The sequence below is a fragment of the Chenopodium album genome, chromosome 9 (genome assembly GCF_948465745.1).
Source record: "Chenopodium album chromosome 9, dcCheAlbu1.1, whole genome shotgun sequence".
Lineage (NCBI taxonomy): Eukaryota > Viridiplantae > Streptophyta > Magnoliopsida > Caryophyllales > Amaranthaceae > Chenopodium > Chenopodium album.
Window position 1 is genome coordinate 762,586 of NC_137842.1, and position 72,089 is coordinate 834,674.

At 37.7% G+C, this 72,089-nt stretch overlaps 4 protein-coding genes and 1 non-coding gene across 7 annotated transcripts in view; all 5 read right to left on the bottom strand.

Annotated features, from left to right (window-relative positions):
- Positions 1 to 2,078: 2,078 nt before the first annotated feature.
- On the bottom strand, positions 2,079 to 6,206 carry LOC145558177 (uncharacterized). Of its 2 annotated transcripts, none has more exons than XM_081619325.1 (2): positions 5,532 to 6,206; positions 2,079 to 4,948 (listed from the first exon to the last, which is right to left on the bottom strand). In XM_081619325.1, the coding sequence occupies exon 2, from the start codon at positions 4,912 to 4,914 to the stop codon at positions 2,839 to 2,841; it is 2,076 nt and encodes a 691-aa protein (XP_081475451.1). In that variant the 5' UTR covers positions 4,915 to 4,948; positions 5,532 to 6,206; the 3' UTR covers positions 2,079 to 2,838. The 2 variants fall into 2 exon arrangements, with proteins under 2 accessions (XP_081475451.1, XP_081475452.1); XM_081619326.1 differs by having other exon boundaries at positions 2,079 to 4,951.
- Positions 6,207 to 7,438: 1,232 nt separating this feature from the next.
- Positions 7,439 to 22,567, bottom strand: LOC145558178 (myosin-1-like). Of its 2 annotated transcripts, none has more exons than XM_081619328.1 (24): positions 21,953 to 22,567; positions 21,191 to 21,702; positions 19,575 to 19,676; positions 19,348 to 19,491; positions 19,113 to 19,263; positions 18,971 to 18,998; positions 17,967 to 18,132; positions 17,808 to 17,871; positions 17,646 to 17,659; positions 17,481 to 17,565; positions 16,506 to 16,606; positions 16,229 to 16,367; positions 15,669 to 15,787; positions 13,608 to 13,760; positions 13,353 to 13,442; positions 12,923 to 13,000; positions 12,573 to 12,731; positions 12,074 to 12,280; positions 11,494 to 11,699; positions 11,261 to 11,396; positions 9,960 to 10,089; positions 9,612 to 9,758; positions 8,985 to 9,052; positions 7,439 to 8,512 (listed from the first exon to the last, which is right to left on the bottom strand). In XM_081619328.1, exons 2-24 carry the CDS (start codon positions 21,548 to 21,550, stop codon positions 7,847 to 7,849), a joined length of 3,513 nt encoding a protein of 1,170 aa, XP_081475454.1. In that variant the 5' UTR covers positions 21,551 to 21,702; positions 21,953 to 22,567; the 3' UTR covers positions 7,439 to 7,846. The 2 variants fall into 2 exon arrangements, with proteins under 2 accessions (XP_081475454.1, XP_081475453.1); XM_081619327.1 differs by having other exon boundaries at positions 21,191 to 21,741.
- Positions 22,568 to 26,796: 4,229 nt separating this feature from the next.
- Positions 26,797 to 31,239, bottom strand: LOC145558179 (uncharacterized). Its single transcript, XM_081619329.1, has 2 exons — positions 29,867 to 31,239; positions 26,797 to 27,506 (listed from the first exon to the last, which is right to left on the bottom strand). The coding sequence occupies exons 1-2, from the start codon at positions 31,042 to 31,044 to the stop codon at positions 27,500 to 27,502; spliced, it is 1,185 nt and encodes a 394-aa protein (XP_081475455.1). The 5' UTR covers positions 31,045 to 31,239; the 3' UTR covers positions 26,797 to 27,499.
- A 4,308-nt stretch (positions 31,240 to 35,547) lies between these two features.
- On the bottom strand, positions 35,548 to 35,654 carry LOC145560877 (small nucleolar RNA R71). Its single transcript, XR_014093473.1, has one exon. It is a non-coding gene; the product is annotated as a small nucleolar RNA R71 (small nucleolar RNA).
- A 29,125-nt stretch (positions 35,655 to 64,779) lies between these two features.
- Positions 64,780 to 72,089, bottom strand: part of LOC145559248 (prefoldin subunit 5-like) — a 14,325-nt gene continuing 7,015 nt past the window's right edge. The window contains exons 5-6 of the mRNA XM_081620686.1: positions 71,611 to 71,624; positions 64,780 to 64,896 (exon numbers count right to left, since the gene is read on the bottom strand). Coding sequence (XP_081476812.1) covers positions 64,780 to 64,896; positions 71,611 to 71,624 — 131 coding nt within the window. The remainder of the gene's footprint in view (positions 64,897 to 71,610; positions 71,625 to 72,089) is intronic.

Sequence of the window (72,089 nt, forward strand, 5' to 3'; positions counted from 1 at the left end):
GACGATATTCTTCCTTCTCTCTCATCGTCATCCTCACCTTCTCCCCACCTCCCCCACCCCTCTCATCCTCCCACTCCCTCAAAAATTTTACTGACGATATTCTTCCTTCTCTCTCATCGTCATCCTCACCTTCTCCCCACCTCCCCCACCCCTCTCATCCTCCCACTCCCTCAAAAATTTTACTAAATACCCCCTGATGGGCAGTATTCAAAAAAAAAGTTGGCATTTACCTACCAGATATTCAACTCACACACACATATCGAATGCCTCGTTCTTCAACTGTTCAAATTATATTACCTCAAATGACATCAATAAACAATTTCCTCCTTAACATCCATATTTTACCACAAAAACGTTGAAGAAGACTAGGTACAATAATCACAATAAGGTGTCACATGGGCCCACATCAGTATATCACAACTTCAACACAAACAGTATGATGCATCTTAAGAAAGACTCAGGCTGAAACATTTACGCTTTGTTTATATAGCAAAGAAGGAAAGGAAGGAGAGGGAAGAGAAGAGAAAGGAAGGAAAAAGGTGAGCTCCATTTTCCCTCCAAATCTCTCCAAATTTAGAGGGATTATATGTATTAAAGAGAGAGGCAAAATGGATCGCCCCCTCTCCTTTCCCCAATCCTTTACCCAATCAAGATAAATTATCCTCCCTTTCTCTTCACTTCTCTTCTTTTCCTTCCATTTCATTCTATCCAAACAAAGTGCTATGCTTAAATTAGTAGGGGAGTACTTAAAGGCTACTAAATTTTGCTTGGCGATGAACTTATCCACTATGGGACCAAAGACAAATAGAACATTTGTTTGGAATTGAGCTGGTTGATACATCAGATTGTCGACAGAATTAACCGCATCTGTATGGTGTCACTAAGCTGAATAAACTTTTGGTGGAGGAATTGATGAATAATGTCATTAAATTAAAATATTAGATTTACAAATGGCTGATTATAGATTTATAGGACAAACATAATATTAAAAATACTAATAAAAAACAAGGTCAAATAGGAGATTAAGGATATGATTTGACCACCGCATGTTGTGATTATGGGCTAGAGCAGAAAGAACTATGCCAAAAAAATTGAGCAGCAAGTCAGTGGTAATCGCAATCCTGAGATTCCCGACTCACACCAGAAAGGCGGACAGACAAGTTTATCTTTCGACAGCCAATTATGGAGATGATGTGTGTTTCATAAAATTAGGGGCAGTAAAAATATAAAAATATATATTTTCTAGCATGTTTAGACTTTAGTCAATATTATGAAATTTTTATGTGACTGAAATTTTTTGAGCAATATTTAAATTAATTCTTACACATTAATAGCTGAAACCGAGTTTTGTAGACTGATTTCGGAGTACAAATTTTGTATTATACCAAATTAAAAAAAAGAATCAAAACAGCTACACATTCAATTTCCCCGCAAACTGTTCATTTCCCAAAGCAAGAAAACCCAATACATACACCTATCTATTAAATTGATTTCAACAAAACTCATGAATATATAAGTTATAAAAATACAAATTACCCATTTCAGTGAATAACTCTACAATGAACATCACAAATTATACAATTAAAATAATAATGAACCCCAAAAAAAGGTGCAAAATTTCAAGTAAAAGGAATGCAATAATACCCAGGGGGGAAAAATCGATTAAAGAAAGAAATTGCAAGTGAGAAAGTTACCTTGTTTACAATGGAAATCTAGGTGAGTACTTTATTTCTTGGCTTCATGCAGAGCAAATAACCAATGTACATCCAATCAACAAAAATGTTGAATTTTGTACCCACAAAGCTATAATGCAGTTTATCAATTCACTTGAGTTCAAGAAGTAGACGTAGTTCAGTTAACTTGACCCATATCCCAATATATCAGTTTTCTTATTACTGCAGCAACAACAATTTTCTTAATCTGGTTAATGCAGTCAAGTTGGTAGACTAAAATAGAACCTTTACATAGAGAAACGGTTTTTAAAATTAATTTTAGGGCTGCAACTTCTATGAGCCTACTTCAAATAAAACTAGTACTAACTCCAACCCAAAAAATCCAACAAGAAAAATGCAGATGCATAATCAGAATACCAGTAATTAAGCAAATTTATTGATGCTTCCAAAATTTTTGTTTGCGTATCACATATAAATCTTATGACTACAGTGTACATATTCTACACTACCTTTGATTCTTGTGCAGGGAAATACATATATCAGAAAAATCAAAAGCAAATCCTCTGTAGAATGTCTCAGATCCTGCAATTACTTTGCAGGTCTCAAATGTGGCTGTTTTTTTTGAAGTTGCACTTGAAGATTGTGGTATGGCATAAAGTTTTTCTGCCAGTGTGAAAACTGTTCTTTTAATAATTTGAACGCACTTGACTCCGTCTCAGAGAACTCAATCTTTTTGGCATCATCATATTTTAGTTCCATTGGGCAAAGTCCAGCAAAGAAATCATTGTCATCCTCAGCAAACTTAGTAATTACTGTATCAAATCTCTCCCCTAAATCAGAACCCGTATGTTCCTCAATTTCATCCAAAAATGCAGATGGCTTATAAATGAATACTGGTCTTGGTTCTGACTCATTCCTGTCTTCCTTGAGTGATACTGCACGGTACTTGTCCGGTTTGTCACCAACATTAAGGGTGCCCAATTCCTTGGTCAAACGCATTACATATTTGCATTGTTGGGTAAATATGTCTTCAGGCGAGAATTCATTTACTTCACCCACGAAAGAATATCCACATCTTGAGATCTCATTCAAAACAACTAATGCCAGAAGAGGAAAAACAGGACCCACAAAATCTTCACTGCGTCGTCCTCTGCCTGACCTCTGATTAGTGAAGTGGGAAGGGAGGAGACTGGTTTTGGTCAGGAATGACAGGAAAATCCAGAGAAAACTTTTTATGTTCAACTTCAAGAACTTCACTATACTCAGGAAAAGCAACCTCCAAAATATTCATTGGTAAGGAGGTCCACATTAGTCTACTCACAATTTCATAAAGGCTTGTTGGCATGTCAACATCCCTGAAAACATCAGCAACTGAAAGGTGTAACATTGGTGGATCACAGCCAACTGACTTTAATTTGTCACCCATAAATATATGGAAACGTTCATTAGAGAATTTCTTCAAGCCGGCGGAAGCTGGAATGTTCTTAAATTTTGTAAACAATAGTTTGGCCAGATTACTATTCAAATGATAATAAAGGTTCTCAAGTTTAATGTAGCGGAACCTCTTGGGATATTTATAAATCTCATCACCCATAGAACATAACAAAGAATCTTTGAGAGGATTCACTTCTCCATGTGTCGTTGCCACAATCCTTGCCATTTTCCAAGAGGCACAGAATTGCTGAGATTCAAGCTTCCCAGTTGACATCAATCGGAAAAGTGTAAAACCCCCATGCTCTCCGACCTTCGGTAATAAAGAACAGAGATGCTTGTTCAGAATGCAAAAGCCAAGAACTGACTCCCTTTTCTGTTGCCATTCAATCCACTCAAGAAGATCATCCTTTGCAAATTCCTCCCTCAAAAGACAACTGCCACAGTGGCAATTCTGACCAGCCAACAAGAGAGGTGATGGAAGCTCCCATGCATAAAAAGAATTCGAGAAATTTGAAATTTTACTAGAGAAAGATTTTGCAGTAGCTGGGTGAGGACGGCCATAACAGAAAAGACTGAAGTCTTTGTTCCAAAATGATCCTAAGATAACAGCAGAGGCTCCTGCATCTTTATCGTGTGGCATGGATCTCAGATCAGACAGAGACAAAACAGTCATGTAACGAGGCTCATGCACATTGTGAGCCCATCTAAGAACTGGCATTAGCGGTTTGCGAACATCACATAAAAATAGCCATTGCTCAGAAGCCACAGTATAGAAGAAACCATCATTTCCAGCCTTTGAAAAGACAACAAACTTATCCTTCGCATGCAGGTCACTCACTCCAAGCATGTCAATCCTCAATAAACAGCTCGTTTGACATTTCCCAAATCTTAAATCAACCACATAAATAGCCTTTGAATTTGCCACAACCAGCATTCTCGGATGCCAGCTAAATTCACAACTGAACCACCCACTACCTGCTGATTCACCAGTTTCATCCCAAGCAACATTGATTCTTTTCCCTTTAAACCTTGTATCCACATGAGAACCCATATCAAACAAAAACAATGCTCCACTTTCTAACAAGAGTACACACTCTCCAGGCAGATGTGGATTCCAACAAGCATAAGCCACCATGCTACTTGTGAATTTCTTACTTCCCAAAAGAACCAAATCAGGCTTCTTGGAGTCTAAACAGTGCCCACTAGTTCGAACACTAAACCAATTAGCAGCATACATATTACAAGCCAATAAGAAACCAACACAATCAGGACCCCCCACATCAGGAAATGTACAATCACTAAGAGAGCACGCTGTCAATTGAACAATCTGATGATCAAATTTAATTTGGGAAGTCAAAACAGAACCATCAGTACTAAAATCAACAACTAATTTGGAATCTCTTACTGATAAAACAAGATACCCAACACAATCAAGATTGGACCCAGTTGGAAAGAAAACAAAAACCTGGTCGTTGGGGCAGTATAGGGGCTCAAGACGGTTATAGGGGACATAGTTGGAGCTTCTACAGTGCTCTTCAGAGTTTAAGGAAGCAGAAATAGCTGAGGCAACAGTAGGAAGGATGTCATGGGAAGTGGAAAGTTGAAGGAATCTGGGTAAAGAGAGGTGTGGAGGAGGAGGGATGAAAGGAGGAGAGAGATCAGGCGAAGAGAAGAGAAGGGACAAAGACTCAGGGACGGGATTGAAGAACAGCGGTCCCAATAAAGACGGGTTTTTGGTAAGGAGGAGGGGAGAAGAATGAACTGAACAAATCGGAAATAACGACTTCCATTCTTCTGAGTATTGCATTTTCTCCTGCTTCCTTTATTGCATTCAAACAGCGCTGCTACATCAAAGACATTCAAACATTTGTATATTTCAGTAATTGTTCGATCCTAACATTAAAGAGTTGTAATTTCATAAAGGTTTTTTTTTTTTTTATTATTATTATTATTTTTGAAAGCTAGAGGTGTAATTTCATAGTTCAATCCTAACATTAAAGGGTTGTGCAATACATTAAGCAACCAAATTTGATTCGAAAAGAGGTGTAATTTCATAGTTCAATCCTAACATTGAACTATTGAAGGGTTGTGCAATACATTCGCAACCAAATTTGATTCTAAAGGAAGTGTAATTTCATAGTTCAATCCTAACATTGAAGGGTTGTGCAATACATTCGCAACCGAATTTGATTCGAAAAGAGGTGTGATTTCATAGTTCAATCCGAGCTGTGCCATACATTAGCAACCAAATTTGATTCGAAAAATACATAATTATAGGATTCAATAATCAAATTAGGCTCATAATTTTGGTTATCTTAGAATTTAGAAGCAATAGTTGAGATTTTGGAACCCTACACTTAATGCACTGACAATTAAATTAGATTGTGAAATTGATTTGATGATAACAAAAACCAAACAACTTACCTCAGAAGCTACTTCAATGGGGGATACAAGTACTATATTCAACGGAGAACGTGAACTGCGCTTCAATGTAGGACGCTGAGTGCGCTTCAATGGAGAACGTTGAGTGCACTTCAATGGAGAATTGAGAGAGACCAATTCAATGGGTTGGATATACGTATGACCTCAAAAGCTTCTTCAATGGAGGAGAGAAAGCTCACAAACCACTTCAATGGCGAATTCAAGGGAGGTTTTTTTTTTTTTTTTTTTTTTTTTTTTTTTTTTGGGAATAAGAAGGATGGTAAAAAAAAAACTTAATTGAACCACCTAAGAAATTTAGTCCAATGAGGAGATCATGGGGCCTCCATCTCTCCCTGTTCGATCCTCATCCCACCCCTTCTATGAAAGGAAACTAATGTAATATTTAAGTTGAGATATATAATTTTCAATCTTTGGTCCAATCTAGTCAAAAACTTGGTAAAAATAGGGCTTATATCGAATTAGTAAAAATCTTTAGAATGATTAATTTTCTCTTTTACAAAGTAATATGTTGAAAATATTCATTACATGAGCTTTTTATAGTATAATGTTTGAAAATAAACTTTAAAATTAGTTTTCTTTTAATTCATATTTTCGTTTCTATACTACGGAGTATCAATCATCAATCAACAATATACTAAAAGACACACCAGCAATGATACGTGTCGACACGTGTCTTTTGGCGTGTCCTTAGTATTTTTTTTTTAAATTAAATTTAAAAAATAAAAAATAAAACTTTTAAAAATTGATAGGTTATATACGCAAAATATTTACTTCCAAAATTTAGGGAAAATAATCGTAGAATAATATATTTATAAACATAAATATCTAACCAAATCTTTGTATAAATAAATTCCTATATTAATAATTACTTTTTAATGTATAATGATTATTTATAGTAAAAAAAATCATGAATATATATTTTTCAACTTGGTGAAAGAAAAATTATCATATTTGAAATATAAATAAATTGCCATCAAGGTTCAAAATAGAAGAAAGCAATATAATATGTATTCAAAAAAAAAAAACATTTAAAAAAAAATATTAAGTAGCTTGATTTGAGATTTTAAAAAAAATAAAAATAAATTGATACTCCGTGACAAAAATTGAAAAATCGTGCATGGCACGGGATCTAACCTAGTTATTAAAAATTTACACTACTCCGTAATTATTAAAATGTATACATGGAATCAAGTTTTAAAATCGATCAAGTGAAGTTTGGAAAAGATTTGGACCAATTTATTGATGTGGTCCTAAGACTCCTATTATAATCAACATGATCTTGGGTCTTGTTTTCAAAAATTTTGGTCTTTGATTTTGGTATGGAACCTACCCTTTCTATTTTTGTAAAGATCATTCAATTGCCATTTTCGACTATTACAATAACAAAAATATGTTTTAAGCCATTAAAATCTTCATTTGAACCAAGGGTGTTTATTGAAATAAGGTGGACAATAACCTACTTAATTATATTGTTTCTAAACGATTAATGTGAATCCATGGTAAAGTTTTAATTTTAACTTAGACCACAAAAATATAATGGGGCAGTTCATAAAGGATTTAAGGATGCTGGGAGTAACACCAACGCCTCTCTTCCTCGCTCCCTCTCTCGCTCGCTGAACTAAGAGGGAGAGCTGGTGAAGGGAATGTTGCCAATATAGGCATATAGCTGAGAAAACTAGTGACTACGAAGTAGCTTGCTTTGCTGTTCATACAACAAGGTTTCAGCAAATTTATTCTTTGTTTTTGTATCTCTTTCAGTCACACTTACACTTGGTAATGCTTTTCAATTCTGCGCCTTTCAAACTAAAAAAAAAATAGTTTGACAGAATGAACACAGTTACAGTGTTTATGATGTAATAGTTCCAAATGACAGGCAGCAGCTAGCAATGTTATAAACTTCACTACACCAAACAAATATATACACCAAAAAAAAAACTAGTTACATTTTTGCCATAGAAAATAGTCAGCTGAAACATTCAACTCACTGCTACTAATCCGTCTGGCTGAAGACGACAACACAAAAACCGGTGTCAAAGCCTTTTGACTGTAGTTCAGGTTCCATACAAAGAACAATTTTGAAAGAGGAAAAAAAAGCAGAAAATGATACACATATACCTTAAATTCTATGCTGCACTTTTTTTTTTTTTTTTTTTTTTTTTTTTTTTTTTTTTTTTGGGAGGGGGCAGGATCTATGCTGCACAGTGAACCAACTCAATTTCATAATTACATAGGCTTATATAACTTTTGGCATGAAAGCCCTCACAGTTCAGTAATCAGTCCTGTCACAAACTAAAACTCTAGCCTAACCGTGTGCTGTTCCTTCTAGTCCACCATTTCTTTTTTAATTTGTCACTCACCCTTTCCTCACTATCAAGCTTATGCAAAATAACTTTGGTTTCCCGCAATCTTGCTCCATAATCCTTCTTCCAGGATTCAAACATCTGTTTTAGCCTTCTCAGTTCTCTGTCAGGATTCAGAGAAGCATCTACCTGACCTGACTTCACCTCCACCAAAAACTTGGCATCATCTCCAAATACTTGCTTTCTCTGTTCAAACTCCTCTGCCAACCGACTAATCACACTCAAACTAGCACTCATCGGCCTAACCCCGTTGCTTTCTTGACTTCTGAAAGTAACATCACCGCCAGTATCACCACTATATTCCCTGTCATCACTTGCATTTACTGATGCATCAGAATGCCTAGCTGAATCATCTACTGCAAGGCTTTTCTTCGCAATAGAAAGGCTAGATTGTAGTGATCTCATCTGTTTCTGCCAAACTTCTTCCATAGACTTCATTTTCAATTCGTACTCAGACCAACGATTTTCATACTGACGCAACCTCTGATGAAGGATCTCATTCTCTTCTTCTTTTTCTCTAAGGGCCGCCTCAGCCTTTAGGACGCGTCGCTGCAACTCTGCAAGGTAAGAGGCCTTCACCAGAACTTCATCTGATTCATTGCCCTATTTGAGATAATAGACAAATGCATTAATTGGTTTCTTTAAAATGAAGAGTAATAGTTATTCAAATTTATAAGAAGAATCAAAATATTGGGGATTGAGTTCATGCGAAACATACTAGCAAAATTGAAACCCAACAAAACCCTAAATAGACAAAATTTTGCTACAGTTGCTACCCAATATCTTACATTAATAACTAGATTGAAGCAGCTCAAATTCCTTTTCAAGTTAGGATTATAATGAAACTAGAAGGCTTCAATTTGCATGCCCAAAACTACATAACTTCATGCAAAGAAATTTTACTACCGCCTGGGCTATTGGCCCATGAAGAAAACAATTCTGTCAAAATGTAACAAAACTAGAAGGCAAAAAAAATACAAAGGAAAATTGCTTAACAAGGAGATTAAATCAAAACAATCTAATAATCAATCATTTTAATAAACTACAGAAAGTTTCAGAAAGAGTGAGTGATTACCGCTTTGTCACCAAAATTTAACAAGCCAATATTTCCAGAGCATTTTCTGACTAGCCAGCCACGAATAACTGTAAGAAATTTATGCCAAAGGAGCATAGAGGAAATGTATTATTAGTTAAGAGTTTTGAAGAGCATAAATCAAAAGTAGCAATTGGCCAAAAAGATACATCTCAATTTTTATACATTTAGAAACAAAAGGATAACCAAGACATTAAAGGTTGAATATAGAAGTATCACAGAACACCCATCATAGCTTTGCATCACTCCCTACATTTCGTAATAATCGCAACACTTCTTTTAAGGTCCGTTTCATAATAACTGAAAGCCTGCTATATTTGGTAAGGAACCACTACTATACTATTATTTCTCTCCTACCAACCTCTTTTTTTTTTTTATTACTTGGAAGTATATAGTAAATTCTCCCTATGCCCGATAATTTTTCTAAAACTTTGTGCAATGCCTAGAGTTGCAATTATTATGGGATGGAGAGTGTAACTTTTTCTTACCATCTGAATTTTTACCAGCCACCACTTAGTAGAAGGGTAAAAGAAGAGGCAAATTACCTACACTACATGGTCCACTTAAACTATATTTTAAAAAAGTTAAACCAATCAGAACTGAATTTACCTGATTGTATCACTATCGATGCATCAGTCGCTTCCAAGAATTGTTTTCTGGTAATCTGACCCTTTATCTGTTTCTGTATAGTTATGGCAGCTCTCTGTCTCCTAAGTAAGACTGCAAATTCCATCCTGGTTTTCTCACCGCGAATGACTGCCAAAACAATCAAAATAATGCATTCATCAATTCCGGATGTGTTCAACAATTCAAAGTATAGTCTTATACTCATATTGTCTCATTTTCCTCGGCTTCCAAATAGACTCATAAACATAAAATGTGAACAGTTATAACAGAACATCTCCAATTTCATGCTAATAAAGATAGTTGACAAATAAGTCCAAGGAGAAACATTACATGACTGAAGTGTGCAAATTCCTCTTTCAGTTTCTTTCACAAGGCACCGAGCCTTGTACCCTCTGAAACAGCTTTGAACACGTAAAATGCCATGAAGCGTCCGATTTCTTGTGTCCTCAAGCACTCCAATCTGAGCATTAGATATACTTCTGTTAATATGGTTAACAATTACAAAACAGGTTAAAAACTTATGAAGATAAACAATCCTGACATTTCTCGATTCTAGCTCAGGAGGTTTAAAATATGTTAGGGGGGAGGGGGGACGTCTATCCATAGGCCTCCCTTTCAAAACTGCGAGAGAATTACTGTAAGCAGAATTTCCTACAACCTTGGACTTACTCATTATACCACTACCGAAAACAAGCCTTACTTTTTGTAAATGGTAATTTGTGACATCTTCTTTCTTATTAAGACGATTAGTATAGCATTAATGATTACTGTATTTACCATAACTTAACTACATGAGGGTAAAGAAAACCGTGAGGGCTGAGGTAGGGTCCTCCTTACCATTTAAATAAATAAATAAATAAATAAATAAAACCCTACTACATGAGTAGTCTTTCTATTAAATGACTGAAAAAGAAACTACTTTTCTTTTCTTGTTTTTTTTCTTTCTTTTTTTTTTTTTTTTTTTTTTGTCAAGTAAGATAATCTTATTAAAAATGAAAGTACCATGTAAGATGAACTTCTTAAGGATGAAACTATCATGTTATATGTCAGCTCTGAAACAGACAATTTACTTTAGCCAATTAGCCATTTTCCTTTCTTTATTTATGTAATACACGGTACTATAAATCTATAATTACTATTTGAAGGCAAACCGCGTATTTTAACTAATTCTTTATATTCTTCACCTTGTATATAAAATTTTGTGGCCTAACAAGTGAGATTCAAATGAAGACTAGAAAGTTCAGATAACATATCTAATTCATAAACTAAAGCTTAGTTAAAATAAGAGCAAATTAGAAAACTAGCAAAGTTCTCAGCCTTAGGGAGAAACAGAACATAGCCTTAACTAATACACCCACCATCCACTAATATTTGCTCACATTTAAGGGGGAAATATGTATACATCATTCATTACAATGCCTCCCAATTCACCACCACCCAATCACCATTTTAATTTTTAAGATCAAAATGTTCATCTATATAACTATGATTACTACTAGAAACTTGACAAACATCAAAAAGCATCTAGGCAAGAAAATTGTAACTAATAATACTGGATGGAAGCAGTAACATTATAGAGATTAATTTAATTGACAAAAACGAACAAAGGGAAAGAAAAAAGGTAGTCTTGCCTGTCCTGTTCGGAAGAATAGTTTTGTGTAACCAACTTGATACAAATCAGGTAGGATATTGAACTGATGAAGAATTGCAACTGAAACACTCAGCGGATCTTGAGATGCAACACTCTCCAGAAGAAGAAAGCCATACCTAAATCAACAACAAAATGAAAGTTAACAAAAATTTGAGAGCTGTAAATGGACAAAATATTGGGAGCTATAAAATAATTGAAACATAAGATCTACACCTTCTGGCAAACTTCTGGTGTGTCATTCGGGTAGGAAAGCCCGACCTTGAAATTCTAACTACTTCAAGGACACCACAACATCTTAGTTGTTGTAGTACAAGTCCTTGTTCGTATATTCCAGGAGACTGCAAGTTGTTTGGTTTAATGCATCGGATAAAATGGGGTGTTGTGCTTTCCAGACGTTGCATTAGCTGGAATAGTTGACCCTAAGTACACCATACATGCAGTTAGAATAATTGAGCAGCGAAATAGAAGCTTATACTAGCAGTGTTTTTGTTCCCTCTACCCCCAAAATAAAAAGAACAGGTCATTACTACGAAACAGGCATCTCACTCTTTTTGTCATCATTGCAAGTTCTTAGATGTAAGAAATGAGCATAGTTTGAAATGAAACTACAAAAAAAAACTTCAACTAAACTTATACACAACCTGCAAAGTTAAAACAGCCTTCTTCCCTTCATGGTTAATTAAAGACCAAGGGTCAAGTTGAGTTATATAAGTTTAGTTTGATACTGCAATCAAAGTAACCAACCTCCCCACCAATGCTACATTGATTTATAGCAAAGAGACAGAATATGTACCTTAAATTTTGCTGCGACACTCAATTTTTGCGAATCAGCTCCCCCTGATTTGAATAAAGGACCAACAACAGGCTTTTCTGACTGTACAAGCATGCTTGATGCAAACTTTTGTGGGAGGGAAGTCTTACAAGAAGACAGAAGTTGAACAGAGTCCAAGTGCATCAAATCTCTGTTCTTCTCCAAAAATCCTGTTGTATCATATGAAACCTGCAAAGCGAAGTAACATCACACCAATGATCTGTATCAGCAGATAGATTATAAGTAACAACCTAAGATACATCCCATCTATTCTTCTGGAAATTAGATATATAGTCCTCCCTTCCATAACATTGAAGAGAGAAATGAGTGATTTTATCACAAATTTGCTTAAGTAAATCATGAATAACTAGAGTATGATTATGACAAAAGGAACAACTTGCTAACATTCAGCATTTTCAAAATACTATCACAATTGATTGAATAAAGCAAATGAAACTAAAAGAATTAAACTGCTCATTACCTCTCCTGCATAATGAGACACAGTAAAAGCTTTCTCACGCTCTCCTTTGAAACATGAGTTGGACTTCAAATGCTGCTTAAGCTTATTAGCAAAACTAAGGTCTGTGCCATTCGGAAAGGTGGACTCCTCATCAAGCAGAGACAGGAGCCCAAGAGGTTTCTGCAAAAAAGACAGGTCATGCTCCAGTAGAATTTACATGAAATACAAAGTACATGTTTGGTTTTTTGCATAACAAACAGGATATTCATAACAAACAGGATATTCAACAGAATGAGTCGTCGCAATCAAAATTTAATATTAACAGTCCTTTAAGTGTTTCAGCTTCAAATGAACAGAAATATAGATATTACCTTTTCAAACAGATTAAGACAAGCTTGGTTGTCTTCAAATTCAACTTTTGTCCAATCAATTCCATCTTGAATATATTCCTGGATTAAAATCAATAAATAGTCAGGTATAGTAATATTATTGGTATGTATGGATATGTGACATATGCCAAATTTCATTCTCAGAAATCAGATAATTACACTAGTATCATTATCATTACTAACAAGTACACGTTGATTAATGTACAACGATATCAAAGCAAGCCATAACCAACCACCCCATCACACTTTATTCAGAAATCATCATCCCCTTCAGGACTTCAATCACATATGAACATGGTTTAGTGGCATGCAAACTTCGGCAGAAAGGAAGTAATGCCTGACCTTAAATTTTACAGAGATACATTTACCTAACAAGCAGTTTGGTATATCCAAACTTTCCTCACAAACTAACCTCCTGCTCTAATTTGAATAGATGACGATTGAAGTGCTGCTGCAGTCTCTCATTTGCATAATTGATGCAGAACTGCTCAAAGCTATTTCTCTGAATCAAAATATAATAAGTATTGAAATTAGTTACAGAAATGAAATAGAAAGTTAAGTGAGAACAACAGAAGCCCAGGGGGAAAGAAAACATAGATAGAAAGGTTAAGCAAAAACAATAAAAATCGGTAATAATATTTTTATTTTTTTGTAAAAAAAAACGTACTTCAAATGATTCAAAACCATATATGTCGAGAATGCTGATGGATTTTCCAGTACGCCTTTTTCCAACACCAAGAGATTTATTGATTTGTTCTACAAGCCAATCAAACAGGCAAGAATAGATAGATTTCGCCAATGCATCACGAGTATCAATTGCCTGAAAAAGAAAGTATATATCAATCCAAAAATCCAAACTCATTTTACATGCTCTAACTATGTCATTTAGAAATTATTACAAATTTAAAATGCAAAAAGACACAACTCATTGAATGCCCAGCAGGAACTTAAGATCAGATAAGGGTCAGGCAAAACATGTCAAGAAGCGCAATCCTCATCTAATCTGTTAGACTGAAAACTATTCACCTAATGTTCAAATCTGTTTGAAATCATGCTTAATTCATCACATATAGTCCTTTATGCTTGGCTCTTTTGGTATCTATACTTTAACCAAACAGCTAGTCTCATGTATTCAGGTCCAAAACTCCAAATCCAATGGAGACAACTAGTTGGTACCAAACTTCCTATCTTTAGGCAGATAAAAGCAGAGATGCAACAGATGTAAACCAGTAAAGTTACATAAGCTGTTCAACATTAAATTGCAAAGATTTGGATATAGTTCTGAAAGATATTAATATGTTATAAACATCAAAACTGATCAGCCAAAAATCACTAATAAAATTCATAAAAATGTTATCCTATAAGGGTTATAACCAATCAGATAAATATAAATCCCTCCAATCCATGTCGTTTTATACACTTACAATGATGTCTCAATTCCTAAAATTTGAGAACCGATTTTACTTCATCTAATCGTTAGTATGGATATCAATTACGAGTTTACGACAATAAGTGAAGCCACTGTACAATCAAGCTTTCAAACTAAAGTGGCATGATCTTACACTATCAAAGTGAAGTAATTGGTGGTAAAAAAATGTCAAGTTTCTCTTGTTAAAATGTTGAATGAAATTTCATTTCTGAATACGCATGTTTTGTCAACCCACACATTATATTATGGTGTGAAAGAACTACTTCTTGAATAGACTCATTATAATGAGCCTTGCATCTCAAGCATCAAAACCAACTGTGTTTTTAAAATAATAACAATATACATTTTCCATTATGTCATGTCAGTAGTCAGTAACTCAGTACTGATAATGCAGGACCAAGGCTTTTTACACCTGATATCCTCAACACAAGTTCACAACATAGGCAAGAACTTCATAAAATGAGACATGATGATGCTATGGTAAGCATGTAATTGGCAGTTAGCTTTGTGTAATGAGTTGGACACTTGGGATCGACCTTATGATGACAAAGATGTTCTTATGACATGAAAAGGAAGGAATAAGCAAAGCGGAGGACGGTGCTGTGGCTTGGGCCGGTAACAGAAAAGAAAGAGATCCTAGTTTCTCAGAGAGTCAGAGAGCAAAGCCTACAAGTCAGGTTTTAACTTTCAAACTGTTGTATAGCTGAATTCATTTGTTATATTACAAGCAGCAGTTGAGTTGAGGGCATTAACTCTAGCTCTCCTTTTTATCTTGGATAATACCCTCTATCATTTATCATTTAAAAAAAAAAAGTTGATATGGTACAATATGCGCCCAATTAGCTTCTTTGTAAATATAGCTTACTGCTCCCACTAATGCACTTTTTTAAGGCCAATGCTTTGACAATCCAATTTAGTATAACAACAGCATGCAAGACAGACCATAAATGGAGCCAAATGTGAGATAAAAGATGGAGTAAGATAAAGTGTCTGGAATCTCTGGATTCAGAAAGTTTACTTAAATTGATTTTGACCTTAATTACAAGAAAGGAATACATTAATAATTTAGAGACATGTGTACAAAAATAATTTATGTTCTTTAGTTTCGGATTATGACTAACTAGATGTATCGTAACTCAGTGGAAAATATGCACAACGCACTTCTAATTTCTTGTGAAGTAATAGAGATCCCTTGCATTTTGGAATTTGGATCATATTGTGCGGCCTTGCCTTAGCAGGAGCCTAAGATACCATGGGGTTGTGTTGATGTCAATGTTCTAAAGAAAGAAAATCATTTACCTGAGATAGCTTCAGCTTCTGAACAATAATGTCATTTCTAACTTTCATTTTTCTTGTAGACAAAGCAAGCTGTAACTCCTTAACTTCACAACCAATCAATTTTGCCACAGTAAGCAGAGCTGGAAAAGGAAGGATAACATAAGTGGAGTTAAAATCACATTCAAAACAAAAAAATCTTACAAGCACATTACATAAACAATAAGTTTAGGTGGTGGATAAGAAAATAGGTTTTGTTTTCCCCTGTTCGTAAGGGTGTAAAACAGGTTCTTTATGGGCCACAAAAGACCCACTCTCTGCATAGCTGTTTTAATTTGTTTTCTTAAATAATTTTCCTTCCAACATTGGTTTCTTGAACGGTGTTACTTGTCCAAAAGTGGTAAGATTATTTAATGACCATAATGCGCGGAAAAATTGTATGAATCAAATGCACAGATTATCAAATTCTGGTTCATGTATTACCATAATGCGCGGAAAAAGTGGTTCATGTTTTTTCTGGGTTTAAAGATATCTGAAAAAGAAGAGTTTCACAAGCTATGATTGACATTCCAGGACAAGCTTACCTTCATCGGCCAAAGGTTCTACATGATTTTCATTGTCAATGATCGTAAAAGAGACATTTCCTAGCCACAAGACAGCAGCAAGCATTGCGAACGCACTCTCTTGGTCATCCTTTGTGACATGAACTACATCCAAAGCTTCCTGAAAATGATGCACATAAATAACAAGAGCAAAGTCCAGGGGCCTATCAACATATTTCAAAACATCCAAAAAGGATCAAAATCACTTTTACAATCAACAATTTTGAAAATCATTTTTGAACAAAGAGAAAAAGACTACCGTAACAATACGAAATTGTTCAGCATCATCCACACCAGTGATGGTGTAACTGCTCTGCATCAGGTATTTGTAATCCTCAACACTCTTCAAATTTAATTTTTCTGTGTGTCAGGAAGAAAAGGATATTGCATTTATGAGAATAACAACAAATTGATCATAGGAACAGTACATCATGACATTGCAAAACAGCAAAATGGTCACAGGTAATGACTTTTTTTCAGAAAAACAGTGATAACTGATAACTCAGAGGATCTTCATGCAACCAGACTAAATTGAAATTGGCCATTCAGAATTTGGAAATTTTGTGTACACGCTGAGGACTTAAACTTTGGGAAGTCCAATAATACAGCTGAGGGCTCAAAGTGAAGGATGCATACTGTCAAACTTATAAATAGCTGATTGAAGCCCATCATTTTTAAATAATTCACGGAAGTACAGGTAACTGCAAAATTCTATATCGCTCAACTAATTTCAAGATTTGAAAAATTAAACAAAGAGTAAAATAGATACGAATCATATGATAGCAACTCACATACATTGACACCTATGATATGAGTCCAAGATCCTAGAACAAATTATTATTAAATGAACAAGGTGACAGACTTGATCTGATTTTTTTTTTTTTTTTTTGGTTATTGTTGTAATGAGACACTAAATACATTAGGAAAAACAGAGTAAAGTTGACATTTGGCAGACAGTGCCCTACTATTAAGGTTTTGACTATTGATCATGGTAGGCCTTACCTCACCAAATCACAAATAACATATTCAGTTCTTTTCATCTGAAACTACTAATCTGAACTGGAACTTGTCTACTCGATCAAACATGTTCATATATTGTATGCAAAACCGGAACACTTCACACAAAAATGTAGATAAAGTAAAGATCTATAAAGACTATTAACAAATAACACCTAAAAAGATCAATACAAGGGAAAACACAAAAAAGATGGAAAAAGTAGAAAGGCAAACATACCTCTAAGTGCAGCTGGAGCTCCAGCACAAAGTTGATAAAATATATGGTACGAACGTTCACCTTTAGCACATTGTACCACTCTGGACTGTTCATAAATGAGGTCACATCAGAAACAAGGATTTTTAAGCAAATTAAGGCAAAGAAATCGGCAGAAGATGAGCGAACCTTTTCAAGTAGGACTGCATCCACAAACAAATTATGTGATGAGAACAAAAAACAAAAGGTTAGTAATAGTTGAGTATGAATGTATCAATTTCAAATATCAATGAGTAAACAAACAAACAACCAGATAAAAAGGCAAATTCACAGAGCTATCATCAAACTTACAAGTTTGGATCTTTGCCCCAGAAATTTTACCAGTCTCGCTGAAGAGGATCTCAATCAATTTTCCCTGATCCAAGTTAAATGATGTAAATATTGCATGCTCTCAATAGTATACCTGCCCATTAGAAATTTGGAATCCTCAAAATTAAAGACATTACTTACAAATCGACTTGAGTTGTCATTTCGTAAAGTCTTAGCGTTGCCAAAAGCTTCTAAAATGGGATTTGTTTTTAATATTTCGTACTCTATTCCACTGCCACCTCCTAATGCAGCTAAATACTGCATAGCTATCTTTGCTGTTTCCGTTTTTCCTGCTCCGCTCTCACCACTGCATAAATATGTAATGAGTTTCAATAGCAATAAGTTGAGTGCTTTCATCACAACATTTTGTCCATCTTCATTTATATTCCAAACTTATCCTTGTTATCTTTTCACTGCAAAAGAATACAACTCTGTTGCTCCACTCAAAAGGCAGACAGATAAAAACTTTACACGGTGCTTGCCGGTGATTTTGTGAAAAGGAAGTACACAGTCAAATAACTTCAAGCATACTACTCCCGTCGTTCCACCATACATTTCATAATTGACTTCAAACAAGTTTTAAGAATTACTAAAATTGATAAGTGGATTTTAATGCAAATAGTAGGATAAATGGTGAGAATTGTAAAAAATGATAAGGTTAACAAACATAGGTGATATATTGGACAAATAATAAAACTAGCTATGATAACTGGGCCTAAACAAAGAAATTATGCTGACCACCTTGCCAAATAATTCAGGACCAATGATGTTGACAAATTAATGAAACAGAAACTAAAATTGTGGATGAAAACAAATTAATTGACCTGGTGTAGAGTAGTATGTAAGATCGTAATAATATGAGCAAAAAGATTAAGAAATACAAATGTGCAATAGAAGAAGATCAAACAGAAAAGCAGAAACAAATATGAACTGGAAAATCATATCAATGCTTTAGCCCCCATAAAACCATTTATTGACCTGCTTGCCAACATATAGAAACCTTCAGAAGCTCAAATCACAAGACCTCAATAGTACACAAACATCATTAATAAAAGAGGGAGAAGAAACAATTGATCAGGTGATGCAAAAACTAATCTTGATACATACGAATTCTAAGAACACACAAGTTTGAAGATTACACCCACCTTATGATAATAGACTGATTCACTTCATCTGTCAACCAAAAAGAACAAATTATTAGAGATACATAATATGAGAGCAATTTTTTTATTAAATGTACTCATCTTATGCACTAGATAAAGGATGTAAAAGGAAAAAGGAAATCACCTCGTTTCATTTCCCGAAGGGCTGTGTCTGCAATTGCATACACATGCGGATTCTGAATGGATTTACGCTGATATGCTTCAATATATTCATTTCCATATAGTTGAACTTTCTTGAAAGGATTGATGGCAACTAACACAGGGCCTGCTTTAGTCTAACATACAATGAAACAAAAGTTGTGAGAAAAAAGAAAACAAATACATATGCTTTGCCAACAGTTAACAAGAAAAGGACTCACATAAATCATATCTCTATCATATCTGTATTGAAGATTGTACAGAACTGTTGGTTCACTCAGATAACTTAGTTGCATTAGATCATCCACGCCATCAAGGATATCAGGGTTTGCTGGTAATAAGCAATCATTTTGCACCTTTAAAACCTAATGATGGAGGCCAGGAAGAAGATTAATCAACTTGGAAAAAGTAATTTTCAAAGAAGCTCCATTCTCAGATCATCAATTACCTTTCCCTCTGGTAGAGAAATGATACTTTCTGTTCCCGAAGCAGATATGATTTTTCCAAGCTGCCAGTTCCCATCAGAGAGTTGGTACCAAGCCTGAACATTCTGAAAGGGCAAAGTTCAACAATGAGTACAAAGAAACCTTATCATATGGATTCCACCAACTAAAACCTGTGATATCATTAGATGATGACTAAACATAAACACATAACATGACAACCACAACAACAAAAACTATTGACAACAGCTATATGTCTCATAACTTGGTTCATGACAAACAGAAAATTCTCTAAAAACTATTGTAACACAATAAAGACTTAATATTCATTCCTCAAATAATAAAAGGAAATATAAAGGAACTAAGTAACATTCTGAACTGTACGGCACAAAAGATAAGTATCTGATAGACTCCAAAGTAGACTAAGCGATACATCAGTAAGGAAACGAATAGTTGATGGAACCAGCACACTACCAAGTGTGAGGAAAGAAATGTAATTGAAAGAAAAAATTTACCTCAAAGGTATTGCCCAGACTACAAGGTGGCTTGACATTTAGGGTACATTCTTATTAAGCCAGACTAGCCCTGAAACCCTTTTTACAAGGTGAACAGAACACACCCTTATTATTATCAGAGATGTGGCTACGGTAACAATGTACCAGAAATTCAGAACAGCAATGAGTTAGGCTATGTTCAATTCATCTCATCAGATGTTATCTAAATTTATCAAATATGATCTAACTGGATGTGGTCTGATCTGATTTCCTAATATGAATAAACATTACCTTATTTGTACACTAATCCTTGAGAAAAAAAATATATTATCAAATGAAATGTCAATGAAAGATATTAAGCGACAAGGAAATAAATGACGTTCAGCTTTATCTTATACTGAACCCACATAACTGGTAAAAAGGGTATTGATAAACTAGATGCATGATATAGAAATCTAGGCTCAGATGATACAAACCAAAAAGAGAAGCAACAAGATTGATTATTTCTACAATTTTCTGTTTTTTTTTTTTTTCCTTTTTTTTTTTTTTTTTGAGAACTTTTCCTTTTCATGTTACAAATTTCTTTCTCCCTGCATTTAATTCACAATTGTCCTTCATGTGTCAATTTATACCACAAATAATAATCCTTAAGAAGAGGCAATCAGAAGTAACATTCAATACAACAAGCCAAGTGAAAAGCAAATTCTAACAAAAAGAAGTACCCTTCGTAGTTTGTACAGCATTAAAAGTTAAGCTGATGATGTAATTTGAACTATTTATGTGACAATTAAATATGGACAAAGGGAGTACAACAAAGTGGCTTCTCCATTTAAAGCCTATAAAGCAATGCTGCTATTGACATAAGTGGCACCAATAAAAGGTTTGCAACAATGAGATGACTTGTAAGCATCCTGATAGTAAGTTGGGAATGCTACCACAAATTACAAAGAACAAGCAATGCATTTATTATCTCACAGAAATGAAATTAAAGATTGGAAAACATGAATCCAAAGCTAAGCTTCACATTACCAGTAATCACTAAAGTTGATCGAGGAAACTAAAAAAAAAAAAACAATAACTATACATGACTCATTATAAGACATGCTATCAAAGAGCAGGCAATATACCTTCTTCTTTGCATAAGAAGCAGTGTCATTCCATTTTGAGTCAGCAATAGACGGAACCGAAGGCAAAGGCGAAGAACCGATTTCAGAATCTTCATCCAACACAGGCACAGCCCTCTCCCCATAAGGTGAATCATCATTAACCTGATCCCCTTGGCCAGCAACATATTCAACCCTCTCCAAGTTATTATAGTCAGAATCACCCCCATTTGACTGCCCTTCCTTCTCAGATGACTCCATCAACCTAATTCCGGCAGGCAACGATTTAATAGAGTTAAAAGAAGGCGGTACCCGGCCCTTGGGCGCCTTCTTACCCGACGAATTCCTCGATCCTGAGGATGAATGAGTCCCAGCAGGTGCCATATTATGCTAAAAGATCAATAATTCCTCAAAAAAGAGCTTGCTTTTTTTCAACAAAGGGACTTTCAATTATCAAACTTTATCAGAAAGGACCCACTTCGATCACTTATCTGGTGAGCACAATAGGGGACCTTCTTCAACCTTTCAGTAGTCTCCTTTAATCAAACCCCACAATTTGTACACAAAATTAATATCTGCAGAAAATTCAATTTCATATAGTTTAACCTCAATTTGACCCACTCTTATACTATATATTATACAACTACCTGTCCCACCAACATAAGATGCAAACACAAGCAATGAGGCATAAATTATACTCCACTATTCCCAAATACCCAGAAAAATTCTTGCAATTCCCAATAAAATTGGATAAACAATTGAATCAAAAAATGATTGCAAACTTACAAGTTTAGTCTCAAATATTGCCTTGATCAAATACCCACCAAAAATCAACCTCTGTTTGGACCAAATTAGAACTAAATCTCTTGAAACAGATCTCAAAATTCACAATCTGACAGTTAACAAATAAAACCTGGGTTTCACCAGCAAAAATTACAGCAACTTGCTTCAAAAATTACCCACAAAATCAGGATAATTCTTATACCCAGAAACAAAAATCCAGCAAACAGCAAAGAACAGTGAAAAAACTGAGTAGATCGTTGAAAATGTAACTTGGGAAATTACATAAAACTAGAAAGAATGAGTAGAAAATGGAGGGAAGAGTAGAGTTGAGGAAATCCAAGGCGTGTAGGATTAAGCAGCCTATTTTGCAATGGTTTCTCTTTCTCTCTCCTCTTTCTACTAGTGTTGAATTCAGAGGAATTGTAAATTGGGGAAGTTGGATTTGAAAATATTAAAAAGAAAGACACAAAATTTTTTATTCCTGGTTTACGTTTCAAATCTGGAGATTCTAAGGTGCGTGTAATTATGCCGGCACCTAAATCAAAAATTCAAATTTCTTCTGTAGGAAAGTGGAGGTTATATTTTTCATAAATTACCCTTTTGTTTCTTTCCTGAAATAAATAAAGCATTAATACACCATTAAATTGATTTGGGTGACCGCAAATAAAGTGACTCATAAGTAATTAAGTCTCGACTAAAAATTTTGAATTTTTTACTCAAGGTGTAACACTAATGTACTTCGTAATAATATTATTGATACTTGTTAGTACGGAGTATTTAAAAAGTTTGTTGGACAGGTAATTCATTTCGGCGTGAATTGTACTCCGTATTTTCAACAAAGCTCAAACTCCAAATTTAGCTTTTGAGTTGAGTTTGAAGGGAATGATGTAGCTTGAGTCGAAGTTAAGTAAAAGCTTGAGCTTAGTGAAGTAAAATTAAACTAAGTTTGAGCATGTTGGTGTTTGACTTAACTTAAGTCCAAACCCTACAAATGAGTACCTTTTTTCTTTAAAAATTTGTTACACAATATCTTAATTTATATGCCCTTGTAAATTGCAGTAATTAGTTAATTAAGAAATTCTATATACAAGTATTTTTTTTTTCTTAAAAAATATACAAGTACTTCTTAAATGAAATAAAGCTTATCCACAAAATATATTACACGCACGTACTATAGTGTATCTAAAGCAAAACGTATGTTTTAAAAGGTTGATAATATGATTTTCCATTACTAATCCATCTTTTTTCCTCATTTGAAAAACTATTTCTTGTTTCATAACAACAATATACAATTTTTTTTTTCAAAAAAAAAAAATAAAATAAAAAAAAATAAAAAAAATAAATAACACTACTATATACGATATTACAATATTAAGTAAAAATAATTTCAGTTCAGTAAAAATAAGTTCATTTCAGTAAAATTAATTTAAAATAATTTCAGTTCAGTTCAGTAAAATTCAATTTTCTTAAAGAAGAATTATAATAAGTAAAAATAATTTCAGTTCAGCAAAAATAATTTCAGTTTAGTAAAATTAATTTAAGTTCAGTAAAAATAATTTAAGTTCAGCAAAAATAATTTCGAGAACAGGGCCTTAGTAATACTTAAAATATAATAGTATAATACTGTATTAATTGTGAAATTCACTGTAGATAATTTTGAAGAAAAATATTAATAATTTTTTTTCTTAATTATTTATATTTTGAGGAACTTTTGTTTTATTTTTATATACTTATATTTTTGTGGTTTGTAAAATTTTGGACAAAGCTAGTTTTTTTTTTTTTTTTTTTTTTTTTTGGCAATATTGTTACTGCCTTTTAAACCCTAATATTGAGCAATGAGCATCACTCAAACGAAGCTCTTAGCATGCACAACATCACACTCCACGGGGTATTCCTAGCTAGTTTACAAATCTTTATTTTTTTTTTTTATGCATGTTGACAAAATTGGATCTCAAAAATAATTAATAAGAAGAAGAAAAAAAATTTAAAATGCCATGAAATTAAATGAAATAAATAAAAATGTGGGTGGCTTAAATTGGTAAATCATGGTCAAAACTAGAAGACATTTAAGGGTTGAATGGTGTCTGAAAAGTCCACCACTCCACCTATTATGACTGGTTCATGAATATTGAAATTGAACTACGTTGTTTTTTTGACAAATTCCATTTAATATAATAGACAACCCAACCCATTTAATGCCTAACATACATTTTCCATGATTGTGATAGCTTATCATCTCACGTTTTTGCTCCTATTTTTCTCATTGACAAATGACTTTCAATAGGAGTATTATTATTTATTTGTTAGGAGCATCTAACTATTTATAATTGTTAACAAAATCAATAATACTCCTAGTAGTTAAAGACTTTAAGTCAGTTTGGCATTTGTCCGTGTTATTAATAATCTGTTACAAAATAAGGGCTTGTTCCGATTGACTGAACTGAGCTGAACTGAACTGAACTGAACTGAACTGAACTGAGCTGAACTGAACTGAACTGAACTGAACTTATTAATTAGTGATTTTTAACTACGGATTAGTGATCTTTGATTATTTATTATTATACATATGTGTATATACAAATGTACATATTAATAATAATAATAATAATAATAATAATAATAATAATAATAATATTAATTATTGATGATTATTATTATTATTATTTATTGATTATTATTATTATTATTATTATTATTATTATTATTATTATTATTATTGTTATTATTATTTATTGATGATTATTATTATTATTATTATTTATTGATTATTATTAGTATTATTATTATTATTATTATTATTATTGTTATTATTATTATTATTATTATTTATTGATGATTATTATTATTATTTATTGATTATTATTATTAGTATTATTATTTCAATTATTATTGTTATTATTATTATTATTATTTATTGATGATTATTATTATTATTATTATTATTTATTACTTATTGATTATTATTATTATTATTATTATTATTATTATTATTATTATTATTATTGTTAATATTATTATTATTATTATTATTATTGTTGTTGTTGTTGTTGTTGTTGTTGTTGTTGGTGTTGTTTTTGTTGTCGTTGTAATAAGAGCTTAAAAGAATGAAATTTGGTTTTATATCATTAGCAATATCATTAGACGTAAATTAGGAGCTGAACTGAACTGAACTGAATTTCAATGAAAGAGAACAGGCCCTAAGTATACCACGATAGACTGGTGAATGAATATATTTATTACAGAGTACAAAATAACGTTGGCTATTAGTATTTGGTAAAGAAAATTCAAGTCAAATATAGTAAGCAAAAGTGAAAAAATTCTATTATGAATTATGTAAGGGTGAGATTAATTATGTATATAAAAAAATATCATATGATATCATCACAATTCTAACATATACTCCATACAATTTTACATGTGTTCTTTTATTACATGTAAAAATACCATGTTACGTTGTTAACTAGCTTAGTTGATAAGATAGATCACCATATAAAATAGTATTGCCTATGTTTTTTCTTTTTTTTTCCCCTTTGATGTTCCTCCACCCTTTGAACTAATCTGGATTCATGGATCAGTTATGGGTGGTTAGGTTTCAGTCCCCTTCCAATTGTTGTTGCGGGGATCAAACACATGTCCTCCATATCAAGTGTAGTCTCAAGCACCACTACAACAACATCAAATTCGTAAATAGTACTCCATTTTGCCTATGTCATTGTTGTTTAGAACTCACTATACCAAAATAAATTAAGCTTGGTTAAGGAAGTTAGTCAAAGACCGACCATAAAAATATGAAATAATTACACCCGGCAAATATGCAGGACAAACATGCTTTGTTGTCAGTTTACTCAATATTTAAACAAACGTTACGATCTAAACAAAATTGATTAATATTTGGCAAAAAAAATATCTATAAAAATTTCTTGTGATTATAATATTATGAGTTGTATCTTTAAAAAGTAGGGATTATGGCAAAATCCACTAAGGTGACCCGATCAAAAATGTTGATTGTAGAACCCTTTTAGAGTTTAAGGACATGTGATGTGGGGTCTAATTATTTTGCCCTAACCATATCTTCATGCTTACTGAAACTGCAAACTTTCTATCTAACCTTTCTTTTTTCATCGATCTTATATTATCATACTTTCCGACATCTTTAGTGGTATATATTTAGCAAGCTTTTACAACTTTTATAATTCAATCATTGTTGAATTGTTGGAAAAGAAAATATACCAAGTATTATTTATACTATCGTCAAAATAAGTTAGGAAAATAAGACATAGATGTAATGGTTTAATATACTAGTAGTTGTTTAACCATGTACACTAAATTGTGCGTAATCTGACTAGATATCAGTAGACAAAAACTTATTGCTCAATCCATATGCAAATGCAATAGTATTGTTGGGTTTAGTTCATGCTTAATGCTTTAGATTTGTTCTCTCTATGTTAAGCAATGTATATTATAATGAATGACTGTGCTTTGTACCACGATAATGCTTTCTTTGGGTATTTCATGTTAAGGTTAGTTCATGAGTTGAATGCATGGTTCATCAATAGATCTTTGGTTTGATCATAGCCTAAATGATAACATTGACACTTATTAGAGATGTCGTGAGGCGTTTGTGTTCAGCCTTTGGCATAGCCATCAATTCTAGCAAACATGCTTTGAGGCCGCAACATATATGCCTTAAGGCTGTGACGTGCCTTGTGTTGTGTATGTACTTAAATACATTAACAAAATGAAAATTTAAACATGCACAGTATTTATTAGTTATTGTCTCCAAACAATGTCTATATTTCTACTCTATTTGTAACAATCAAGTTTCAGGCCTCATATAATCATATATCTTGAAGATAATTAATTACTGCTGGTTCTTTCTCAGGAAAACAAGTTTCTGACTTCATAAATCTTGAAAACCAACACAAGCTAAGCATCAAGTAAGAGAACTCCACTGTATATTATTGATAGTCATGTTGATGATGTAATTACTACGTAAATAAGTAATGTCAGAACTAGACTAGACGAAGGTAGTACAGCAAACATACTCTGTACTCCGTATTATAGATTGAAACAAAGGAGGTCACCTACAAACATGAGCGGACAATCAATTGTAGCGAACCTTGAGTACAGCCACCATGGGCAAGAGCAGGCCCCAGAGCCATCTAATGCACGTGCTAGAGGTGCAAGACGAGACTTCTTTAAAAATACGAGTGAAAACATTATCCATATAGCTCAGGGAACTAAATTAAGAAGTGCCAAATGCCAATACTCCAAAGATCCAATGACAAACACTATCACTATTACCCAACATGTAGTCGTTATTTTACTTTCTGACCTAGCTCACACAGGCATCATCATGCATGTACAAACTACAAAATGTTAGAATAACAGCCAATTTGGATATACTCCGTCTCAAACAACGAAGAGTATATACTTTCAAAGCATTGTTCTCCATTCCAATCAGCTAGTCATTTACGAGTTAACATTCACACATGTGTGGCAGGCCATCTGTCTTCTTGGTGAAGGTCTATATAAAAAAGATGCAACATCTTATTCCCTGAACAAACAAGAAAAACAAAATTTCAGAGCTTGGATATTGTAATATGACCATCTACTATACAGAGTTAAAGTTAAAAAAATTCCCATGCTGGTTAACTTAGAGAAATGATTATATAGACTAATAGACCAGCGAAAAATGAGCTTTAACATCTTTTTAAAACTAAGCCAAATCACAAAATAGCATGTGGCAGTATCGAGATAGCAATGTGGTAAGAGCAACACCAATGAAGTGTCAATCAACATGTCTCCGGTATGTTCATCACATAAGTTGACCAGAAGACTTTAGTAGAACATAGGCTAATCAACTTGAATAATGTTCACAATATTCCTCAAGTACCCTATTTGTTCCAAGCAGAAGTATTACCTTACAAAGAATGCATTATATAAGAACCTTATCAGCAGAGAGAATGTTAAAAATATCAGACCTTATCAGCAGTTTTAATAAAAAATGTTACTCGTACTAGTATAACATTTCTACAAAGAAGGCTCAAAAGTAAAATGGATATGTGAAATTGGAAGCTAGTAAAAAGATTTATATGAAGATAGTAAGATGCTCCTGTCATAGCTAAGTAGCTCACTATGAAATTTAAACGGTTCCCTGAAAGTGAAACACCAAAGCCCACACATGATACAGAAAATTATATGTACATTATGAACATCTCTAGAATTTCTTTCAGGGCAAGGATTTCATTGTGGATAGACTCCCCTGACCCGAGTTCCTCCTAAGAATACTTTTGATAATGATAAGAGTCACAAGTCTACCCTACACTCCAGGCTGTAATATATGAAAGATGAAGTTAGAACTCAGCTAAAAGGAACTCTTGTCTTCACCAGAAAAATCTGGGCCAAACATTCATGATAACTGTCAAGCACACGAGAAAGGTGAACTTTGCTTGAGCAAGTCGGAACAGCTTGAAATGGACTGCAGAGTGCAGTTCTATATGACACCATAACCAATTACAGGCTCCAGCTAAAAAGCACATAATAAGTTACAGGCAATGTGACATTAGGAAATAGTCAATATTCCCATCACACATCAATCAATCTATATCAAACTTTAAAGATATCTGAAGGCAAAAGAAAACAATAACATCAAAATTAGGTTTCGCGTTATTTTGTCAATAGTGATGATCCTATAACAAATGTCATAATTCCAACCAACTATACAATTTGACAGCATTAACAAATTCTCCCAAAAAATTTCTCAAGTATTGAGATCTACTGTTAAGGGCTAGAATTCATCATTTCTCACAATTATCTAACCCGGATTAACAGACTTTATTACATAACACATACTCTAAAGTCCTATACCTTTACCAAGGCTCCCACTTGACACCCAGACTATTTCTGCCCATCCTTCCGAAAACAAAAGACAAGCAAAGACACTATCCATTTGTTTGACATGAGCTACTCAACATATTATTGATCACTTTGACATTTGTCCTGTGTCTGAGACTCTGAGTATGACCATGGCTCTCCAAAGCACATTTCCAAGATCTAAATATTTACCAACACTTTCTGAAGATGATTGATTTCAAATATAAATAAATGTAATTTCCATCCAAAGAATCATTTTCCATTTATTAAGTCGTCATCATCATCCTTGCTCTAGATGAAAATTTGCCTATTAACCACCAACCTAATTTCCACCCCAGCAGATCAAGGGAAAGTAAAATTTACACAGCACTTCCTTCCATTCTAACCAATGTCAACATAGCTTCAAATTTTCAACAGATCATCATAAATTTGACTTTGAAGAGTAAAGAATAACAGAGTGGCTTTTGGAAGCTTTTGGAAATCCCAAAATTGCATCAATGAGTCAACCCGACCAAATCTTCAGTTTCTAAAGCATCACTCAAGTAAATGGCCAAATTCCAATTTATAATGATAGCAAGTTGATGCAAGTCATCTCATACCCACAATTGATATGACCCTAATTGTCTATATATCCAACTTGAAAGCCCAACCTGCATTTAATGTGCCATACTCAAAGCCCAAACTCCATAGGACACAATTGCCTATTGATATGACTCAGAAGCCCACCAAAACGTGTCGCATAAAATAATCCTACCAACCATTGGTAGGGACTTATTTATTATATCCACAAAGATTACAGAAACCATACAATTAAACAAGGCACAAGCTTAGATAAACCAAATTCTCTCAATCACTAAAGCTAAACACATGATTAATAAGTAATACCACAAAATCAAAAATTGTAAATACATAGTGTCATTGGCACATACACATCAACAGTTACAATAGAGCTTCAGTAGCTAAATCTATATATGTGATCAAATTTCAGAAATGCAACATTCTCAAAGAAAGGACTAGGGGAGAAAGGAAAGGTGATCATACCACGGAATGATGGAACCGAAGAGGAAATGCTGAACAATAGGCACCTTCTCGAGAACCTCAGCACGATACATCTTAAGCATACCACTATTAACCTTATTCCAATTAGGCACCCCACTAATATCATCCAACATAGGAGAGTGTTCAGCAAAAGGCCCCTTCTTTACCTTCTTAATAAAAGCAATACAAGAAAGGTACAAATACTCCTTGGAGAAATTCTCAAGAATATCATCATTATGTATCGATTTCGGCTTCATGTACTTATGATCAATCAACTGAGCAGACCCAAACACAAATGGCAAGAAATGATAATCATCAAGACCCCAAACACCATGAGAACCAGCAGGTTCAAGACAATAAACAAGCTGCAATTTCCTCATCAAATCCAAATACTTAACAAAAACCCTAGAAACAACCGCCTGATAATCCTCCTCATGAATCAACCCTAATCTAGCCAAGCAAAACAACCAAGCAGCAAAATTCGTTTCATGCCCAGTTCCATAATCAATCCTCGATGCATTACCAAAGCTATCAAGCCAATAAGGAACAAGCTCAATAACAGAATCCCTAATCTCAGGTTGATCAGATTGTTGCAAAATATCAAGCATAAATTTCTGGGAATTCTCAGTCATTTGTTGATGCCAAACCCTAAAAGCAGGATTCCCATATCTGGCAGATTGCAGAGCAGGAGGAATCTCATCAACCCAGAAGCTCAAAGCGTCGAAAACGGAGATAATTTTGAAAAGGGTATCTGAAACAGGGCAAGGATCGGAGATCTTGTGACCACGAATGGAGTGAGAGAGAAAAGCGACGAAAGAGAGGAAGGATTTGCCGGAAAAGGAGTCGATGAAGTGGGAAGCGTCGGAAGGAGAAGTGATGCGTTTGATGGGGGTGGTGAAGTGGAAAGGAGGAGAGAGAGGGGGGACAGGGTGGGGTTGAGGGACGGGAGTGAGGATGATGGATTGTTGGGTTTTGGCGGCGGTGTTGGGAGGGAGGTTGACGGCGGGGAGGCGGATTGGGATGTAGGCAGGTGGAGAGGATGAGTCGGGTGGAGGGGGTGGTGGTGGGAGGTTGGTGGGTGCGCCGCATTTGAAGCATTGTGGGGTTGGGAGGGAGGTTGGGGTAAGTTGTGCGGTGGTGGTGGTGGTGCAGTGGTGAGGAGGTGGTGGAGGTGGTTCCATGGTGGTTGGAGGAGAGAGATATTAAGAAGAGGAGGTTTGTTTGGGATTTTGCATCAATTTTTGGGGAAGAATGAAGAGAAAAAAAAGGAGGGAGGACTGAAAAGGCCCTACCAATGGTTGGAGGGATTTTAAAGGGAGGAATGTTACGCATTTACAAATGCATAAAAGGAGTATTTATGTAATTATGTATATGTACAAACGAATAAATATTCTGGTATCATTGGTCAAATGGTACCACTAAATATACAGTGATACTATATATGCACATAATGGTATTATATATGCATTCAGTTGTACTAAATTTATGCATAAATAGTACCACTAAGGATTCAATGGTACTATATAAACTTTTAGTGGAACAATCAGCATGTGGTCCCCCTTCAAGTGATACAATCCGACGAAAAAATAGGTGGGGTCCACCTACAGGCCTCTCTCTTCCTATCTCTCTCCTCTTTTCTCTCTCTACCATGTGTTTTTAAAATATTTTAATCAATTTTATGCATTTGTAAATGCCTAACTTTTCTCCATTTCTAGTTCCTCCAATGGTTATATGTGGGCCCCACACATACAATCATTGTTACTTTGTTAGCAGCAATTGGTTTGTATTGTGGGCCCACTTTTTCCATCTTGTTTCCTCCTATTTTTTCCCTCTTATTTTATTCCTCCCTTTTGACGTGGCATACATACAATGGTATTATATGTGGGCTACCACATACAACCAGTCGGTTTCAAGTTTTTGTTGTTAATTTATTTTATTTTTTCTCTTTTAAAACAATATCGCAAGCACAACATTACCCCCAAAAAAAAAAAAACAACAACATTAGCAAGAGGAAGGCTTGTCATAAACTCATAAGTCTTAACACTATGGATGTGTGAGTGTGAGAGACTTGTACGGCTATACATATACTGCATTTGCTAGGGGAGGCATGATAACACATACTGAAATTGTGCAAATTAGTATCTAGGCATTTGCACAACACGACAGTTAATGATAACACGTGAAGTACGGGTACCCTTTTGAGATATGGACATGATGGGCGTTAGAACGGTCGCACATTCCACACTCAATCAAACACATTTATTAACAAACACCTTACAAACCAAGCATAATGATAAGTAAGAGTTCAGTCCACAAGGAATGGGATATGGTTGCTAAAGATCTTAACACTTAAGCTAATTCAAAGTCTATGGTGAATTGGGGTTCGTCAAGTAGACAAACAAACTATGGTTCTAAATCAATGGACTAAGGACACTAGGGAATGAGATCCACTCAACCAAGGCAATTAGACAAATGGGGAGTAAAATAGACAAGGTATAGCAATGACTATATGTAAAATTAACCTCATGCAATTAGAAAACAACTCACACTACTAAACTTAGATTCCTCATTAGTTTAGCAATAGATGATACATATTCAAATTGCAATAAGTAATGACATACTCAATTTACATTTCCATGTCAAACTAGGCATATCATGCTATCAAGCTGCTAACTCAAGGGTAGCTAATCCTATCATGAAGAACTAACAAGCAATCTCATAAAATCAATTTAATTGCAATACAAACATCAATACTCCTCCCAAATTTGCATAATTAACCCAAAAGGTTGAGCTTCACCCAACCCCTAGCAAGAAGACTACTCACAACTCATGTTCATCAGCATGCAAACAAGTATTAGGGCTCTAATTTCTTCAATTATTGGGAAAAAGTGATTAACAATTGAAATAACTATCATCCAATAACAAATTATCAAGAACTAAGAAGATTTAAATAACATGCAAGAGCAAATAAAATCAGAAATTGAATGGAGAAAAGTAGAAGGAAATTACTAATTGAAGCTTGAAATTGTTGAATACAAAGTGCCAATCTTGAGAATAAATCTTGAAACCAACTATTACAATGATTAATTTGATGAAAATTAAGCTAAATTAACTAAGAGGAATGTTTCAAACTAAGAGGAGTCTCTAAAAACTAGTCTACTTCTGTCTAGGTTACAAATGAACTAAAGGGAAAGTATTTATACTCCCCGAAACACATAGGGAAATCCGTCAAAAGAAAACGGATTCCCAGCAAGGAGCGCACGCTCCACAGCCAGGAGCGCCCGCTTCGGATTGCTGCACGCTTTCTCCAGCTGACTTCAGAATATGGCAGATTGGAAAGGTAGGGGAGGAGCGCTGATAACTTGTTATTTGATATGATTTTAGGGTGATTTTGAGCCTTGTTTACTCGATATATTGGCATTTTGGTTCACTTCTATCCTATTTTCGTTCAATTTTTGTGTATCCCTTGCTTCACGGGTTGTTAGTGTTTTTGTTGAGATTTTAGGTCCAAAGACGATCATTTGAGGCATATGGATGATAAACCGAGGTTAGAAGCCGTGACAATGGAGCAAAACTGAAGAAAATGTGAAGAGAAGGGCCTTAGAAGACCCTGCACGGCCGTGCCATGTCCTGCACGACCGTGCAGGAGTGTCCCAGCAAATCAGAGCTACTGCCTGATTTGGCACGGACGTGTAAGGCTTTAGCACGTCCGTGCAGGTCAGCCAGCACGTCCGTGCCAGAAGCTGCACGACCGTGCAACTCACTTGGCCCAAGCAGATGCTACTGCCCAAATCTGCACGGCCGTGCTTAGGGTGGCACGTCCGTGCCACTAAGGCTGCACGTCCGTGCCACCCCTGGCACGTCCGTGCGCACCTGTAGCCGTACCCGACTCTTGTTTCCTCCGTCCTTTTTATTTGAGGGTCATATAAATACCCCCCTAGCTTGGCTCAATTGTACGACATCCAAGTTTTGAGTGCTTCCTCTTAGTTTGTAATTGTAGAAACACAAATACTCTCAAATCACTAGTTAGATTTTAATTATTAGTTTGGAATTTTCAATCTCAATCATTGTAGAAGACAAGTTCCTCCATTGTTGTTCAAGTTCAAGCTTCTAGTAATATTTTTCTCACTCTTTTCCCCTATTTCTTCTTGCTTTGTTGTTAATTATTTGCTTGATTCTTGTATGTTTAGATTGTTAATTAGCTTAGTTCTTAGTTTAATTATGCTCATAAGTTGTTTGAAATCCTTAATTGCTTTAATCTCCATGGATTGTGAGTAGTCTAATTTTCTAGGGTTTGGGTAAAACCCTCAATGTAGTCACTAATTACTTGTTGCATGTACTAATTTGGTACTTGTTGGGTGTTAATTAGTTGAGCTTAAGTGGTTTAATTGCTTAGTTCTTGTATATGGCCATTGCTAGAACTATTATCCAAGCTTTCTCAACGAAGGATCGAGAGATGAACTTGAGTTAGCTCCCTTATGCTTGATTGACTTGAAATGCCATGAGAATAGGAATTTCTAGTCAAGGGAATGTTTATGTCATCGTGTTTATGCTTTAACACTTGTTTTATGCTTTGTAACCACGAGAGTAGGTTGTATTCATGATTCAAGTAATCCCTCTAACTTGAGAGAGTAGTTGGGTGCTTTAGATGATTTCCCCTATTATATCCCTTACTTTACCTTGTTTGTGCATGCTAATCATGATTTGTGATGAAGTTGAGTGGTATAACTCGAGCCCTAGAATCCTCTAAATATTGTTAATCTCCCCTAGCTTTAGTTGATTTTGAACTAGTACTTGTTACATAAAACCAAACCAATTTCGACTTCATTTATCTTATTTATGCGGTAGTATTTTGGTGGTTGATTCAACGCCTCTCTTGGGTTCGACCCTTTCTTACCCTTGCTATTAGCTAGTGAGACCAAGATAGGACTTATTCTTTGGTAGGCTCGACGACGGCCTATCAAATTTTTGGCGCCGTTGCCGGGGAGGCAAAGTCACATTGAATGTATTATTGTTGAATGAGTCTAAGTGTGTGAATTTTTGTATCATAATTTTTCTTATTTATTTTTGTATATTTGTGTTTTCATCTTATGATAGTCATTGCTAACGTTTTTCTTAGCTTTGTTTGACTTTGCATGACACGGAAGAGTAAGCAATCACCGCTTATTCCCGTTAATCCGGAGCTAAATAGGACTTTGAGAAACGTCAGGAGACTTTTGCAAGGCACACCCGAGTTCTCCATTGTGTATTCGGATTCGAATCCGGAAGAAATCTTTTCAACCAACGAAGAAGAGAACATGGGTGATGATAATCCTCCTCCACCATTGCTACGAGATTATGACCACCCCAATGCCTTCACACTTCGGAGTGACATACGTCTCCCCTCCACTAATGCAAATAATTTTGAGCTATCGCCTCAATTCATCCGTATGATACAAGGTGATCAATTCGGTGGGAGTTCTCATGAGTGTCCTTTTGCTCATTTAGACAACTTTCTCGAATTGTGCACCACCATCAAGCAAAACAACATTACGGAAGATTTCATCCGTATGCACATGTTTCAATTCTCCCTCCGTGACAAGGCAAAGCATTGGTTGAGAACGGTAGAAGAGGGATCATTGACAACATGGGATGAAGTCACTAGAGCTTTCCTTGGAAAGTATTGTCCACCCGAAAAGACCGCCGAACTAAGGAGGAAAATTACCAATTTCAACCAAGAGATTGATGAGACTTTGAGTGAAGCTTGGGAGCGTTTCAAGGACTACACTAGAAAATGCCCACACCATGGTTTCACATCATGGATCATTGTTCACAGCTTTTATGATGGTCTTACTCCTACTTCAAGAGCCAATCTTGATAACGGGGCTGGTGGTAGCCTTAAAAAGCTATCGGTGGATGAAGCATACAAAATGATTGAAGAAGTGGCTAAGCACTACGCATATGGAGGTGATAGAAGGCAACCTCAAGTAAAGAAGGCCGGAATCCATGATCTTAGTGCAATAGACCTTATTGCATCAAAGTTTGACATGCTAGCTCATAAGCTAGATCAAGCCACTCTTACATCTCCAAGCTCTTCCTCACAACAAGTCATGTCTTGTGAGACTTGTGGAGGAAATGATCATATCTCCTCTTATTGCAACTCAGCTAACCAAGAGCAAGCGGCGGCAATTGGGCAAAGAAATGAGCCATACCCCCAATCCTACAATCAAGGTTGGAAACCCCAACAAAGTACGGGATGGAAGCAACAAAACCAAGGGCCCCCACAAAGTAGCTACAATCAAAGCCAAAACCAACCCCAAAACCACTACAACCAACCTCACTCTCAAAACCGACAAGCTCCATATCGCCATCCCAACCAAGACCAACAAAGGCAACAATATAACCAACCCGCTCCCCCACCTCCTAAAAAGTCTAGCCTTGAAGCCGCACTTGAGACCTTCATTGCACAACAAGGAAGAAGCAATGCGGATATGCAAGCGAACATCCAACAACTTCAAGCACACAACAAGCTAATTGAGAATCAATTGGCACAAATAGCACAACAAGTTGGGAGTTCATCCTCAAGTCCTAGCGGTCACTTCCCAAGCTCAACGGTGGTGAACCCAAAGGAGCAAGCTAAGGCCATTACTTTGAGATCGGGAAGAGGTTATGAGGGGTCGGTCATGAGTGAAGAGGAGCCTCAAAAGGGAGATAAGGGAGTTGTGGTGAGAAATGAGGATGACTTTGAAAATGAAATAGTTGATGTTGAGAAAAAGAAGCAACAAAAGAATAACGAGGGAGTCACAAAAGAAAGTGAGAGAGATGAGGAAAGAGTAGAGAATCCCCCAATGAGAGTATACAAGCCTCCAATTCCATTCCCTCATAGGATTGTAGAAAAGAAATTGAATGAGAAGTTTTCAAATTTTCTTGAAGTCATGAGAGGACTTCAAGTGAACATCCCCTTTCTTCATGCCATGTCACAAATGCCTACGTATGCAAAGTTTTTGAAGGATCTTCTATCCAACAAGAGTAGGCTTGAAGAGAGTGCAACCATCTCCCTTCCTAAGGAGGTGAGTGCAATCATCCAAAACAAGCTTCCTCAAAAGCTTGGTGACCCGGGTAGCTATGCAATACCGGTGAAGATTGGAGATATGGAAGCTATGGATGCTTTATGTGATCTTGGGGCAAGTGTGAGCTTGATGCCCTACTCAATTGATAAGAGTTTGAAAGTTGGAGACTTGAAGCCAACAAGAATGTCCTTAAAATTGGCCGACCGCACGGTTAGGCTACCTTTGGGAATTCTTGAAGATGTGCCGGTTCAAGTTGGAAGAGTGTTTGTGCCATGTGATTTTGTGGTAATGGAAATTGAAGAAGATACTACGATGCCCCTAATCTTGGGAAGACCGTTTTTGAACACCGCGGGAGTGGTGATTGATATGAAGCAAAGAAGATTGACCTTGAATGTGGGAGATGAGAAAATATCATTTTCATTCCCACAAGCATTGAAAAAGCCATTGTATGATGAAGTTCATAGAGTTGATACTTTGGAAAGGGACTTAGAGAAGTTCCAAGAGAATTTGTTTGAAGGAGATCCTCTACAAGCTATCCTAACGGGAGGCCTAGTTGAGGAAGGTGAAGAAACAAGGGGGTATGATCTTTTGCTCAACCAACCTTTAGTCCACAACGAAATGAGAGTGGAAGTGCTTAATGTGGAGGTAAAAGAGGAGAGGACTATGCCTCCTCATAAGGTTGAACTTAAACCCCTTCCTCCTTTACTTAAATATGATTTTCTTGATGATAGTGAGAGTTATCCCGTTATTGTCAATGCTAAGCTAGATGACACCTCTCTTGGGAAACTCCTAGATGTTTTAAGGGAGTATAGAGGTGTCATTGGGTACAAAATTGATGACATTAAGGGGATAAGTCCTACTATATGCATGCATAAGATTTTACTTGATGATGATCATGTTTCCTCGATTGAGAACCAAAGAAGGCTCAATCCAAATATGAAGGAAGTTGTGAAAAAAGAAGTTTTAAAACTTCTTGAGGCGGGCATAATCTACCCTATCTCCGATAGTAAGTGGGTTAGCCCGATTCAAGTTGTGCCTAAAAAGGGAGGCGTGACCATCATAAAAAATGATAAGGGTGAGACCATTTCTACCTGGTCGGTCACCGAGTGGAGGATGTGTATTGATTACCGGAAATTGAATAAGTCCACCCGGAAAGACCATTTCCCACTCCCCTTCATTGATCAAATTTTGGAAAGACTAGCATCACATAGTCACTATTGTTTCTTGGATGGATACTCGGGATTCTTCCAAATCCCAATCCAACACGAGGATCAAGAGAAGACTACATTCACATGCCCTTTTGGCACCTTTTCTTATCGAAGGATGCCATTTGGGCTTTGTAATGTACCTTCCACATTTCAAAGGTGTATGATGTCTATTTTTTCCGATATGCTTGAATCATCAATTGAAGTATTTATGGATGACTTTTCTGTTTTTGGTTCATCTTTTGACATATGCCTTTCGAATTTGATTAAAGTGTTGAAAAGATGTCAAGAGGTGAACTTAATCTTGAATTGGGAGAAATGTCATTTCATGGTAGAGGAGGGCATTGTCCTTGGTCATGTGATCTCTAGTAGGGGCATTGAAGTTGATCGTGCCAAAATTGAGGTCATTGAGCGCCTCCCACCCCCTACAAATGTGAAGGGGATAAGGAGCTTTCTTGGACACGCGGGTTTTTACCGCCGGTTCATAAAGGATTTTTCAAAAATCGCAAAACCGCTTACTCAATTGTTGGTAAAGGATGCCCCATTTGTGTTTACTAATGAATGTTTGCTAGCATTTGATAGGTTGAAGGAGGCATTGATTTCGGCTCCTATTATTCAACCCCCTAATTGGGAGCTTCCTTTTGAGCTCATGTGTGATGCTTCGGATTATGCCATTGGGTCCGTTCTTGGACAAAGGAAGGATAAGAAGCTCCATGCTATCTACTACACTAGAAAAACATTAGATGATGCACAAAGGAATTACACTACCACGGAAAAAGAGTTTCTAGCTATTGTTCATGCAATCGAGAAGTTTAGGTCCTACTTGTTGGGGTCTAAAGTCATAGTCTTCACCGACCATTCGGCCTTGAAGTACCTCTTGTCAAAGAAAGAACCGAAGCCAAGGTTGATACGGTGGGTCTTGCTCTTACAAGACTATGATATTGAGATTAGAGACAAGAAGGGTGCCGAAAATGTTGTGGCCGATCATCTTTCACGGTTGCCTATCTTTGTAGGTGATCTTGATAACTTGCCAATTGACGATTCTTTCCCGGATGATCAACTATTTGCTATTCTCCAAGCACCGGCACCATGGTTTGCGGACATTGCAAACTACTTGTCTTGCTCTATTCTTCTTCCTGACCTCTCTTATCAACAAAAAAGGAAGTTTCTTCATGATGTTCGCCAATACTTTTGGGACGACCCCTTGCTTTTCAAACAAGGTGTTGATGGCCTTTTTAGAAGGTGTGTCCCGGATAATGAAATTGAAGATGTTATCACAATGTGTCACTCCTCACCTTGTGGAGGACTGATGTATCCATTTTATATAGTATTTTACCCCCGTCCCTTGGTCATAATTAGTAGTGTTTTTGGCTCTTTAGAGCCACTTTTATTACTAATTGGTGTTTTCTAGTGTTTTCGTAGATTTGGTTGACTTTTGCAGGGATTTATGCTTTTGGAGTATTTTCCCGAGATATTTTGGAGCAATCACGAACATTGGAGAAGCACGACCAGAGTTTATAGCCCAGGGCCGGTTAGAGACATCGAACCGGTGATTAAGGGCTCGGTAGAGGTGATACCGGGGCATTTGGACCGAGTATTCAAGACCCAAAGAGGAAACCCAGATTGGCCCGAAGAATTGGAGCCCAATCGAAGTCCAAATATTGGCCCAAATGATCCGCCCGGCCAAAAAGGCTGGCGCCCGGAGGCGCGCCCGGCCGGGCGGGAGGAGCGCCCGGTGACGCGCCCGGCCGGGCGCGAGATTGTTATTAGAGGTGAAAAAAGGCGCGCCCGATCGGGCGGTGCCTCGCCCGATCGGGCGCGTGTTTATTTAGGAAACAATTAGAGTCGTATTAATTTGTTTTAGTTTAGGATTTTTGTACGGAGTATAAATACTCCTCCGTAATACGTTTTTAGATCGTCTCTTCTTTTGGGGAGATCTTCTTCTCTCTTCTTCACGACTTCTTCTTCTCCTAATCTTTTCTCTTAGACTTTCTCTCTCTACTTAGTTTTCTCTCTCTAAACCTTTGTTCTTATTTCTTTGATTAATTCAGATTTATTTTGGTGACGATCTCTCTTCCCTTAATCTTAGTTATTTATTTTATTCCTTTGATCATGATTTATTTTATTGCTTTGCTTAGTTTATATTTAATTATGTGTGAGTAGTTTAATTTCTAGGGTTTATGGGGATCTAATAAATAATATGAAGGGGTAATTTATTGTTGTTAATTATCAATGCTAGATTAATTTCCTATTGATTGATTTAATGCTCTGTGACTAGATTAGGCCTGTCTTTTATGCATGAGTTCGACAATATTGATTCAAGAATCGAGAGATGAGAATTAATGTTTAGGTCTAGTTTCAATAGGCAAGTTAATTTATAAATGGTTAAGTCAAGATTCGAGAGATGAGATTTAATACCGATAAATTAATTGTGTGATTGTAATAAGTAGCGAGAGCCCTTTACAATCTGATTAATTGATGCATTGATGATTGACTATTATTGATTGTTGGTATTGCATGATGATTTCTTATTGGATTGTTTTAATGTTTTACAATTGCGGCTTGTAAAAGTATAGCAATATTAAATTGATGAATCGAGCAGATGTTAATTTGATATTAAAGGCTATTTTCAATAAGAACTTAGATCTAGTAAATTGCGAGAGCCTGTTAGATCTATGTTGGTTAATAAATTGCGAGAGCCTGTTAATCATGTTATTTATGCAATGTCAATAATTGATTACCCTATTTTACCCCGGAATATTATTTATTGGTGAACCTATGCCCTAGATCCTTTTATATATTATTTTCTCCCTTTTCCTACTCTTTTTAGTTTAGTTTCATATTCAACTTTTAATATTGGTTACTTAAATAATTTAGATTATAATATTTAATTAGGAGTAAAAAGACTTGTTTCCCTGTGGAGATCGACCCTACTTCCCTATCTACTTTAGTTAGTGAATTAGGTAATTATTTTTGATTAGGGGATACGACTTTACCCTGTCAAAATTTGGCGCCGTTGCCGGGGAAACGGTTTTATTTTTATTTCTAGTTATTATTAGAGTCTAGATTATTTTTAATTTATTATTATTATTATTTTTTAATTTTTAATTTTTTTTTATGAGTTGAAAATATCCATGCTTATGTCACTACAAGAATTATATAATTTTTATGCAGCACCTAACTACTGTAGTTGTCAACGTCTTTGTCATGAAAATCCTGAATGCCCTTATAGTGAGTTTTTTGTGCGTGCTCCGGATGATTTTAGAGTCTTTCCATATACATATGATCATATTCGGAAACGATTAGTTGCTAATGAAAGTTATTGGAAGGCTCTTGATGAAAAAGTCTATGGACACTATAATAATATGAATGTTATTGAGGATGAAGAACCATCGGTTATAGAATTTGTGGTTGAAAAATCATTGGTTGACGAATCGGTGATTGAAAAATCATTAGTTGTAGAAACGGTGGTTGATAATTCCTTTGTTGATGATGAGGTTATTTGTGAGGGTAAAATTTTAAAGTCATTATTGGATGATAAAGACAATGACTACCTCCATGTTCGTTCTATTAATTCTAAATTTTTAGCGGAGGAAGTAGAAGGTTGTGGTGTATTTTCATCTCCCTCTTTTGATTTTTCTTTCTACCTTGAGTTCTCTTTATGTGCTCCTAACTTTTTCTTTATAGGGATAAATGTGCTTGCTATTAAGCCCTATATAGTGCTTAATGAAATGTTTGCAGGAGCGTTTGATAAGTTACTCAAGGCATTGAATTCTTCCGATTGAGAGAAGGAGTATGGTCGAGCGGGACCTTGATAAACTAGCGCTTTGCGGGAGGCAACCCGTATTTTGTTGCTTTTTATTTATTTATTTATTTGTTTGTGTGTTTTCCTTTTGTTTTGTTTTAGAGAGGTAGAGGAGAGTATATCTTATATTTGTGGGAGTGTGATTTTGTGCACAGATACTAGAAAAGTTGAGAAAAGATCGAAGGGCTAAAGGAATCCCGGGCCAATTAGCAGCAGCAAGCTGCCCCGTCAAATCAGTAGCACGGGCCCGATCGGGCAGAGCTCGCCCGATCGGGCGCGCGTACGCGTCAGCAAACTACGTCAATTTCGACAGGCCATAACTTTTGCGTTTCTTATCCGATTTTTGCGTGTGACCTGTCGTTGGAAAGCTATTCAAGTCTAGTTTCCAATGCAATTGGAATAACTGCATTATCATTTATATATCAAAAGTTATGATCAGAATCGTGCACCTGACTCAAATTTGAACTTTTTCCCACTAACACTTTGTTTCTTTCTTGCCCAATTTTGTTCCAAAGAGATGTATTGCAATCCTCGAGACTTTGGTGACATTTATGTGGTGATGATGAAGAGTAGTCACCTTGACTACTAGCTTCCCTTTAAGACAATGAGGACATTGTCTGATTTAGCTTGGGGGGAGGTTCTCGTGTTCGTATGGTACATCTTTCACTCTCTCTCTTCTCTTTTTACTTTTATTTTTCTTAGTACAGATTTTATTGTTTTCTTAGGTTAGTTTTATTCCAATGAATTATGAATCATGCTTTCCTGTGCCCCTTGATGAAAATTTTTCGAAATTGTTTTGATTCTTGGTAATTGATGATAGGCATTGTGGATTAGTTGATCATGATATGATGTTTGATTGCCTTGAAACCTTTACATGCGTCAATTTTGTCCAACTATTTGTGAATATAGTGCTTGACTAGTTGATTTGGTAAGGATTGTGTGATAGTTCCATAATTCCTGGTATGTCAATGAATTTGAGTATTGGTTTGCTACTATTAGTAATGTTTATATGATTCATTATTATGCACATGGTGGAGGACGAAGGCATTTGTTCTTTTAGGTAGCCTCTAGATATGGTAGATACATTTGTTCCCTTCTTGCTACCCATGTTGTTGCCTTGACTTTTTATTGTTTATTAGTCACATTAAAAGCCTATTTTGCCCCATTGGTTACTAGTCCCAAGCTTGGCTTGGGGGAGCTATTAGTGAGTGAGGTGAGGGAGTTTGTAGTGTGCTATTTATTTGCACAATTTGGGTGGGATTTTGAGAAGTAGTTTTGTTGATTGTTCATGTTTATTTTTGATGAGTTTGAGAGTTATATTTTCTTGAAAAAATAAAGCATGATATTATGAAAAAAAAAGAGAAGTTCAAAGGAAAAAAAAATGTGAAAAAAAATATGCGAACTTCAAAAGAAAAAAATGTTCAAATGTTCTAGTTGGAGGTTTGTAAAGAATAATTCTGAGCCTCAATGAAAAAAATTAAAGTTTGGAAAATAAAGTTTGTTTATTCACTCTATTACTCCATTATTATATCTTATGAGTGAAATTGTAAGAGTTGGGTTTATTTATTATGATTGGAGTATATTTGGTTGATGTTAGAGTTGGTTATGTAGGAGATGTTGATCATTATTTATTTTTGATCATGAGTTTTATTAGGATATTGCTCCCTTAAGCATAGCTTTTCTCTCACGTATTTCCAAATTTATCCTACCCTTTACCTTAGCCTTACATTACAAGCTTTAAAGACCTTCCGACCTTTGTGCATAGAATTGTATGAATGTGAAAGTGTTGCTTATCAATGCAAGTTATGATTTGGCATATTTCGAGTCGACTAGTAGGATTGAGCGTTCATTGTTTTTATACACACGAGAGTGTGAGTTGGGAGGGCATTGTTCACATTAGAGGGGTGGTTGGAGAGCGATCGAGTACATCTTTTACTCGCCACATAAATGAGAGTCGAGTGTGTGAGCACTAGTCTTGAATTCTATATGCTCTTGTGGTTTGCTTTGTTTGACAATTGTTAGGGAAGAAAGGTAATTGGATGGATTTGATTGGTTGACTCTAAAGCGTGTTTATTTGATTTACCTTGGATCGCTTGTGCTTGATTTTTACTTATTGGGGTGAAGCATATTTATTGATTCATTGATGAGATCTTTGCTTAGGGACAAGCAAAGGTTTGACATATGAGTGCTAACAAGACCTTGGCAAAAATATTGCAATGCGGTTTCTTTTGACCAACAATGTTCAAAGATGTGTGGGGTGTGGTGAAAGCTTGTGACCGGTGTCAAAGAACTGGTAATATTTCAAAAAGGAATGAAATGCCTTTGAACAACATCCTTGAACTTGAAATTTTTGATGTATGGGGCATCGATTTCATGGGGCCTTTCCCGAGCTCTTTTGGGAGCAAGTGCATTCTAGTGGCCGTCGATTACGTGTCAAAGTGGGTGGAAGCGGTTGCATCTCCTACTAATGATGCTAAGGTTGTGGTCAAGCTCTTCAAAAGAGTAATTTTCCCAAGGTTTGGAGTGCCCCGGGCTGTGATTAGTGATGGAGGTTCACACTTTGAAAAGCGATCCTTTCAAGCTCTCCTTGAGAAATATGGTGTGAGGCACAAGGTGTCATTAGCTTACCACCCCCAAACAAGTGGTCAAGCTGAAATTTCAAACCGGGAGGTAAAAATGATTCTTGAGAAAACGGTGGATAGGTCTAGGAAAGATTGGTCTACAAAGCTTGATGATGCTCTATGGGCCTATCGCGCCGCGTTCAAAACTCCTATCGGCACCACACCATACAAGCTTGTTTATGGGAAGTCATGCCACTTGCCGGTGGAACTTGAGCATTGGGCTCATTGGTCTATCAAAACATTAAATTTTGACCTTCAAAGCGCCGGTGAGAAGAGGTTGCTTGACCTCCACGCCTTGGAAGAATTAAGGTTGGATGCATATGAGAATGAAAGGATCTACAAAGAAAAGAACAAGGCTTGGCATGACAAGCATATTAGCAAAAGGGAGTTTAAGGAAGGTGACAAGGTCCTACTATTCAATTCCCGGTTGAAGTTGTTTCCGGGTAAGCTCAAGTCAAGATGGAGTGGACCTTTCACCGTTAAGAAGGTATTTCCATATGGAGCGATAGAAATCTCAAATGAAAATGGTGAACCGCTCAAAGTGAATGGACAAAGGCTCAAGGCATACTTTGACGGTTTTGTGCATGAGGAAGCCAAGGTTGTTCACCTTGATGAGTTTGATGTTCCCTACTCTCATTGATCCCGCAATGTCGTCAAGCTAGTGACGTTAAAAGAGCGCTTCCGGGAGGCAACCCGAGTTTCTCAACTCTCTCTCTCATAAACTATTACTTAATTTCCATCACTCTTACTATTACTAACTTTTCTCTCAATGTCTTTTGTAGGTGTTGATAAAAAGAGAAGTAAGATAAGGTTTTGTGAAAGTGAAGTAATAGGGATTTTTAAAATAATAATAATAATAATAATTTTATTATTATTATGCCTTACTATTATTACTTCTCAAAAAAAAAAAAAAAAAAGAATAAAGTGCAGCATCAGGTCTGCACGAACGTGCAGAACATCGCACGTCCGTCCAGAATCAGGTAGGAAGTTAATAAAATGCTCCACAGTTCAGCACGGATGTGCCAAAATCAGCACGTCCGTGCGTGTTACTAAGAACGGACGTGCACAACCCCGGCACGTCCGTGCCAAATCAGGCAGGAACTCCACTTATTTATGCCCGAAACGACTGTCCGTGCCGATTTCAGCACGTCCGTGCGTCCCCAGATTCAGCTGATAGCAGCACGGTTTTAATCTAAATTTTTTTTTTCCTCACTTTCACTCATTCAAAATCCACGATTCTCACTCCTCCTCTCTCTAAAAACTCCTCTTCCTCTCCTCCTTACTCACTCAATTCTTCATTCTCACCTAAATTCTCACCCAAATAAATTCAACTTTTTATACCAAAATCTTCACTCCTTTTCAACAAATTCACAAACTACTACTCCTTTTATCACTTTAACCCCAAAAATCACCCAAAAACTCAAACCCTTACTTGAAAAAAATTGATTTGGGGGTTTTCTTTGGAGTTCAATTTCAAGGCAATTGGTTGAAGGAGTAAGTTCAAGGAAGCAAAAGGAAGGTTAGAAAGGTTCATTTGCGGGTTTTACACCCACGATAAGCTCGGTATAATCGTTCCTCCCTTTTACTAATTTTATGCTTGAATTCTTGAATTTTTGCGTGAAATTGCTTGAGAAAGTTTGTTGAAATTGGTTGTGAGTGATTAATAATTGATAATTGTCAAGTATTATTGAATTTGAATGAATTTTGGTGTGTTTTGAAAATTCAATTTTTGTAAGTGAGGTTGAGAAATTGATTTTCATACATGACAAAGCATGCTTGTTTGAGTAAATTGTTGTGTTGGATTGTTTGATTCTAGTGCATAATTTTGATATTGAATTGTTGTGGTTGCATTAGTCTTTGTTGCTTGGTGATTCACTTGTCTTAGGTGGGAGACTTAGAGCTTGGCTTGATTGTGTTGTAATTGTTGGCCTTGTTTGAGCTTTGGTTGTGTCTTAGTGGACTTAGCGCCTATTGTGTGTTTATTGTGTTGATTATTTGGTTGTGGTTTGTTTAATTGCATTGCATAAAGACCGACCATGTCTAGAAGAAATCGACCTAGAAACACGGACGCTAGGTACCACAACCCTTCTCCTCCTCCTCCCGTTGATCCACCACAAGTGGATACAATGGGAATAATTTTCAATAACCAAACCTTTTCGAACAATTTTCTTAGAAACAGTAGGAGGAGAATTAGGCCAACCAAGTTCTACAATGAAGATGTAGCCGAGTCCCTAGGGGTAGGGGAGGACATTAGAATGTTATTCGAGGGATGTGGCCTAGGTGGTTGGCTAGACTTACATGCCCCGACCTACAAGAGATTAACTCTTGAATTCCTTTCCACCCTCCAAGTCCAACGGGACACAAACAAGAACCCCCGCCGCATTACCTTCCAACTCATGAACACCCAACAAAACATGACCATCAATAGGGTGAACCAAGCTTTTGGGTGGCCTACGAACGAAACCATTGGGGCAAAGGATAGGCCACCCCGTAGCTATAACGTGGGTGAGTTTTGGAGGAAGATCACCGGGCTCTTTAACTACAACCCAAGGACCGATAAGGCCACGACCATCATCCACCCTGCATTTAGGATGTCACAGCGCACCATAGCGAACACGACGTTCGCTAGAGGTGATAGTTCGGGGGTAGTGTCCACTAGGGAGCTCCACTTCCTATGGCACTTGAGTGAGGGTAGCACGACCTTAGATGTAGGGTCTTGGTTTGTAGACCACCTAGAGGATGTTGCCACCGGGTCCGGTAACATCACCATAGGTGGTACGATCACTATTATTGCTGCTGCTCTTAACCTTGATTTTGCAGATCAGGAGGTTTGCCCAGGTGCGATGCAGATTGATATGCAGTCGCTGAGGACAATGAGATGGATAGAGGACGTGGAAGGGTCGCACCCCTACCTGTGGCACGTGAGTGGGCGGTCCTACGCCTACCTCCCCGACCCGAAGCGGACCTTCATCTACGACGAGACCAACTGGGTCTTTGAGAGGGACCACGATTGGGCTCCCGGTGATGAGGACGAAGAAAAGGAGCAAGAGCAAGGAGAGCAACAGCAGAAACTATTGAGGGTAAAAATACCTCGTATACGTGGACCAATCCCATAGTGACATGTGGCCTAGTTATAGGGTGACACGTGTCACCACGGGAAGATGCCACGCAATTCAGAGCCCTTAAGGTCTCAGGCCAACCTCGTAGCGACACGTGGCCCAGTCAGAGGGTGACACGTGTCATCATGAGAAGATGCCACGTGTTTAGGGCATGTGTTCCCTCTTTAATCAGCACGCCAGAAAGCCCTAACAACGTCAGGGCCCAAATCCCGAGAGATATCAATGAAAGCCGCAAAACGGCGCCCCCAGAGTAGCACGTGGCATTCACTGATTGCGCAGCCAATCACGCCACGCAAATCTAGGGTACAAACCCTAGAAAGGGGCACGAGTCCCACCCCTATAAATACCCCAATCATTTATGATGGGAGGGGTGGATTAAGACATTTACAAACACAGAGCATTAAATAGCTCCAACTTCTCTCTAATTCCTCTCTCTAGCCTTTTCCGTTCTGATCACTGACTTGATCGTCGGAGGCGAATATTCCGTTGATCGGAATATTCGTTGTTTTGCAGGTTGGACTGTCTCGTGGCCAGAAGAACGTGACCAGTATCCCAGGAAATCCAAAAAACCCCCGAAACATTTGGCGCCGTCTGTGGGGATACTCGTACGTTATGGCGATAGACGGTCAGACACCTAATCCAGGCGAGGATGGACATGTAGAGGATTTAATCCCTACAATCCGTACTAGCGATCCTCTGATAGCCACATTTCAAGAAGCTGATGACCCTCTTGTTACCGCAGCCTCTCTTAAGGCCGTGCTTAATAAACTCAGAAAAGAGATTGAAAACAATGGAGCCTCTACCTCTAGGCAGCCGCCTAGGAAAGAGGAACAGAGGGCTCCAAAGAAGACACACAACAAAGCAATCCATGCAACGGACGCTGGAAACACCCCCTTTCAAAGGCCGACTGGAAGGTCCCCGAGGGTACCACGGACTAATTTCTCTGACTTGCTGGTGAAAACACAGTCGGCTGGGGGGAGGGGTAGGCAGCCTCGGAGAGAGGAGCCTGAGCCGTCTAGACTATGGAAGGACGCAAGAGATTACCTTCGGCATAAGCAGCGGGAGCGCGTCGCCTACTCGGACACGGCCTCAACCCCAACTATGCCGGATGATTTTTCACATCATTCTCTTTCCCAACATACCAATACGACCATCTCTAGTGGAAGTCAAGCGGTCCGCACCCCAACTCCTATTCCAGTCTTTCATACTCCAACTCCTATTCCAGCTCAATCACTGCAATATCAACCTCCTCAGGGGTTCAATGGCTTGATGCAGCCGAACCCCCAGGCATACGGACAATATGAGCCATATGGGCAGGTGTACGGACAGACTCCTTATCTGGCTGGACCGTCCGTGCAGCCACAACCCATCGATTGGCATATGCGCCTACTTACTCTGGGAGATAATCCGCCCCCGTTTTCGCAAGATATTTTAAATGCCCCTCAGCCGCCAAAGGTGAAGAGTGTACTTGTGGGAGCCTATGATAGCACGGGCAACCCAGAAGAACACATCACCTCGTACAGGAACCTGATGTACTTGCAAAGAGTAGACGATGCTACTTGGTGCAAATGTTTTCCGGCCACTCTGAAAGGTGTGGCGCAGGATTGGTTCAACAGTTTGCCGGCCGGATGTATTAATTGTTTCACTACTCTTAGTTTGCTGTTTGTGGGAAATTTTTCATACAACATACCGCCTCGAAAGACTAGCCTTAACTTGGCGACAATCGTCCAAGGAAAGAATGAGGGCCTACGCTTGTACGTCCAACGATTTAACCAAGAAAAAGCCCAAGTTCATAATCTGCCGGACGAAATGGCTTACTTTGAATTTCTCCGAGGATTAAGGCACAATGGTTTTAAATTTGACCTGGTTAGGAAAAAGATTCGGTTATACGCAGGTGTCTTGCGGGAAGCCGAAGCTTATATTGAAGCAGCGGACTTTTGTTCGCTCACAAAATCAGAAGCGCCGGCCAAGGGGGCTGAGAAAAAACCTTCTCAGCAAGACTCGTCCGGCAAAAAGAAAGAAGGAAAAAAGAGAAAAGAAGTCTGGGTGGCTGATGCCCAGCCACAGAAGTGTAAGAAGGTCAAGGCGTACGAGCCCCAGTTTGAATTCAACAAGGATTGTTATTCTATCTTGATGGAAATCAAGTATAAGTTTGAATTTGAGAAGCCACAGCCGCTGAGAGGCCCGGCTCAGTATAGGAACAAGAACAAATACTGCCATTACCACAAGGACGTGGGACATGACACAAACGATTGTATCAACTTGAAGAGACTGCAGGACAAGCTAGCCGAGAAGGGCATGCTGAATTCGTATGTGATGATGTAACACCCCAATAATTCTCCCTTTTTAAACCACTTACTTTAAATAAAAATAGAGGAGAACCATTGGCATGTTACCGCCACGTGTTAAAACGTTAAGGCTTTATCAAAGTATTGCAGCGGAAATCCAACTTAAATCTTAAAATAATATAATTTAGAAAACCAATAAGTCAAAGCTTACAAATTGGAACCATAAAGACCCTTATTTAAAAACCAATAATCAAAATCCCAAAACATAATTAGAATAATAAAACATAAATAAGTTTAACACAAAGAACGAATACCCTCAATCACACCAATCCCTTGACAATGCGTATGTCAAATCCCCGAACTTCACATCATCAAGCTAACCTGTGCAATGCTGCTCCCCAATAATACAAGTGTAATAATTGGATCATCACAGGGTCATTGAAAGGCGAAGGCCATGACCAAAAGAAAACACACAAAAGCACGCAATCAGCAAAGCTGAGTACATACAAGCTACAACGCACAAAACCTAGCATGCTCAACTAATTAAAGTAAATAAACATACAACACGAATTCTTTAATCTAGACTCCACACTTAAACAATTCAATCGACTCAACATACTTGCTAATCAATTCCAAACACTTGACTCTTTATATTTAATTTAATTAATTTAATTTGGAGTAAGCAATAGACGAGGTTGTCTAATCCACCAAATCATTTTGGTCCCAAATGACCATTTAAAATAAAAGTTTAGCGCGATGCAAGAATGGGCGCGACTCCATTCTCACAAAGTTAGTCTAGGATCCTATCTAACTTTCATTATAAAATAAAAATGTAAATACCAAAAGAGAAGAGGACATGTTGATCAAACAAGCCTCGGAAAGCCACGGGCTACCACCGTGTACCCCAACCCATAATTGTCAATACTCTAGAAGTGCACGCTTTCTAGAGTTTTATTGCTCATCCCTGTTTCACTTTACGTGATTATAATTTTAATTAATAGCCGACTCAATCAAATAGACCATACCTAAAAATCATACATCAATTTATTTTTAATCTTATTTAGGACAATGGTGATCACATCACAAGTTGACCTTTAATTTCAATAAACCTCCAAATTGTTGAACATAGTCAACCCATCTAGCCATTTCAGCTTAATCCACTTTTACTCAACATACTAACAAGTCATGCTCGAGTAATAAATAAAATAATAATAACCTTGTGGAATAATTAATAAATTCATTCCACTTAAACCATTCAATTCCAATCCTTTAATAATCCAAATGTGGTTAACAAACCAATCCAATAAAAATATGCTTGTATCAACATTCCATACAAATAATTAATTCAATATAATTCAACATGCTTGCATCCATAATTCCATGCAAACATAATCAATTCACCAAAACATGTCTCATAAACACAAGCACATGAATTAATTAAATGTATAACCAAACAATTTTCATCCAAGTGTTCTCTAATCATGAAACTAAGGTCTTTTCTATTGGTACCTAAACATGATACTACTTGCAACGAAGTAGACATGTACGTACCTCGTATAAACAATCCTTTGCGCCACTTTTAAAAACTAGAAATCACCTTCAATAATCTCCTCTCCTAAACCAAACAATAACATCTCAATCAATACTCAATCAATCAAATTTATAGCAACACTAACTTACTTTAAAACCTTCAAAATCCAAATCAAACAACACTTTAAAACCCTCCCTTTAGTTAAAATTAAAGGCTTATATATAGTTCTTTAAATTTTCTTCATAAAAACCTTAAAATACATCATTATACATGAAATTGTAGCAAGTTTAAAGTTTAATTAAAATCTTAAAATTATTTAAAAACCTCTAATAATCTCCCTTTTTAATGGGTGATTAAACCCTCTTTATAAAACATCAAAAGTAGTACTTAGGAACTATTTCCAGCACTTAAAACTTCAATAAAAAAAAATATATTTATGCTTAATTAAATTTAAACATAATTAATTTTATTAATCAAACTCAAGGATAATATTTTAAGTATAAAAAACTTCGTTAAAATCAAAAACTGCCCAAAAATCATATTTAGAGGCTGAATGTGGCCACTAGAGGGTGGTTCTCACTACCAAAGGTAGTGAGTCTTTCTTAAAACGTTGTTTCCACATGGAAAACACTACTTTTGTGTCAAAATCGGATGAGTTCAGAACCTGATCGGGATTAAAACGGGATTAATATTAATGAACGGAAATCTTAAAATTAAAACACGAATTTAAGTGTTCAAAACAATTTGGAATTAAGTTAAACTAATTAGTACTTATAATCACCAAAATTTCAAAACATCATTACTATAAAAGCCCTAAATCAATTGTTCATAAAAACCCTAAAATCATGATTTTCAATAATTAAAAACCCTAGGTTATAAAATTTACAAAATCTGAAAATTATGACACTTATAAAATCTGAAATTATAAAGTTTAATCATCAAAATACAATTTGATACTAATTAATTTAATTTCAAACAATAAAATCAAAACCCATAATCAATAATTATAAATACACAAATTAATAAAACAAAGAAGAAAGAAAATAAGACTAACCTTTTGTGTGGGGAATTTTTTTGGGGATTCATGGGGTATTTATAGGAGAGAATTGTAGGGTAAATAAGAATATTGGGCCTCATAAAAATAATGGGTCGATTACAAATGGGTTAGGCTTGTGTGATTGGACATAAATTGTAGAATAAAGGTGCATAAAATAATTTGTTCAAATAAATTTCGACCCAGATTAATAATTTGAAACTTTTGAAATTAAATTATGAAAAATAACAAATAAATATTATAAATAAAATAAATTTTAATTTATAAAATATTTAAAAAATACGGGGGATTACAGATGAAGTCCAAATTCACTTACACACGGACAAACAACACGTCCGAGCAAAAGCAAAAGAATGACAAGAATAAAGATAAGGGAGATGATGGGAACTGCACTGATTCAGGCTTTGTGGCCGTGATATCAGGAGGATTTGCCGCAGGCGGCCCCACTATGAATGGGATCAAGCAGGACGCCCGGAACTTGGGAAAGGTGATGCAAATGGACTCAGTAAAGGCTGAACCCTTCCCCGAAGTAATCAGCAGTGAGGCCGATCGGGGGGAGGTCAAAGCCTTACACAATGATCCCATGGTATTCATTATGAAGATAGCTAATTTGAAGGTCGGACGAATATTGATTGACACGGGAAGCGCGGCTGATATCATCAGCCTGACCGCCTTGAAGAATCTAAGCTTTCCAAAGGATGCTCTCCAGGACATCACTCACTCGTTGGTCGGATTTGGGGGGAATGTCATCCACCCGGTGGGGAGGATAGACTTACCTGTCTGGTTTGGGAAAAAAGGGGAAGGAAGGGATATGGTTGTCCGCTTCTTGGTTGTGAAAGAGCTGACTGGATATAATGTCATACTCAAACGTCCTACACTGAATGCAGCAAAAGCAGTCATTGTGCCTCACCTAATGCTGCTAAAGTTTGAGAGGACGGACGGGAAAATAGGTACAATCCAAGGAAGTCAGAAGATGGCAAAGGAATGTAATCAGTTGGCGGTTAAGCCTACAGCGCGCAGACCAAAACCGCCCGAGCCAAAAGAAAAAGGAACCTCACTCCCAACACACCAGGTCGGCCAGAAGCGTAAGGCGGCCAAGATAGAGCAAGCATAACAGCTAATGACTGTCGGTCGGCCAGAAGAGTTACGACCCCAGCCGGCCGGCAGCCACCAAGATATAGTGCTTGACCCCGATCAACCAGGTCGGACGGTTAGTGTGGGCACTATAGCTTTGGGTGTGCTTGGGGATGAGTTAATTCAATTGTTGAGGAAGTTCAAAGATGTATTTGCATTTGATGTTGGCAAGATGCCAGGTATAAGCCCTGACCTGGCCGTGCATAAGTTGGCTGTAAACCCGACCATTAAACCTGTCCGCCAGAAGAAAAGGAATCATGCAGAAGAGAGGAATCAGGCGGCCGCAGCGGAATTTAAAAAGCTTCTGGACGCCGGTTTCATTCGGCAATGTTATTACCCAGAATGGGTGGCCAATGTGGTCCTTGTGAAGAAGCCGAATGGAACTTGGAGAATGTGTGTGGATTACACCGATCAGAATAAGGCATGCCCTAAGGATAGCTTTCCCTTGCCCAAAATCGACCGCCTGGTTGATTCGACGGCCGGGCATGCCCTGATGAGTTTTATGGACGCATACTCTGGATTCCATCAAATTCCATTATGGGAAGAAGATCAAGAGAAAACAACGTTCGTAACTGAGCAGGGGTTGTATTGTTACAAAGTTATGCCATTCGGCCTTAAGAATGCCCCAGCTACCTTTCAACGACTTGTTAATACAGTCTTCAGAGATCAGCTCGGCCGGAATATGGAGTACATTGATGACATGATTGTCAAGTCAAAAGAGTCGGCCGACCATTTGAAGGACCTACGAGAAACTTTCACCGAACTCAGGCGGCATAAGATGATGTTAAATCCAAAGAAATGTGTCTTTGGTGTTAAGTCCGGTAAATTTCTTGGATTTTTAATTGATCAGCGTGGAATTGAGGCCAACCCTGAAAAAATCCAAGCCGTCATGGACATGAAGTCACCAAGGACAATTAAAGAAGTCCAAAGATTGACCGGCTGTTTAGCAGCACTTGGTAGATTTCTGTCAAGATCAGGGGACAAGTGCCGCTATTTCTTTCAAACCATAAAAAAGAAATACATGTTTGAGTGGACAGAGGAGGCCGAGGAAGCATTCGTATAGCTAAAAGACCATCTACATACATTGCCTCGGCTTATCAGTCCACTTAAGAGTGAGAAGCTATTTATCTATCTTGCCATCTCTGAACACTCCCTAAGCGCCGTCCTACTTGCTGAACGGGACGACCACCAGATCCCTGTCTACTTTATTAGCCACATACTTCATAACGCCGAGCTAAGGTATCCCCCTATTGAAAAATTTGGCATGGCATTATACATGGCATCGAAAAAGCTGCGGCCATACTTCTTGGCACATTCAATTGTGGTCTACACAGACTAACCTCTGAAGAAGCCATTTACAACTCTAGAGGAAAGCGGCCGTATGCTTAAATGGGCCTTAGAAATGAGAGGCTTTGACATTGCATTTGAGCCAGAAAAGCAATTAAGGGGCAAGCCTTCGTTGATTTTTTAGCTGAAATGACTCGGCCGGATCTTCAGACGGCCGGAGACCAGATCTGGAAAGTGTTCGTGGATGGTAGTGCGACAACTACTAGTTGCGGGGCAGGTGTCATATGTCAGTCTCTTGAGGGAGATAAGTTTGAGTACGCTCTGATATTCCAGTTTCAAGCCTCTAATAATGAGGCCGAGTACGAAGCCCTCTTGGTCGGCCTTAGAATGTGTAAGGCGGAAGGAGCGACGAAAATTGATGTATGCTCGGACTCCCTACTTGTAGTTGGCCAGGTGAATGGAGACTTCGAGGCGAGGGAGCCGGCTATGATAAAATACTTGAAGATTGTAAGAGGGGAGGCTAAGAGCCTAGATCATTTTACTCTACAGCAGGTTCCTCGTTCGTCCAATCATCAGGCGGACGCCCTCTCTAAGTTAGCATCCTTAGCATCATGTGATACTCCCAGGTCGGTATTTTGGGAAGTAAAAGAAGAGAGGAGTATTGATGCTGAGCCATTACATATCATTGATAGAAGCTCCACTTGGATGGACGGGATCATATCTTACCTAAAGGACGGATGGGTTAAGCATCTCGTACGCCTCAACTGAAAAAGAGAAGAAAAAAATGTTAGAAATTTCTTCAAAATCAAATAACCTACGTACGTGTAAGAATATATGTCCATGCGTCCACCTTGGGGCAGGTTCTGGTACAGGCCGTAGGCGGACATAAATGTGGGATCCCGCAGCCAGCTGGATAAAGGGACCCAGTTACTTGGAACGCGCTCAGTTTTGCCGTTCCTTTGCACCCGCTTGACTTTGAAATATTCAAGCTGGTGCTCCTGGCTGGGGTGGACGGGTGGCTTATCAGGCTTAAGGTCCCCGCGTCCAAGCTGAATTGGCTCAGCATTGAACCAATTGATCCGCAAGTTAAATTCAACATCTTTGGTTTTGATGCGGTAGAATCGGTGCTTCATGTCACGCCATTTAGAGACGCGGTCCACCACCATCATGTAGTCTCTGGTGGTGCTCAAGATGAACCAGCCGTCCGTGTCCGCGTCCAGCTTAGTAAGTGAGTGCATCTCACAGAAAACTGCAAAGTCTGGCTTGAAGCCTTTGCAGATGCACGTCACCAAGTACCCAAAAATATTCAACCAGCTATTTGGCATTAGCTGGAAGAGGGCTATGTCATACTCGTCCAAGATTGTGCGGACAAAAGGATGGAGGGGGAAGCGCAGTCCGACGTCTAAGGCCGCCCTGTAGACGCTAAAGGATCTTTGGCGCGGCCTCTCTTCTTCCCAAGCGGCCACGGCGCGGGACTTCCGTGGGGGCTGAATCTCGAATCCCTTCCCAAGGTGGAGGAATGTCTTGTAATCCTCAAATTTGTAGTTTAGGTAGCCCAAGGCTGTGCTACCCATTATGCAGGCGTACGGATCCTTGAAGTTGTCAATTTTGGCAACATCCTCCTCGGCCGCCGCTCCACCCTCGGCCGCATTCTCAACTTCATCCTCCTCTCGCTGAGGAGCGCTCCCAAACTCGGAAGACAGCACTCTGTCCAGATCGGCTGCCTCCGCTGAGCTGCGGCTCCTAGAACTATGGCCGCCTCGGGGAGAGATAATGTCTTCAAGTGGCCTTTTGCCTTTATCTTTGGCACCGGCCGCCTAACTCCCAGTAAGAGGTGCTCTGCGAGGGGGCAGGTCAGACGGTTCATTAATTGAAACCCCCGTTCTTGGTCTGTCCGACCTGCCATATCGGAGATAGAGTTCTGAGGGGGTGGGGACGGACGTATCAGCGTCCGCCCGAGAAGAAGAAGGAGGTCCTTCACAGAGTAGCAACTCGGCCCCATCCATGACCGAGCTGGCATATTGGGGGAACCTCAACCCCGGAGTTCGCCCGGACGTTCCCCCCGTAGTAGAAGCGCCTTGGGTTCTTTGGCGCTCCTCGAACGAGGAAGTTACTTCCACGGCCGAGCAATGAGTGCCCGTGGAAGCGCTCATAGGAGTGGTAGAAGGGGTCTCTAAGTTAGCATTATTTGGGTCATAAGGAGGCCTAGGGTTTACCAGACTTCCGTCTAGATATCTGGAAGCATGACGATCGTACGTTTGCATCATCTGTGCCATGTTCGACTGCAGGGACAGAGAAGAATAGGTGGATGTGAGTTGGTACGCACTAGAAATGGACCCACTCCATGAAGAAGACAACTCGTCTCCGTCCACTCTAGACTCCTCAGTCCCAGGCAAACGACCGATCTTATGAGGAGAAACGGACGAAGCCGAGTGTTGAGCCAAATTTTAAATGAACAAAGAAATAAAAAAAATGCAAGGAAAAGAAAACGGGCGGCCTACCTCTGTACGTGTTGAAAACTTGGAAGCCTTGAAGATTGATCGGAAAACTCAACAAATGTTCCCGGAAAAATCAAACACACGGCGGAGCTCTTGAAGATTCAAAGGAAAACACACTTTCTCTCTCTAGAAGCTCTGACTTCTCTCTAGAAAATGTAAAGTTCCAAAGTGCCAAAATGAAGTCAAACCCCTTGTATATATAGGCAAAATTTATGGGGGTAAGATAGTAAATTCATCTTTCCCGCCTAACAAAATTGAACGGTTATAATTTAAAAATTTGACCTAGAATTTGGAGGGACAAGGAGCAACACCGTTAAACTAGGCGGAAGAGAAGGTGACCTAATAAACGGCGCGTCCAAAGAGAAGTTGGCAGAGCTAAAGCTCCCTCCGCAATGGCAAGACGGCCGCATCTCCCAAAAGCGAGACGGCCTACCTTCGTCTGCGCCATTTGTATAGATAGGCGTTCACTCTAAAATTGTCAGGCGGATAGAAAACTGACAAAACCCTAATACACTTGTACGCACCAAGGCTATTTGAGGTCAGAGGAGTCGGCTTGTATGCGTACGAGCCACCCTCTTTGAGGGGAAAATGTTGAGGGTAAAAATACCTCGTATACGTGGACCAATCCCATAGTGACACGTGGCCCAGTTATAGGGTGACACGTGTCACCACGGGAAGATGCCACGCAATTCAGAGCCCTTAAGGTCTCAGGCCAACCTCGTAGCGACACGTGGCCCAGTCAGAGGGTGACACGTGTCGTCATGAGAAGATGCCACGTGTTTAGGGAATGTGTTCCCTCTTTAATCAGCACTCCAGAAAGCCCTAACAACGTCAGGGCCCAAATCCCGAGAGATATCAATGAAAGCCGCAAAACGGCACCCCCAGAGTAGCACGCGACATTCACTGATTGCGCAACCAGTCACGCCACGCAAATCTAGGGTACAAACCCTAGAAAGGGTCACGAGTCCCACCCCTATAAATACCCCAATCATTTATGATGGGAGGGGTGGATTAAGACATTTACAAACACAGAGCATTAAATAGCTCCAACTTCTCTCTAATTCCTCTCTCTAGCCTTTTCCGTTCTGATCACTGACTTGATCGTCGGAGGCGAATATTTCGTTGATCAGAATATTCGTTGTTTTGCAGGTTGGACTGTCTCGTGGCCAGAAGAACGTGACCAGTATCCCAGGAAATCCAAAAAACCCCCGAAACAGCAACCACCACAACAACCTCCACAACAACAATTCCAACAACAACAACAATAACAACAATACGAGCACCAACAAGGGTACCAACAAGGGTACCAAGGTCAAGACATGGGTGAGGGAAACCCACCCCTCACCTTCGAGCAGCAAATGCAGATGATGAACCAAGGGTTCAACCGGATGACCATCGAGTTCGAGACTATGAGAAAGTCTCACGAAGATATGAGTTCCTCCTACGACAACATGAGGACAAGCTTCGAGGGTCTTCGGTTGGAATTGGGTGAGTTTCGAAATGTCTACCGACATTGGTACCCCGGGGGCTCAAGCTCCCAAGGAGGCCCGAGCCAATGAGTTAGTCTCTTTCTCCCCTTTCTTGTGCTTTAATTGTTTAACATTGGGGACAATGTTTATGATAGCTTGGGGGGGGGGGAAGAGTCTTTCTCTTTGGTTCTTATATTGGTTCTTGTATGTGCTTGTTGGTGAATACTTTGCATGTGGTTTGTTCCTTCCCCTAACATCCAAACCCCCTTAACATCCAAATTTGCTCCCTTTGAAATCCAAATCTCTTAATGTGTGAATACTTCTCTTCTTTCCTCTCTTTATTTAGTTGTATAGTTGTGTTTTATTTTTATGCTTAGCTTAGTCTCCTAACTTTCTATCTTTTCTTGCTTTCTAGTAACCTAAAAAAAAAAATGAAAAAACGAAAAACTAGCCCTTGGATGAGACTCAAATGCCGATGCTTATATGATTTGCTTGCTTGACTCTTGAGTGATGAGTAAAAGTTCTTTTAGAAGGGTGTGTGCAAGAGTTGGGGTCATTTAGAGGCTTATTAATCTTGATTGCACTAGTGTATATGAAATGAAAACTGATGAATGCTCAATTGCACGTCTAGCATAGGATATTGTCAAATTTGCCCAAAGTAGGATATGTTTGAATCAAATTGCGGTCCCTTGTGCCCTTGGTGTGTCTCCCTTCCTCCCCAAAACGAAACTCTACTAGGGAATTAGTTTTATGTATATCTTGTGTAATAAGTGATAATAAGCCACATGTTTCGAATAAAAGAAAGAGCCGCTCACAGTTATAAGAGGCGAGGGCAATGAATGAAAAAAAAAAAGAAAAAAAAAGAAGAAAAAAAGAAAAAAAAATATAGAAAAAGAATGAGGAAGTAAAAAACTCCTCCAAAACTCTCAAAGTTTTCACTTTTTCTATTCTAGAGGTCAATTTGTGGATGCCTCCCACACACTATCTATTTTGATGTTTCTTGTGTAAATTCCCGAATTAGAGTGTAGTTGAAAGGGCTTGGGAGTGCATTTTGGGAGGTGGACTTGCATTTTGAGATTTTATAACCGAAAGAGGGCTTTGCAACTTTGGAATATCTAGACGTGATCTAATGAACTAGTAAAAGGTATAAGGAAGTATCCTAGTGCAACCTTGCTTAGTTCGCCTCCCTACCCCCAACTCATGTGCACATTTGTATGAATGGTAATTCTTGAAAGTTGCTCACTTGTCTTGCTTGTGATTTGTATCCCGATGAGTTGACTTGGGCAATTAAAACTTTGGTTTGGTGTGTTTTGACCACTTTGATGATAACAATGTGCTATGATAGTTGGTGTGGTTTGTGTGAGTTGTGGGTTAAACTCAAGGGAAACCCTCACGAGATAAAAACTCGTCCTCTTAGGCGACTTAGGGGTTTAAATTGCTTTCACTTGTGCTAAAAGTGTTTATGGTTCTTGCCATGCGGATTTGTGTTTGTGTTTTCTCTCCTTGGTTTGATCATTAGCAAGTAATCTTCCATCTTGGTTTGACATGTTTGTTTTGCTCGAGGACTAGCAAAAACTTAGCTTGGGGGGATTTGATAACTTGTTATTTGATATGATTTTAGGGTGATTTTGAGCCTTGTTTACTCGATATATTGGCATTTTAGTTCACTTCTATCCTATTTTCGTTCAATTTTTGTGTATCCCTTGCTTCACGGGTTGTTAGTGTTTTTGTTGAGATTTTAGGTCCAAAGACGATCATTTGAGGCATATGGATGATAAACCGAGGTTAGAAGCCGTGACAATGGAGCAAAACCAAAGAAAATGTGAAGAGAAGGGCCTTAGAAGACCCTGCACGGCCGTGCCATGTCCTGCACGACCGTGCAGGAGTGTCCCAGCAAATCAGAGCTACTGCCTGATTTGGCACGGACGTGCAAGGCTTCAGCACGTCCGTGCAGGTCAGCCAGCACGTCCGTGCCAGAAGCTGCACGACCGTGCAGCTCACTTGGCCCAAGCAGATGCTATTGCCCAAATCTGCACGGCCGTGCTTAGGGTGGCACGTCCGTGCCACTAAGGCTGCACGTCCGTGCCACCCCTGGCACGTCCGTGCGCACCTGTAGCCGTACCCGACTCTTGTTTTCTCCGTCCTTTTTATTTGAGGGTCATATAAATACCCCCCTTGGCTGAATTGTACGACATCCAAGTTTTAAGTGCTTCGTCTTAGTTTGCAATTGTAGAAACACAAATACTTTCAAATCAGTAGTTAGATTTTAATTATTATTTTGGAATTTTCAATCTCAATCATTGTAGAGGACAAGTTCCTCCATTGTTGTTCAAGTTCAAGCTTCTAGTAATATTTTTCTCACTCTTTTCCCCTATTTCTTCTTGCTTTGTTGTTAATTATTTGCTTGATTCTTGTATGTTTAGATTGTTAATTAGCTTAATTCTTAGTTTAATTATGCTCATGAGTTGTTTGAAATCCTTAATTGCTTTAATCTCCATGGATTGTGAGTAGTCTAATTTTCTAGGGTTTGGGTAAAACCCTCAATGTAGTCACTAATTACTTGTTGCATGTACTAATTTGGTACTTGTTGGGTGTTAATTAGTTGAGCTTAAGTGGTTTAATTGCTTAGTTCTTGTATATGGCCATTGCTAGAACTATTACCCAAGCTTTCTCAACAAAGGATCGAGAGATGAACTTGAGTTAGCTCCCTTATGCTTGATTGACTTGAAATGCCATGAGAATAGGAATTTCTAGTCAAGGGAATGTTTATGTCATCGTGTTTATGCTTTAACACTTGTTTTATGCTTTGTAACCACGAGAGTAGGTTGTATTCATAATTCAAGTAATCCCTCTAGCTTGAGAGAGTAGTTGGGTGCTTTAGATGATTTCCCCTATTATATCCCTTACTTTACCTTGTTTGTGCATGCTAATCGTGATTTGTGATGAAGTTGAGTGGTATAACTCGAGCCCTAGAATCCTCTAAATATTGTTAATCTCCCCTAGCTTTAGTTGATTTTGAACTAGTACTTGTTACATAAAACCAAACCAATTTCGACTTCATTTAGCTTATTTATGCGGTAGTATTTCGGTGGTTGATTCAACGCCTCTCTCGGGTTCGACCCTTTCTTACCCTGGCTATTAGCTAGTGAGACCAAGATAGGACTTATTCTTTGGTAGGCTCGACGACGGCCTATCAAGCGCCTGCTCCTCACAGGTGCACGCCCGCTCCTCACAGGGTGCACTTGGCAGAAGGTTTGGAGCGCCCACTCCTGAGGGGTGCACGCGCTCCAGCTGGAGCGCCCTCTCCATTTTCTAATTTCCTTGCCTTGAACACAAACCATGCATCGAATGCTTGCCAAATTGAGTCAATAGACTTGCAAAACATGGACAGACACAAACCAAGAGGGGGCAAGGCCGAGACAAAACATTTTCATTCAAAAACGGGTTAGAAAGAGGGCAAATGAATGCAAAACCGGGTTTAAATTAACACAATAAGTGGTTAAATAAACCATTTATCATGACACGACACATAAAGAGTGGTTCAACACTTCAACCATAAGCTAGACCTAACCGCACCCGAAACCCAAGAGACATCACAATTCACAACAAGCTTTGACTGCAACATTAAGGGTGAGATCTATCCACTAGATTTCACTTCTTTTTTTTTAAACTTTGTGACACACTTAATTTCACTTATCTAAGCTTATTAAAAGTTACGTGATCGTAATTGATTAACTATGATTAAGTAATAATTGTTGTCATCACTATTGTCCATGTGTCAACTTCTCATAATAAAAAAAATCCCGCCAAAACTATTAGCGACATCATTTTTTTTATGGCTAAATTGATTAACTACACAATTGTCTATGGAGTTTAAAAAAAATGGTTGTTACTCACATGTTTAATAAATCCCTCTATATCTTTCGTTTTCCTAGCAACATGCTTAATAAATTTAATCAAACATGTGTCGTATTGTGATTGGTTATAATTTTTCTCTTTCTCCTTTCTCGTGATGTCCCCCCTCCCCTTCCTCATTGCTCTTTCCCTGCCCACCTTTTGTTGTTGCCCCTTTCACCCTAATTTTTTTCAAAAACACCACCCTGAAACCCCACCCAACCAACTAGAAAACCTCCCCAAAACCTCCAAATCGAAAACCACTAAAGTCGACCTGACCTTGACCCCGAAACCCCACCTAACTAACAAGAAACCCACCCACTCCCTAAATTTAGCTCAGCTTCAATGGAGGAAGAGGAATGGGAATGAAATGAAGGAGGGGTTGGTTTAAGGGGTTTTTTAATAATTAAAAGGATTTTTTAGATTTTAACACCTCACAAAAACCCGAAAATGGTTTTTAACACCTCCATAAAAAAAATTATTTTAACACCACACAAACTAACAAAAAATGGGTATTACCACCACTTAACAGATTCCTAAACGGAATCAGTTAAGTACCACATGTTGCTTTCTTATTGGCCAAAAAAATAAAAAAAAATATAAAAAAAATATAAAAACCTAAAACTACCCAGCCACCCCAGCCCCGCCACCGCCTAACCACCGACCCACCCCTGCCCTCCCAGAAACCACCACCTGCGACGCCTTCGCTCACCCACCCAGCTGAACCCTCCCCCTCCCTTTCCCGCAACCGCTTCGCCTCCAAAACCACCTAACCCAAAACCCTCCTTCCCTAACACGGTCACGATTCTGGCCAGAAATGGCCGAAAACGGCCGGTTAAGGCAACTCAGCCCCAAAACCGGTCGATTTCGGCCATTTTTGGTCGGAATTGTGACCGTATTGGGGAAGGAGATTTTGGGTTTGGTCGTTTTTCGGGGCAAAACCATTGCGGGAAAGGGAGGGGGAGGGTTCAGCTGGGTTGGGGGTGCGAAGGCGTCGCCGGTAGTGGTTTCGGGGAGGGCAGGGGTAGGTCGGTGGTGGCGCGGTGGTGGGGCTGGGGTAGTTTTAGGGTTTTTTATTTTTTATTTCTTTTTAATTTTTTAAACAAATAAAATGGTGACATGTGTCACTGTGGACCCCACTTAACGAAATTTTTGGACGGAATCCGTTAAGTGGTGGTAATACCTATTTTTTGTAACTTTATATGGTGTTAAAATCAATTTTTTTTATGGGGGTGTTAAAAACAATTTTCAGGTTTTTACGAGGTGTTAAAATCTAAAATATCCTAATTAAAAATCAATTTTTTTTAAAAAAAAAAATGTAAAAGCTATCTATATATATATTTTTTTAAAAAAAAAACTACCAAACATAATGCAACACGTATCATAATCAAATTATTACAAAAAAAAAAAAACCCAATTATTAACAGGCCACACTTTATTTTGAGCTGATGCTGCTTAAAGGTCACGTTATTTTAGAATAATCTAAAGGTCAATATATTTTTAGAAGACCAGATAAAGGTCTAATTATTCTATACAGTTTGTCCTTATAAATATGAGTATGTGTCCTTGATTTTCAAATAAGGAGCTCTAAACTAATTTAATTCGGCCATAACCTCTAGGCTCTAGCCATGCCATCCATCTTTGGCCAAACTCTAGCTAATACTGTAAGTAATAAATGGTCCCTTCCCATAAATCCCGCCCATTCCTGTGACAATTGATGAATTGAACAAACAATGTATGTTGCAGCCACTACGCTTCGCCTTGCAGACTGCGGTGAAGATGTTAGAGCAACAACACAGTTACATGATTACAAGTTGAGTTTTTTTCCCAAACAAGAGTGAATTACGCTCAATATTAGTCAAAAGTTGGTTTCGTGTGCAATATTTTACACAATCAAATCTGAAACTATGATTTCTAAAGATCCATAAAGCCAAATTACAAAACTGAGTTACTAGTAGATCCTCATGAACTTGGTGCCACCTGCTTTAACCTGGCCTGTAGTACGACTCCGGCTTCATTGGCTATAATATTCTTCTTTGATGCAACCTGAATATTACCAAACAATATAAGATTGATTAGCTCCAACTGACATGCTAAAATGTTCTCCCCCCAAATTTTCTTTGAATTTAAAAGCACTACACAGTTAAAACACCATAAACTTATGAGGGTGTAGCCACCGGCCCAACAGGCAGTACAATGAAGATGAAGACAACAATCTTTTTTTTTTTTTTTTCTTGAAGAAAGAATACAACAATCTTTAACTTAGAATGAAACAAATCAAGTTAGTTTGTTACATTGAGGATAATCAAGACATAAAGGAAGTCACGAGCAGCCAAGACAGAGACCAAAGAAGGGAGGCAACATAATTGTCAAGATTCTGCTTATGTAACATAACTCTTACAGGAGTGCACCAGCACCAATTCAAGCTGTAATGCTTGACTAGAATCAGCAGCTGTTCAATTTTTTTTTCAACTGTATAATACTAGCTCTTTTTGCTTTAGAATTTATTTTACTTTTGCAAGTGTGGGCAATCCCGATCATGCGGTCTATCGCTCACTTGGCATTCATGTTTCTCAGGCACGGTACCGAGCACTCGATAAGAGACGCAATTTGAGACATGTTCTTATCGAAGATACTTTCATATCAAAGACATTGGAACACTTACCCTTTTGTACACTTGTTTTCGTTTTTTATTATTGCTTCTTTTTTGCTATTTCTTTCTTTTGAATTTGCTCAAGCTTTCTTTAGAATTGCATAAGTTGCACGCCATCCCATCCCAAGGTTAGGTAGATGTAGGTTGAAAAAAGAAGGGTCTATCGTTAGACGAGGCTCAAAGTGGTTTTTGAAGAAAGGATTGTATAATTGAAGGGCGAAAGGAGATATGATGTGGCTACAAGGGTTGCCTCCAATCATTGGTATACCTTGTGCTTAATTCGACATTTTTTTTTTTTTTTTTTTTTGTGAATGCAATGTAATGAAATGATCATATGCAAGGGAATAAATGCTTATTTTATTAAAAGGGAAAAAGGAAAAATCTACAAAATTAATCTAAAAGAAAATAAAAGGTGCCTATGCTAGACTTATTGGGGAAGGGGTAAAATGAAAAAAAAAATAGAAAAAAAGGTCATAAAAATCTTGTCGTTGAAGCTCGTCTCTTGTCTTGTGTTGCTTCCCTTATCATCACTCACTCTTCTTGTTAACTGGAGGTATGGGAAGCTTGTTGTTATCAATCAAATGCTGGATGGCCTCCTTTAACTTCCAACAGCTCTCAGTAGTATGACCCCTACCTTGGTGGTACTTGCAGTGTTCGTCTGGATTCCAACTAGGAAATCTTTTCTTAAGTGGGGTATCTTTAATAGGTCCTATGGGAGTAATGATTCCCTTGGCATGGAGTCGATTGAAAGCATCATCGTAGCTAGTTCCAATAGGGGTAAATTCCCTTTTTGGTTGCTTTCGATTACCCATGGCTAGGATCTCACTAAGGTCGAAAGTACCAACACTATTACTAGAGTAGGTGTTTTTGGAAGAAGAAGGATAGTCGTTCTTCTTCCATTTACAGCCACTGTTACCATTGTTACTAATCTTGGCCTTCTTGTCGCGCGGAGGAACATGAAGGAGATTTGAATCAATGAAGTCTTGAACACGATCCTTGAGGGCGAGACACTGTTCAGTAGTGTGACCGCGACCTTTATGATATCGTCAATAGGAATTTGGATCCCAATTAGGAGAACGTTTTTCAGATGGAGGGTCTTGACTGGGACCAATGGAGTGAATGAGACCTTGGTCGTGAAGACAGTCAAAAGCTTCATTGTAAGTCATTCCTATTGGTGTGTATTCTTCAATGGTCCGTTTTGCTTGTGGCTTAGGAGCATTGAGTTCGTCATTAAACCCTTGGCGAGAATTTTGTTCAATGGCCATCACCCGATTTGCTAATCCTTCTACCACATTCAAGAGCATGGAAATGACATCTTGGAGTTTTCAAATTTCCTCTTTTAGACTTGACGAGTCTTCCTTGGTATTATCTAAGAAAAGACTTTCATCCTCCTCAATTATGGCCACTTCATCGAGAGAGGTCATATAAGCTGCTCGATCATAGGCTCTCCTACAGGTGTGATAAGAAGTGATGGATCAAAGGATGCTTGGTCATCTTCGATGGCTAGAATCTCGGAAGTTTCATTGTCATCGATCAGATCTTGAATAGCTTCTTTGAGTTTCCAACACTCTTCAGTGTCGTGACCTTTTCCTTGATGATATTTGCAGTGCTTATTAGGGTCCCACTTAGGTGGCCTAGCTTCTGGAACCGGATCTTTGATGGGCCCTATGGGCATGACTAGTCCTTTGTGATGTAGCTTCTCGAAAGCCGTTTCATAACTTATACCAAGTGGAGTGAACACCCTTTTTGATCTTTGGATTCGTGGTTTAGAGGTGTTTGTAGCATGTACCTCATTAGAGGAAGAAGAAGGATGGTCGCTCTTCTTTCCTCTTGCACTATTATATTTCAGAAGGTCATCTTCAATGTCAATGCCTATATTATAAACAGCTTTGAAAGTATTCAAGTTGTGTTGGTACTTTAAGTGCTTTGAATACTTCCCTTCGAGATTCTTGATAAACATCCTCACAGATTCTTTTTCGGTAGGAGCCTTGTCCATATTAGCAGAAGTTTCCCTCCATTTATTGAAGAAAGACGTGAACCCTTCGTTTTCCTTTTGTTTTAACATCTCGAGTTGTCTATGGTCCGTCTCGTCTTGGATGTTGCACTTATATCTATCTATGAAAGCGTTTGTTATCGACTCCTAAGAAGAGGTTTTTTCTTTCTCGAGAGAAAAGAACCATTGTTGACAAACAGTTTCGAGAGATAGTGGGAACAGATAGGGGAAAACCTTCTTATCGATACCCTTAATGCTTATGGTTTCAAAAGCTCTTAAATGGAAGTAAGGGTTATCTGTTGCCTTGAATTTTGGGATGTCAGTGGCGTTGAACTTATGCGAAAGAAGTTCTTTGTCCAGCGAGACCCCTTGTGAACTCATGCCCTGAAATTTATAGTCACTAGATAGCTTGCTTAGACTCTCTTCCATGAGATCCATCTGTTGTTGCTTCACGGGATCATCGACCCTAAGTGCGAGAAGTTTCAGTGTCTCAGTCACAGTAGCCAGTTGGTTCTTAAGATCATTGACTTCTTCTTGAGTTGCCATTACCTTCTTAGCCTTCCTCTTTTGACGAATCGGTTTATCAAAAAGCGAGACTTGAATAAAGAGGTTGTCCTTGATTAATCGCCCTTCTCTCCTCGACCAAGTACTGTGGAGAAGGAATTTGGGGATACTTATTGTTAATTATTGACTCAAACTTTATTCAACATGCAATGGATGGAGAAGGTGAAGAAAAATTGGAATAGAAAGTGAAAAAAGAAAAAAATGATGGAGGTGGAGGGATATGAAGAATTAGGGGTAGAATGTACCCCCCAACTCAAATGACGGAAAAGACCGACTCATGCATGGACCTACGACATGGTCATGGTGATGTGCACTCAAAGTGTGTGCTAAGATTAGTGAGTGTAGGTGACATATTAAGACTCGTGTCATGACCATGTGGCTAGACTATGTGACCAAGACTCGAACATTAATTCAATTAAGCATTATTGTCAGCAAAATTAACCGAATTAAACAGAAAACTGATTAATTAGACATTAGGTGATGACTCGACAAATAATCCGAACTTTCGGCCAAGCGACAGGATTAACGTCGCAATATGGTGGTTGGCGCCAGACAATTTAGTTAATGTCTGGCGCTACACACTATATTGTGGCGCTACAGCTCAGACTTTGGCGCCAATATTGGAGCTTCGGTCTGGGACTGTTTTCGGTATTATTAGTCAACTGGGGTACGCCTAAAGTCGTACTAGGTCAATCCCGATTAAAAAAAAATAGACTTTATTGACTCAAATTAATTAATTAATTAATTAATTAATTAGGCAAAGTTCTTTAAGTCATTAATTTTAGTCTCAACACAAATCAACAAACGGTTAAGAGAAGCATAGGATATATATGCACAACAAATAATGCACAATTAGTCAAGTAGGCATAATATGATGCAATGAGTTCGCAACCTAACCATAGCTCTAGTTCTCTAAAGTTCAGGATATGGTTTAGTCAAATAGGGTCCATGGTTAATTGTCCGGATGCACCGCGCAGAAGCCTAACCGGGAAGGGTTAGCGCGTGTGGATGGGACACCGCGAGTTTTTAGAAAAAACTCACTTCCATGGTTTGGTGAATTCAACATCTCAGATGTACCCTTTGTTGCCAGGAGCGTTCAATTGGGTAGATAGAGAATGAATTTCTAGAAGGTTATGTCCATATGTAGAACACATATGGGTTTCAGAAAAGTGAGAAAAAATTCAATCAGGAAGTAGGATCGAGCAAACAATACGAAAAACCGGTCGAAATTAGAACGCATATTTCTGGCTCGGTATTGGGGGAAATTGGCGCCAGCAAACAGAGACTGGCGCCAACTTTTAACTGTAGCGCCTGGCACCAATACTGGCGTTTGGCGCTACGGCTAAAAGTTTGGCGCCAAGCTCTGGCCCCTGACGCTACTTCCCTCATGCCTCAGCAGCTTTCTGTGCTCAATAAAATCATCCAGTTTCGCGCGGTGTTATTTCAGTCCTAGTTGTGAAAGACATTTCTCAAATTTCCTACGTGTAAAATCCTATGTTTTTTACTCATTACGGATGGTCTTTTCAATGAGAACCTTTTTATGCATATGACAATAATGTTAATCAAAATTACGCACATGAAATACTTAGAACTTTTCGAGTCTCATCCACTCATTCTAAATTATTGCTGAAATAAATTCAGGAATTAAAATAGAAATCCTCCCTAGTGGAGTCGCCAAAAACTGTAGGGAATAGTTTCAAGACTTTAAAATCCCACTAGCTTGAACCCCACTGTGATCATACACTAAAGTACGGTGGCGTCCAAAAGGGAAGAAGATAGAGCAAAAGAGTCGCCAACAAGTTTTTAAGGAACTTGTAAACCGTTCACGAGGTGAAGGTTACACCCCTTAACGATCCAAGAGATCGTCAACTCCATAAGGTCATGAACCAAATAAGGGTTCGGGGATGATGGTACAAATCCAACCTAAAAGAGATTGAACCTGCCCTAATAATAGGCCTCTACTTTATTCTGCTCGTATTCTTGTGCGCTTTCTGATTAACATACAATCAATAGGTTGACCCTAAACCTGTTTATCTATGTTGGTTGAATTTAATGCACAAATAAACTATTATTGGCGATCACTTGAATTTATAATCACAATTAACCTAACAAGATTATCAATATCTTATTAAGCGTGATTGCAAGTACCAATTCCCTTTAACATGCAATAAAAGGTGATCAAGAAATAAAGAATATAAAATAATATGCATATCAAGCAACATAATAAATAATCATGATAATAAAAATCAAATCTTTAGCCCTAAAATGATACTAACAATCATAAATATTAGGAATAAAATAGGAAGCATCGTACTTTTAATCATACTTGATATTAAAATTACCCTAGACATGATACTAGGAATTTATTGTTGTCACCCTAAACATCAAATTAAGGAAAACATCCTAACATGATACTAGGAATCAAAATAACAATCTAAGCATGATTTCTACATCATAATATCAATTAAACCATTAAAGTACTTACTTGGATGCCTCGTACCTCTTTCTAATAACAAAATACACACGTTAGTAACTTCAAGGAAAAATAATAATCAAAGCAATTAAATTAAATAATTGAAAGAGAGATTTGGGACCAAACCCTCAGAAATTAAAACCTTTCACGTCTAGGGCGAAGGCAACTTCGAATATGGCTAGGTGTTTCTAGATCTTGTGAATGCGGAATTTTGTATGAAAAAGCAAGAAAGAAAAGAAGAAAGAAAAGAATGCTAAAGAATTAATGTTATTGAAAATTGAGATGATGAAAGATGAAGATGATGAATGAATTGCGAATGAAAAGAATTAGATGAATGGTAATTGAGAACTTGTGAATGAAGAGAGTTGGTGAATGAAAACGGAGTTTTTGACACGATATTTATAGAGAAAATCATCCAAAAAAGATAATTTAACAAAACAGAGTCTGAAGATCGCTAAACAACATTGGCGCCAGCCCTAGCTAGTTGGCGCCAGCACCAGTGGCTAGCGCCTGGCGCCAATCCTGGTTCCAGGCGCCAAGGCCTGGGGTTGGACGCCAAACTGGATTTCAAAGCGTTTTCGAAAATTTGATAAATTTCCCGTACTGGAAGATAAAATAATATAATTCCATTGAAAATGCTATTTGATCTTGATTAAAACTCTGAAGAGTCCTAATTGAATTAGGAATGAAAAGAATCTTCTAGAATATTCTAGAAGACTAAAACCATTCCTAATTGCATTAGGAATGATAAATCATATTAGGCCCTCCCCTAGATCATTGGGCCGTACATAAAGCTCAAACCGGGCCTAGTTTAGTAAACTGGCCATAACTTCCTCAATATTCATCGGAATTGGGCTTATAATATATCGTTGGAAAGTTCTTTGTAAGCCCCATCCAACTACACCACTATTGGACCCATATCATGGACCAACCAAACTGGATTGGCTGTTTTCTTAAAATAAAGTTTTCAAAAACAGGGAGAAGAGAAAAGAAATAAAAACTTTCCGCAACACTAGACCTTTCCACACTTTCGTTTCATTCGATTATGATTCGACGTGAAAGGCACTCATCATCGGGTTTGGTTTTGGGGAGACACAAATGGGTGTCTACAGTTTCACAAAAATCTAACTTAATTAAGCCTTTTTCCACATTATCCTTAAGGAAATGATGCCTTATGTGAATATGTTTTACACGAGAATGATGAACTGGATCTTTTGAAATGCATATGGTACTAGTATTATCACAATAGATAGGAATGCAATTATATCTCATACCATAATCTCTTAGTTGTTGTTTTATCCAAAGTACTTGAGAACAACAGGCAGCAGCTGCCACATATTCAGCTTCAGCAGTTGACAAGGCCACTGTGTTCTGTTTCTTGGATCCCCAAGAAACTAGGCATGGCCCGAGAAACTGAACCATTCCTGAAGTTCTCTTCCTATTCACCAAATCTCCTGCATAGTCAGCATCTACAAAACCTTTTAAATCAAAGGTATCACTTCTAGGATAGAAGAGACAAAGATGGTCAGTTCCTTTGAGATATCGTAGGATCCTTTTTACTGCTGTAAGATGTGACTCCTTAGGATTAG

Excerpts from the sequence above, each read along its gene's own strand:
- LOC145558178 (XM_081619328.1), bottom strand. The coding sequence starts at position 21,550 with ATGGCACCTGCTGGGACTCATTCATCCTCAGGATCGAGGAATTCGTCG. Across the intron at positions 12,732-12,922 it reads GTCTTAATCTGTTTGAAAAG|AAACCTCTTGGGCTCCTGTC; the intron begins GTAATATCTATA and ends TCTTTTTTGCAG. Across the intron at positions 10,090-11,260 it reads TATTCTTCCGAACAGGACAG|ATTGGAGTGCTTGAGGACAC; the intron begins GCAAGACTACCT and ends TCTAATGCTCAG.
- LOC145558177 (XM_081619325.1), bottom strand. The coding sequence starts at position 4,914 with ATGCAATACTCAGAAGAATGGAAGTCGTTATTTCCGATTTGTTCAGTT.
- LOC145558179 (XM_081619329.1), bottom strand. The coding sequence starts at position 31,044 with ATGGAACCACCTCCACCACCTCCTCACCACTGCACCACCACCACCACC.